The 72,089-nt window shown below is 35.2% G+C and overlaps 2 protein-coding genes across 2 annotated transcripts; one reads left to right on the plus strand and one right to left on the minus strand.

The window, feature by feature from the left end:
• Positions 1–7,956: 7,956 nt before the first annotated feature.
• LOC143261995 (uncharacterized) lies at positions 7,957–27,313 on the plus strand. The gene is made up of 3 exons (XM_076528017.1): positions 7,957–8,052; positions 9,160–9,852; positions 27,178–27,313. The coding sequence occupies exons 1-3, from the start codon at positions 8,045–8,047 to the stop codon at positions 27,311–27,313; spliced, it is 837 nt and encodes a 278-aa protein (XP_076384132.1). The 5' UTR covers positions 7,957–8,044.
• Positions 27,314–27,431: 118 nt separating this feature from the next.
• Positions 27,432–42,480, minus strand: LOC143261997 (uncharacterized). Its single transcript, XM_076528019.1, has 3 exons — positions 42,385–42,480; positions 40,585–41,277; positions 27,432–27,495 (listed from the first exon to the last, which is right to left on the minus strand). The coding sequence occupies exons 1-3, from the start codon at positions 42,390–42,392 to the stop codon at positions 27,432–27,434; spliced, it is 765 nt and encodes a 254-aa protein (XP_076384134.1). The 5' UTR covers positions 42,393–42,480.
• Positions 42,481–72,089: the final 29,609 nt, after the last annotated feature.

The raw sequence follows: 72,089 nt of genomic DNA on the forward strand, positions 1-72,089 counted from the left end.
GTTATTAACACTGTCCGGAGGTTTGTCGTTTTCACGTTCGAACTAGCCAGCGGTTAATCGAACCTTGGTAATGTCCCGCGTACACGCGGAATTAGAAACGTATAATTCCAATCCAATTCGCCTGCCACGTTGAATTTCATTTACACCGGCGCGACGGCGGTTTTGGTGCGTCCGATTTGATTAGCAGTAACAATTCGGTTGACTGCAGTTTGTTTAGACGATTTAGATTCAATGGATTCAATCCGCGAAGCCGCTCCAAAGGGAAACCGAACGGTTCGCACGATTAGCACTTTTCTTTTCGTTATTAGCTATTGTGATTATCTTGTGTTATTATCCACAGCTTGGTTGTGTTAAATACAAATTGTCTACGTCGATCGCGACATACAAATACAAACTCTATAATATGACCGAATTTGGCTTCCGATGATTCCACCATTTTGCATTTGAATAATGATGTTTCGTCATAAATTTATAAAATTCTATTGCCATTATTAACAATTGATCTTACTTTTCGTAGATTATTATTAAAAGAACAAGATTTGGAACGACTTTATCGCCTAATAAATGCTCTATGACGAAAGCTAACCCAAAATCGACAATTACTTTTTAGCAACGTACGCTTTCAAAATATGCAAATATCATAATTATACAAAGTTCTCGCTATTAATAATTGTGGCTTGTTAACAATTGTTGTTGTGATAAAATTGTTCGTAATTCATTGTAAATATATTGTCAACAATTGTTGCTGTAATAAAATTGTTCATAATTCATTGTAAATATAATGTTAATAATTTGTATCATTTGTCGTAGACAAATGTATACAAATTCTTGAGCAATTAATAAATTCTCAGTCTGCTTCATTGATAACAAATTTTGCAGTATGTTTTCAATTTCTTTAAAAATAAATATTGACGCAACGATAAAGAAATGTTCAGAATTTTATGAATATAATACGATGATAAATAAAAAGGGAAGTTTGTAAATACGGATATGTAGTTACAATAGAGGAATAATCAAAGTGGTGCACACATCCGATTGACTGCTGCGTTCTCACTGTAATTTCCGATCCGCGTCGCGATCTAGTGGATTAACAGAAGCTTGCGGTCTCGTGTTAAAACGGATATTAACAGACTGCAACTAAAATAATCAATTAAACCCCTTTAACAGAATTGCATGCAGACGTGAATCCTATTAGCGGCTTTGCTCAGCCTCTAATACATTCGTTATGTAACAGAGTTGCAATCATTGTAGAGAGGATAGCGAATTACATGTTTTTGAAAATCCATTGCTTGAATTTTGAATAATTTCCGTACACAGAAAATGGCATCAAATGGTATAAAATAGCATAAAATTGCCTAAAATTGCATAAAATGGGATAAAGTAGCATAAAATGGTGTAAAATGGCAGAAAATGGCAAGGAAAGCTAGTAGATCACTGTTTTTGGTCCCAATGGAAAGAGGAGACTTCATTCTATCAGATCATAGTCATTTCAATCGCTATGAAAAGTTTAAATTATGAGAGAAATGTGAATTTGAAAATAACCAAAAAATTACCATCTCTACTTAGAATGGGGGGTCTTAAAGATACAAAGGCACTAATACTGAATAATCCAAACGGCGCGGAAGCTAAGATTTCACCCTTTGAAATGTATCTAAGGACACCATTTTATAGTTTTTTTTGTTAACAAAGTTACGATATTTTGAATTTCAGGATTTCATTCGGAAGAGAATCCAAGGTGCTATACGATGGCAAACAAAAATCATAGATCAATATTTTCGGGCTCATTCGAAAGGGGAGACTTCGTTCGTTAAAATAATTGTGAACTAAACAATTTTTTGAACCACTCAGACGTATGCGAATATGAGAAATCGACAAGACGGAAACATTTGTATTTACAGTGCAGGGTATTAACGAAATAAAATTTATTAAACAGAAGAATTAAGATGCTACGAAACTGGAAACTTGGACTTTTAAAATGAGTCGAAGAACACCACCCTAAAAAATGTTCGCCTAGAATTCCACGACCACAGAAATCACACTAACCTTGGACACTTTTTTTCAAAACTGCCATGAATTGGCAACAAAATATCGCAGATCAATGTTCTTGGACTCGTTGGAAAGGGAATACTTCGTTCCACAGAATCACGGTGATTTCGTACGCCGGAGAAACGTTTCGAACATATTAGAAGCACGCGAATTTGAAAAACGACCAACAATGTTCCATTTTCGCTTATCGCTCGAGTTCCATCGAACCATTTTTCGTTTCGTGCGATTTATGGTGTAGTGCCGGCAGTGCACAGAGCCAAAAATATTCGCGCCGAATCGGAAATGTGATTATCATGTTCGCGCGACCCCCAGCCGCCGAAATTCAATTGGTCCAGCAAGTTTCGGTTGATCCAGCAAATCAGAACTTGGTGAAATATCGTTGGCGCACTTGTAACAATGACACGGAGTCACTAGAGCTTCAGATGATAGCGATTAGGGCAAATTTCGCAGGAGTTAGACGATTACGCTAGTTCTGGCTTGTCGTCGACGGATAATAAAACGGATAATAAGAGCACGCGTCGCGACGGATAATTTACGATTTTTCGATGATTTTTAGCGCTGGTTGACAAGAATCGCCGGTACGAATGTCGGACAATTTTATTTCATAATTTTAATTGCTCCTTTTTATTTTCTGCACTGTGAAACTGCCACTTTAACAACGACATCCTGATGTTATTCTATTTTCTTGTATATTCATCAAATTTATCAGATATTGAAATAATGTGTATAATAAAACGTGAACTCTTTATCCCCTTTTCCTATTTTCTTTTAGAGCGGAACAGCCCTTTTTTAATTGCGATATGTAGATGTTACCTTATTTTTTTATATGTTTAAAAAAAATGATATTAAATTATATGTTATTAAGGAATTTTCAATAAAAGCAAAATGTCGAAGAATTTTCAGAGTTGTTCAATACTGTTGATAATCAAATTTCATCAATTTATTTTGTCAATTGATTATACAAAAACTTGAAATATACAAGCGAATATTTACGCTAATTTTACGCACAAAATTCTCGACATATGTAAATAACAATCTCAATCGCCTCTCACTTCTCATTCATCATCCGATCATTGAATACATTGATCACGCATCATTCGTTTCCGCATTTATACTAATTATACAATTTTAATAAAAATAATCCCGAAAATATTAAATAAATAATTAAAAATTATTTCAATTATTTTTTTCATTCTTAACACACTCAATACATAGCTTTCTTATTATTAAATAAATGAATTTCCTTATATATCAGGTATGGAATTGTTATGTGTACAGTAAATTCTCCCTAATTGATGCTCAGCTTAGAAACAAAAATGGATAATTTGGGAAGAGAAGATACGATTAATCGAGCCTTGGAACTGGTTTTTATAGTTGCTGACAATCGGTATCTATAAAAAGGAGCTGCAAGGCTCGAATAACCGTATCTCCTTTTTCCAAATTGCCCATTTTTCTTTAGAAGCCGAAAGAAAATTGGGAAGAATTTAATATACAATGTACTATGAATGTATATGGAAACGTGGAAATATCTAAAAAATATGGGTGATACGAACAATGTTTTAAAACGAATATTATAAGATATCGATGATCAGATTCGATGCTTTGTACATGCTATTCAACAAAACTATTTGTTTATACTATTCGTTATTTCTCGATATAATCATCGATTTTTCAAGTTCCATCGTATAGATATTAATCAGTGAGGTATGTAAACACTTTTACAATACAATTCGAAAAGTCGTCGACTAGAACAACCGTGCCTGGGTTAAAGATTCGTTCTCGATGATCGCAAAGGATCGCATCTTAATGTCGATATTTACATCGATTTTTAAGTGAAAAAGAAAGAACTTTTATCATTAAATATATATATAATAATATAATGCGTGCCATAAACTCGAGGACCGGTCGTAAAAGTATCAAAGTCGAGATCCTGGGTCTGGCCCCTTGAAAGTCCTTATAATTTTACAACCGGTCCTAAGAACCGACCGTTCATGTCACGTATTTGGGTATGCTAGAATTTCTGATTTTAATTTCTGCTTGCCCCCTCCCCCATCGGACAATGTTCTGCCCATCATCAGCACGGCATTCTAGTCTATTGATTACGGGTGAATAATGGTGGGGGAGATTAACCAAGAAATTCTTATTTGTATTCTCTTCGATCGTGAATGGCCGTAACGGTACCTTAAGGGGTGAACGTTTCCTCTGCCCAATCCGCTGGAAGGTCCGCGGACTGTACGCATTCTTGTAAATGAACAAGAAAACAATGTACGCAACAATCTACGTTTTCTTGGCTAATGACCGTGCCCGGCCGCTCGGTCTCCCGTGCAATTTGCCGTACGGTGCAGTAAATCCACCCTAATTGACGCTCAGATTGTGCACGAATTCTGTTTACACAGCTATACATATATCGATTTACCAGTGAAATTCATGATGTTCGAAATAAAAATCGAACCGTCGAAAAACTTTCGGTGTTGTTAATTATAATTGTTCAATATTGTTGATAATCATATTTTATCGATTTATAATAGTAAATACTATAAATTATAACAATAGTAAATTCTAGCCGGACTACATAGCTTATGTGTTAATTTTATAGTAATTAATACGAATGTTAATTTCAGCAATGCTAATGCGAAAATTGACAGCAATTTCAATTTCGATGATATTAAATAATATGTTATTAAGGAATTTTCAATAAAAACAAAATGTCGAAGAAATTTCAGAATTGTTGTATACTGTTGATAATCAAATTTCATAAATTTATATTGTCAATTGATTATAAAAAAGATTAAAATATACACGCGAATATTTACGCTAATTTCACGCTCAAAATTCTAAATATGTAAATAACAATTTCAATCGCCTCTCACTTCTCATTCATCATCCGATCATCGAATACATTGATTTTCACTGCTCACGCATCATTCGATTCCGCAGTTATACCAATTATACAATTTTAATAAAAATAACCCCGAAAATATTAAATAACTAATTAAAAATTATTTCAATTACTTTTTTCATTCTTGATACATTAAATACATAACTTTCTTATTATTAAATAAATGAATTTCCTTATATATCAAGTATGGAATTGTTATGTGTACAGTAAATTCTCCCTAATTGATGCTCAGCCTTAGAAACAAAAATGGACAATTTGGGAAGAGGAGATACAATTATTCGAGCTTTGCGGTTCGTTTTTATAGTTAACGATTGCCACCAACTATAAAAACGAGCCGCGAGGCAACGAAAGCATTCTGTTTGAAAGAAAATTGCTGCTATATTTTTAGACATAATCATTTCAAATTTATATTTATTTATATGTAAAATAAAATTTGTATTCTAAAGATTTCTATGGAATTTCCAATGAAATAATCATCAATTATTAATTAATTGATAATGAAACAAAAATTGAGACAATCTTCAACGAAAAATTTTAATTCTGACCAACGATGCCCTAAAATATTGGTAGCGAAATATATTTCTTGAAATGAGGGACTCGACGAAAAGTCGCCTGCGACTCGACTTTTGGTGAACAGATGCGGACGATATATAATACTGTAAAATACTAAAATGTATAAGGGAGAGTAACGTTTTCACGAAAATACTGCTTCGCACGGATAGATCGATATTGTCTACAATTCATCATCGGGAGGACAAGCGCAATACAAATTGAATCATTCGGAAATCTTAATCGTTTCTCATTGGTTTATTTTGAAAATGGTGTTTTTTTTATTTTAAAAAATTAAATTTATTATTTGTATAATATTAATAATTATAATTATACATTTATTATTTAGATAACGATAAGTTATGTACATGCTAAAAATTTCACTGAAATCGGTTGACCTTCGTACGAGTTGTAAATAATTAATGATCGCAAAAATCGCACTTTTTATCAAGAAGTGTGAGAAATTTGCAATTTTTACAATCTTTTAACGTTTGTAACTTACCATTGCGTTAAACGATTTCAATGAAATTTTCAGCATGCGTATAACTTACCGAGATCAACAAGACGCATTTTTTACATTTTCGTTAGATTTCATAATATAAACATCCTTTTTTATTTTTAAATAATTAACCTTCATATTTCAAAAGAAGTATTCGAAATTTATAGATTTTATCATTATTAATAAATATAATTAACTAATGATATATATTGAAATTATTTATAAATATTTTATTAAACATTCATTAGTTAAATATCTCGAAGTTCGAAAAATCGGCAAAATCGGCAAAATTAGCCTAAAAGTGATCAAAAATAGCTTCCTCAGATAAGAAAGTTAAACAACGAGAGACTTTTACTTTGTTTTGTCATTCCAAGCATGTAATAGCAAAATTGTAACATTGTGTATTATACAGGTCCCTCTATGATCTAAAAAAAAATTCAAATCGTCTACTCTAATTTTAAAAAAGTTAAAATTGCGCCTTGAGAAGTGTTCGAATGTCAGTGGGACTCACTGTATACATATAGCTGATGGCCGGTCTCGGCGACCAAGGGTTGTATTCGCGAGGCATTTTCACGCCCGGCATCTTTTTCGCCGGCATTGTTCGTCCTTGACGAATACGAGTTCTCTGTTCTTCAGCAAGGGCGAAATAAAGAGCCCTCCCAAGCATTGGCGGATTAATGCGTACTGGTGCCCGAGGCGCGATACAAAATTGAAATCCCTAATACGCTATGACACGCTATGACAAATAGAGCGATTATTAAAAAAAGTTTTATTTGAAAATAAAAACTTTATTTATGGCATTGAGAAATTAATTTCAATAACAGCTTTTCTGGACTTTTGCTAGTGCACAGTCGAATGCATGTGTAGATTTCAGCTAGCGACTTGCGTTCATTTGTCGCATATGCATTGCATTTATATCATTTTACTACATGAAATAATATCACGTTGTTCGTTTCAACAGACAGCTGTTATATTATGTATAAAAAAATAAAATACTACTAATTTATCAATATGTAATTTAACCAAAGTAATACATGTTTGCTGGCTTTAAATGGACTTACATCATTTTCATAATTAATCAATTGTAATAATCATTTAATTTCAATTATGAAATTTTAAATATCATTCGAAATATATTTTCTATTAATCCATATAATTTTGTTTATTAATAATTACAATAAATAAAATAGGAGTCTCGTTTCTTATTTTGAACGTTAAATATATTTATATATTGTTAAACTTAAAATAAGATATTGTTATTATTTATTTACTCTCTTTATGTGGCGGTGTTTTGAAATAGTCATGATGCACAGGCGTTACATAATGTAATAACTGTTTCATATCCTTATATTTTTCGTATGTAACAGATCTCTCGGCATCGCTATACAAAGATGACATTTGAAAACATTAATTCCACTTGGATATCTCCCGCATCACTATACCTGCAGGAAAATTCTTCATACCATCGAATGCCCCCTTTCATGCTAAACAACTTTTGTAGGAACATGTTTTCGATAACTTCACCCTGTAAATATATCCAATAACAAAGGTACTGTAAATAACCAGGCCCTAATTAGTCCCCGTAGGTTCTGCTTTCCCTTGCAAATCATAATTTTCATCAAGGCTCGGTGCGAGCCCGTTTACGATGGTTCCTTCAATTGACTCATTTCCACTAGCTCGGCCTAATCCGCCGCTGTTCTTTTTCTTTTAATTTAACCGATCGAACCGATCCTTGTAAAATCCGTATGACACGACCGGTCATCGCAGGTACATGTGCTTACCTGATAGCCGGCCGCGGTGGCTAATGGTTTTCCACGGGAGACGTTTTCATACCTGGCGCATTTTTTTTCGGGTAGTATCCTTTTGTCATTGTTCGTCTTTGCTGATTAGGACGTTCTGTCCTTTAGCAAGGACAGTATAAATACCCTGCCGATGTCAACGGAAACACTCATTCTGTGATCAGTGCAGCAGTGATCAGTGCGAAGACCTCGGCGAATTTTCTCAGTTAATTTTCCCAGTGAAGTATAGTGAGAATTTCTTAGTGAACTAAAATGGAATGGTACGTACATTTTTGCTATATTCTTCCGCGAACATTCTTCAGTCACTTGTTTTGACTAATGTTTTCCGTGTGTCGGGTATAAGAAAGACAATTTATTTTTACGAATTTAAATATTTATAAATAAAATATATTTTTCATCGAGATATGAGTCAACCTCTATTTTGGCCGGATACGGAGAATTCTCCCTAATTGACGCTCGGATAGTGCACGAAGATGGACAAGTCGGGAAGAGGAGATACGATTATTCAAATTTGTAAATTGAAATCTTGAAAATTAGAAAATTTAAATACTAGATAATTTAAAAAATGTACATTTATATATATAGAAATTGGAGAACTTAAAAATCGTGAATTTGTAAATCAAAGAATTTAGAAATTAAAATGATAAGATTTAGAAAATTTGGGAAGCAGATGATTTAAAAATTTGTAAATTTAAGAGTCGGAAATCTTAAAAAGCGTAAATGCAGAAATCAAACAATTCAGAAATTGAAACGGTAAGAACTAGAACATTTAGAAACCAGTTGATAACAATTAAAATTTCAGAAAACTGAAAAATCGTGAATTTATAAATCAAAGAATTTAGAAATTGAAATCTTAAAAATTTGATCATATAGAAATCAGCTGACTTCGAAATTGTAAATTTATAAATCAGAGAATTTAAAAACCGTCAATTTGATTTGAATTGGAATTGGAATCTTAAAAATCAGAAACTACAGAAACCAGATAATTTCGAAATTATGAATTTAGAAGTATGCGCATTGAAACATCGTGCCATTCGAAACGGATGGATCGAGAAATTGCAAGTTTTTCGGAACGGAAAAATGTGTTTAATCCTGGCGTATAGATATTTCCAATCTATTCGCTTATAAAAACGAGTCGTCTACAAAGTTGTCGATTCACCGATAACTATAAAAACGAGCCGCGAGGCTCGAGTAATCGTGTCTCCTCTTCCCAGATTGTCCATTTCTGTGCGTAATCCGAGCGTCAGTTAGGAAGACATTACTGTATCTCCAAACGTTTCTGGAAACTTGATTCGATTAAAGCTTCCGTCGTTTAATATACCGTTTAATATTACGTGCATACTAATTAATTGTTTCTTTTCGTTCAGTTCCAGAACTAATACTGAATCCTGCATTGAGTGGGGCTCCATAGAAGGTGGAGAAATCGAGTTCGAGTCTCTGACGGAGGATACTTTGGAGGGAGCATTACAAGTAATAAGGAAAAGCTTTTTCCCCAACGAGAGCATCTGCAAAGCCGTAAATCTGATATCGGCGCCTTGTAGCGTCAGAGCGCTCGAGGAGCTCTGTGTGGAAATTGCTAAAGACGGTGTCAGCATTGTTGCAGTCGACGTCAAGACTGGGGAAGTTGTTGGTGTTGTTCTCAATAAAATTAAGATATTGAGAGATCATCCGATGCCGAGAGATCCTGTAACTAACCCGCGACGTCCGTGTGGGCGCCCACCGTTTCGTCGACATCGCCCGGTCCTCTGGCGACCTTGCCAAAAGAGTTGGCTTGAAAGATTCAAGGATAATTGCGTACATCACCGGGCCAGGGGCTACGTAGATTTTCTGATTGCTATACACAGCAAGATAAATTTATTCAAATATTATAATATTGATTGTATTATGGAGTTGATGTTCCTGGCTACGCTGCCGGAGATGCAGCAGCGAAAAATTGGCGAGGGCTTAGTGTCCGTGTCCGTGGAGGTTGCCAATGCGCTGAATAATGGACAGCAAGTGAAAGTACCGATATCTGACACTGGAATTAATAGCGTGATCCATAATTTTCTGAGCATACCGAAGTTAGTGACTGCAATCATGACTTCCAATTACGCGCAGATCATCGCGAGGAGGTGCCGCTTAAAGGTCTTGGAAAGGATTAATTACAGGGGCTTTCGTTATAGTGACGTATCGTTCCGCAAGAGAATAGGGAAGGAGCATCGTGACTTCACTGTTGTAGCCAAGAAAATAAAGAACTAATCGACGGTTCAGAAGATATCGCAATGTCAAGAAAATTATATTTTATTTAGTATTTGCTTGTATTTAACAGGATTTCTATAATTTCGACCGAAATTGTCAATTATTATCTTCGAAATTATCATCTTTGAAATTATTAATTCTGAAATTATCATTTTCGAAATTGTTATCTTCAAAATTGTTATCTTCGACATTGATATCTTCGAAATCATTATCTTCGAAATTACTATCTTCGAAATTATTACCTTCGAAATTATCCCAGAAATTATTCTAGAAATTATTATTTTTGAAATTGTTATCCTAGAAATTACTATCTTTGTAATTGTTATTCTAGAAAGTGTTGTCTCCGAAATTGTTGTCTTTGGAAATATAATTCTCGAAATTATTATCTTTGAAATTATTATCCTTGAAATTATTGTCATTAAAATTATCATCGAAATGATTGAAATAACACCAATTGGCCAAAATATATTCGCTATGCAATCTCGTCGATGTAACACTTATCAATGAAAAGTGTAGAAACAAAACAATGAAATTTATACTTTTCTGCCAGGTTTCTCGTCGTTTCAGCCACTTCATGAAGGAACGGAGATCAGGCACTCGCGATCGGGCACTAATACTAAATAATCCAAACGGCGCGAAAGCGAAGATTTCACCCTTTGAAATGTATCTAAGAACACCATTCTACAGTTTTTTTTGTTAACAAAGTTACGGTATTTTGAATTTCAGAATTTCATTCGGAAGAGAATCCAAGGTGCTATACGATGGCAAACAAAAATCATAGATCAATACTTTCGGGCTCATTCGAAAGGGGAGACTTCGTTCGTTAAAATAATTGTGATTGCGTTTGCCAAACAATTTTTTGAACCACTCAGATCTATGCGAATATGAGAAATCGACAGGACGGAACCATTTTTATTTACAGTGCAGGGTATTAACGAAATAAAATTTATAAAACAGGAGAATTAAGATGCTACGAAACTGGGAAATTGGACTTCTAAAATGAGTAGAAAAACACCACCCTACGATATTTTTTAACGAAGTTATGGTATTCTGAATTTCGAAAAATGTTCGCCTAGAATTCCACGACCTCAGAAATCACATTAATCTTGTATACTTTTTTTCAAAACTGCTATAAATTTGCAACAAAGTATCGCAGATCAACGTTCTTGGATTCGTTGGAAAGGGAATACTTCGTTCCACAGAATCACGGTGATTTCATACGCCGGAGAAACGTTTCTAACTTATCAGAAGCACGCGAATTTGAAAAATGACCAACAAAGTTTCATTTTCGCTTATCGCTCGAGTTCCATCGAACCATTTTTCGTTTCGTGCGATTTATGGTGTAGTGCCGGCCGTGCGTAGAGCCAAAAATATTCGCGCTGAGTCGGAAATGTGATTATCATGTTCGCGTGACCTTTACGAAGGCGGCTGGCCATCCCCGGCCGCCGAAATTCAATTGGTCCAGCAAGTTTCGGTTGATCCAGCGAATCAGAATTTGGTGAAATATCGTTGGCGCACTTGTAACAATGACACGGAGTCACTACAGCTTCAGATGATCGCGATTAGGGCAAATTTCGCAGGAGTTAAACGATTACGCTGATTCTGGCTCGTGAGCACGCGTCGCGACGGATAATTTACGATTTTTCGATGATTTTTATGTCGAAATTATGAATGTCGGACAATTTTATTTCATAATTTTAATTGCTCCTGAACAAAAAATTTTCATCCCCTTTTTATTTTCTGCACGGTGAAACTGCCCCTTTAACAACGACATCCTGATGTTATCCCATTTTCTTGTATATTTTGCAAATTTATCAGGTATTAAAATAATGCGTATAATAAAATTTGAACTTTTTATCCCCTTTACCTATTTTCTTTTAGAGCGGAACAGCCCCTTTTTAATTGCGATATGTAGATGTTACCCTATTTTTGTATATGTTATCAAAATTCTCATGACATTAAAAAGCTGTTTATAACATAAATTAAATTTTTCATGCCTTCCTTACTTTCTTCAGGGTGAAACTACCGCCTTAATAACGATGTCTAGATATTACCTATCTCCATGTTTATTTCTAAAATTTTACCGTATATTAATAAAATATTTGCAGTGAAAATTAAATGTTTCATCCCTTTTTATTTTTCGTAGTACGAAACTACCCCCTGAATGAATGTGGTATCTTGTAGATGTTTCCCTCTCTGCATAATTATTTCTACAATTTTATTGGATATTAAGAAATTACTTCCAGCGAAAATTAGATTTTGCACCCCTTTTTATTTTCTTTGAGATAGAACTTCCATATTTTTAAAATTGCACCAGATATTAAAAAAATTTAAGATAAAAATTTTAAGATATTAAAAAATTGAATTTCTTTCCTTCGTTTATATTTTTAAGGGTAAAACTATCCCCTCCTTGCTCGAATGATATATATTCGATACGTACTAAATGTTCAAAAATATGTTACAATAAAAATTGAATATGTTGTCATTTAAAACAATGCAGTCATATAATGTAACAAATATAAATTTTCTGTCTCGTGTAGAATTTATTAACGACAGAGTATGCTAATCAACATGACAATGAAAGAAATCGTATTTCAAGGGGTTAATTACGTCGGAGAATCTGTAAAATTTTTTCTCCGAGGAATTTATAAATAGCCCGAGGCTATACGAATATTAAAAACTTTATAATGAAGGGATCGGAATAGTTGAATTTTGTGGAAGGGTAATTATTCCTCAGACGAAGTTTGGTTGTTGACAAGAACAGCGATTCTTCGAACGAAATTTAAAATAAAAATTGAAATATCATAAGAATTTTATATTGTTCAACATTGTTGATAATCATATTTTATCAATTTATAATGGTAAATAATATAAATTATAACAATAGTAAGTTCTAGCCAGACCACATAGCTTATGTTAATTTTATAGCAATTACAATTTGAACGACACCAGTTAATGTTAGATTAATACGAATTTTAATTTCAGCAATGCTAATGCGAAAATTTACAGCAATTTGAATTTCGATGATATTAAATGATATGTTATTAAGGAATTTCAATAAAAGCAAAATGTCGAAGAATTTTCAGAGTTGTTGTATACTGTTGATAATCAAATTTCATCAATTTATATTGTCAATTGATTGTACAAAAAATTAAAATATACACTCGAATATTTACGCTAATTTCACGCACTATATTCTCGACATATGTAAATAACAATCTCAATCGCCTCTCACTTCTCAATCATCAGCCGATCATTGAATACATTGATTTTCACTTCTCTCGCATCATTCGATTCCGCAGTTATATCAATTATACAATTTTAATAAAAATAATCCCGAAAATATTATATAACTAATTAAAAATTGTTTCAATTATTGTTTTCATTCGTGATACACTAAATACGTAGCTTTCTCGTTATTAAATAAATGAATTTCCTTGTATATCAATTATGGAATTTATATACATCCATATTTCGGTTTCGTGAAATACTAAATAGAATTGATTCTCATATTATACAATAATTGAATTTTCGAACGTGATAATTATGGCATGGAACTCTTGGGAATTATAGCTGTGTTTGATTATTGAAGCACATTAGCGAGCCGAGAGATGACCAAGCAATATTAATTATAATTTCGAAAGTTTTCTTTTCGAAAGAAAATTACTGCTATATTTTTAGACACAATTTTTTTAACTTTATATTTATGTATATATGTACAAGAAAACTATAATTCTGAAGATTTCTACTTAATTACCAATGAAATAATTATCAATTATGAATGATTTGAAAATTAAATAAACATTGAGACAATCTTTAACAAAAATGTACGTGTACATATCCATTTATTACTAATGATTTTATTCTCCACGATCTTCATGAAACTTCTTTGAAAATAGGTTTTAATAATTATTTCATATAAGTTCGTAACTAAAATAAATATTATAATTAAAATAAATATATTTATTTATGGAAAATGTTTTCTGTTCTTGATTTTCACGTAACTTCAACCAATGTAATATTTAATTATCATTACACATAAATTCAATTTAAATGAATGTTGAAATAATCGTAAGAATAATACGCGGTTGTATTTGTTTATAGAAGGTGATTTTCTCTCGTTAATTTTCATCGAACTGCAGAGGAAATAATAATAATAATAATTATTATTATGAACAAATTTCATTAAAATGGTTCCCAATTATTAAAAGGAGAATACGTTCGATAATGAATTTCTCCTGACGAATTGCACAGAGATTATTACAACAACAAATGTATATTTTATATAGACATGTAAAATCAGTGGCCTAATCGAAGCTTATCAAACATTCACGAAACCAGTACGAAATAATCCTTGCGCTGATAGCTGGCTCATTATCAATCCATCAAATCCATAATCCCCTATGCAACAAATACGACGTGAACTCGAAAGTCGATCATTCTCTTTCTCGTCGATCAATACCGTTGAGAGTTTCGCAAAATTTTCCGCGAAAATCTCGCATCAAACATAATTCCGCTATTCGAGTTTAGTTAAATGTGAATTCGAGCCGAATGATTTCGCACGATCCATCAAATGATAAATGTCGTCGACTGTAGAAATACTATACATTAAAAAATCACAGCAGAAGCTCAATGATTGTAAGAATCGTTGTAATACATGGCAGAATTCCGATACATGCAAAATACAATTAAGAAGAAAATGATAGAAATATTAGAAACTTGACGAAATACAATAATCAAATATAAAGATAGTAAAATGTAGAAACTATATAAATTCAGTAATCAAATGTAGATATATTCAAATATGGATACTATTTATTATATATTACTATATATATTATATTTATTATATTATTATATTATAATATAGATTATTAATATACAACAAATATAAAATTTACTGAATTTTTGAATTCATGTAGCTTCTACATTTTAGTATTTTTATATTTGGCTATATGTATAAACAATATAAATAGAGTATACGTAATAAATAAAGAAATATTAAAAATATAAAAACTGCACGAATGTAATAATCAAATATAGAAATACTAAAGCCATAGAAACCACTAAAATGCAACTGGCGAATATAGAAACACTAAAATATAGAAACTACGTAAATGGAATAGTCAAATACACAAGAACTAAAAATTTAAAAATTATGAAAGATGCAAAATAGGGGAAAACTATAAAAAAAAGACCGGTGTAAGTTGTGATTACGAAAAATATAGAGTCTACAGAAAATGCAATAGTCAAATATACAAGTACTAGAAATTTAAAAATTGTAAGATATGTAAACTGGGGGAAAACTATAAAAAATACCCGCTGTAAATCGTGGTAGTACTAATATAAATGACAAATAAAATTAATAACTAATTACCAATGATCAAATATAGAAATACCAAAAATTTTAGAAAGTGTAGAAGATATAAAATAGGCGGGGAATATAACAAACAATATTATAAATGATAAAATTTTCGTTATCATCATTTTACACTTTTAAACATTACACGAAGCAAAATTGTGTAACTTAACAAAAAAAAAATTATTGTGTGTGTATTATACTATTTTCTATATTTAATATACATATAATTGGGTTGATGGTTTTAATCAATCATCTTCTCCTAATAGCATGTAATTACAGTCGCATTACAATATTCATCATACTCCAATCACAATCACAAATGGCGAGTTCTAATTACATTACAGCCAATATCGTATAATATTATATGTACATAGTCACCTTGTCACCGTCCACTCACCACAAACCACATCCAGTCTCTCACGAAATCAATATTAGCTTATAAGAAATTTATATTTCGACAACAGGAAACAATAATACCTCTCATCATATTAGTTTATGTCAATTTAACAGCAATTTGAATTTTAACGACACTAATTAATGTTAGGATAATATGAATTTTAAGTTCGAGAATATAATATTTTAATATATATAATAACATATATAATAATAATTTAATAATATTTTTTGTAGAGAACTTCAACTCTCATGATATTAAATAATATTTTTTGTTCAGGTATTAAAGCTCCAATAATATTGAACGGAATTATAATAACATCGATACGAATTTTATATTAAATTTATGGGATATATGATGCTCAATGTTATATTTTCATATGATATTGTTTAAAATTGTCTCATATTGTTCTTTTTAACAATGTTTGTTATATGACGTACAATGATTATTTATTGATATCACATTTATGAGGAATTTAGATATCAATAATTACTATCGCATAAATAACGATAACTAGATTGTTGCATCATTAAAATATTTGAATAATACAACGAGGAACTCAAATTTCCATGATTTTAAATAATGTTTAATTTATTAGGAATTCCAGGATCAATAACATTATACACAATGTAATCGTACTAAACCATTCTTATTAGGTTAATGCATAATTTAATACGGTAATAATGTATTAAATGCTGCAGCAATAAAAAAATATAAAAAATGTAAATTTGATAATATTATTAATTATATATATTATATATATAAATATATATATATAATTAATAAAATATTATTAAATTAACATTTTTTATATTTTATAATATATAATTATAATTATGTATATATATATATATATATATATATATATATATATAATTATACTATATAATTATACTATATAATATACAATATAATAATTTAGTATAATATACAGTATAATATATATATGGGACTTCAACGCCAAGTCGCCGGCTTGGGGTTCCCCCAGGACGAACCCGAGGGGCCGGGAGGTGCTTGACTGGGCGGCGGGACTCGAGCTCCGTCTTTTAAACACGGGCTCGGTCCATACGTGCGTGCGGCATAATGGGGGGTCCATCGTTGACCTTTCATGGGCAACGCCCCACGCCGCGCGCCGTATTACGGGGTGGAGGGTGGCGGAGGAGGTCGAGACGCTGTCTGACCACAGGTACATTGTTCTCGGCCTCTCCGCCGCCCCATCGACGCCCCGACGTCGCCCCGCTGATGAGGGATCGCCTCAGCCGCGGTGGGCGCTAAAGCGCCTCGACCGGGACGCCCTGATGGCGGCAGCCCACGTCGTGGCCTGGCCAGCAACACCGGCCGGGCCAGTCGACGGGACAAGGGAGGCCCAATGGTTCCGGGGCGCAATGACGTCCATTTGCGACGTCGCCATGCCCCGGGCCAGGGTTTTCCCGAGGAAGGCGGTGTACTGGTGGTCGCGCGCGATAGCGGATTTGCGCACAGAGTGCGTTCGCGCGCGACGCCAGTACGCCCGCGCCCGTCGACGACGGCGTTCCGACGTGGAGCTGGCTATCCAGCTGTATGGGCGATACAGGGAGAAGGTGGTCGCCCTGCAGCTGGCCATCAGGCAAGCAAAGAGCCAGGCCTGGCGCGACCTCCTCGGCACTATCAACCGAGATCCATGGGGGCGCCCATATAAAATGGCGATGGGACGATTACGTCCCTGGGCGCCCCCTCTGACGGAGAGCCTGGATCCGGGGATGCTCGGACGGGTCGTGGACGCGCTATTCCCCGTCAGCGGGGAGGCGTCCCGGCCCGTCCCTCAGCTAGAGGGACACGAGTGGTCCCCGGATCTGGAGGTCGCGCCGGAGGAAATGGCCGGGGTAGTCAAATGGCTCCGGGGCAAGAATACTGCCCCGGGGCCGGACGGTATCCCCGGCCGGGTCTGGCTGCTTGCCATGGGCGTCCTGGGCGAGAGGCTTAGAGGCCTCTACTCCGGGCTCCTGAGGTCCGGGGTGTTCCCGGACCTCTGGAGGAGAAGTCGGATGGTCCTCTTAAGGAAGGATGGGAGGCCTGCGGATTCTCCCTCCGCGTACCGGCCCATTTGCCTCCTGGACGAGGTGGGCAAGATCTTTGAAAAGATCATTGCTGCCCGCCTCGCCAGGCACCTGTCCCGCGTTGGCCCCGATCTGGCGGACTGCCAGTTCGGCTTCCGGGAGGGGCGATCGACGGTCGATGCAATCGACCGTCTAAAGTCCCTCTCGGACAATGCCGTGGCACGGGGCGGGGTGTGCTTGGCGGTGTCGATAGACATCGTCAATGCGTTTAACACCCTGCCCTGGTCCGCCATTAGGGAGGCCCTGGTTGAACACCAGGTGCCTCCCTATCTGAGGCGGGTAATCGGGGCCTACCTGCGGGGCAGGTGGGTGGAATACCCGGGCCGGTACGGGACAATACGGAGGGAAGTGGACTGTGGGGTCCCACAGGGGTCCGTGTTAGGACCACTCCTGTGGGACCTGGGATATAACGCAGTCCTGAAGGCCTCCCTACCCGACGGTGCCACCCTCATCTGCTATGCAGATGACACATTGGTGGTCGCCGTCGGGGACACCTTCGAGAGGACCATCCGACGAGCGGAAGTTGCGGTGGCAGCCGTCGTCGCGAGGATCCACGGTCTGGGGCTGAAGGTGGCCCCGGAGAAGGCCGAGGCCGTCTGGTTTGGACGGCCTTGGTCTCGGCCACGGGCCAGATCGTGGATCTGGGTTGGAGGAGCCTGCGTCGAGGTGAAGTCCGAGATCAAGTATCTCGGACTGATCCTCGACAGCCACTGGAGGTTCGGAGCACATTTCGGCCGCCTCGTCCCCCGAGTTGAGAGGGCGGCGGCCGCGTTAGGCCGCCTGTTGCCCAATATCGGGGGACCGGGCGATATGGTGCGCCGCCTATACCTAGGCGTGGTGCGGTCAATGGTATTATACGGCGCCCCGATTTGGGCGCCGTCCGTGAGGGCAAGCCGGCGCAGCACATTGTTGTTGCGCCGGCTTCAGAGGCAAATGGCCCTTCGCCTCATACGGGGGTACCGCACCACGTCTACCGTGGCGGCGCTTGCTCTGGCGGGAGAAATTCCCTTCGAGCTGCAGGCGGCGATGCGCGCCTATGTCTATAGGCGCATATGCATCGCTGGCCGGGCTCGGGGGGACCCGCCGGAGCAAGAGGCGGTCGAGGGCTTCGAGCTCCAGGCCCGGGGACTAGCGCTCGCCAGGTGGCATGCGGAGCTTTGTTCCCATGCCGCCGAGCGCGTCCCCGGGGCTCTCCTGCCGCACTTCACCACGTGGCGGGAGAGGCGGTTTGGCAGGCTCTCCTACCGTGCGACGCAGGTATTCACCGGGCATGGCTGCTTCGGTGTCTACCTGTGTCGCATCGGTCGGGAAGCGACGACGGTGTGCCACCACTGTGGCGCGGAGGAGGACTCGGCGCAGCATACACTGGAGGTGTGCCCCGCCTTTTCAGTGCTGCGCCGAGTCCTAACTAGGGAAGTTGGTGGCGACCTCGCTCTCTCCAGCTTAGTTGGGGCCATGCTGGAGAGCCCGACAAAATGGGCGGCAGCCATAGCCTTCTGCGAACAGGTAATGTTGCAGAAGGAGGCTGCCGAGCGGGGTCGCCGTGAGCGGGGGGTGCGGCGTGTGCGCCCACGCCTAGAGCCCCCCCCCCGAGTAGCTGATACTAGGCGGGCGGCGGGTGTACCGGACCATGCCGGTTTAATTGCCCGCCGCCCGCCAACCGAGGATGCCCTATTTTAAAGTGGGGGCGACAAAACCGTCGCCCCCGACGGCCGCTGGTGCGGCCGTCGTGAAGAGGCGGTGTGGGGTGCGGTCCCCCGCACCGCCGAATCAAGATGATTCATGGGGGGGAGGATTAATCTCCCCCCGGGACGCGGCCGGCCACCGCTCCATCCTGGTGGCCGGCCAGGCGAGGGGGAGCTGCGGTCGTGTTCTTGAAGAGTTCCCGTGGCTCCCCCGTTAATCGCCAGCGCCCTAGGCCGCCGTGGGGGTTTTAGCGGGTCGAACCCCGCACTACCGCCCCTCCGCCCTTCGGGCGGAGCGGGGGTGTCTGACCTGCAGATTTCCCCCACGATAAAAAAAAAAAAAAAAAAAAAAAAAGTATAATATATATATGGTATATAAATATATATATATATATTATACTGTATATTATACTAAATTATTATATCGTGTATTATATAGTATAATTAAATACATTTATACTGTATATCATACTAAAAACTGTACATTATATATAATATAATGTAATACATTAAATACTATTTCTAGTATTTTACATAATTGCCAAAAGCTGAGTAATTAAATTATGTTACGTTCGCTATCAGCATAGTTATATTTATTGTATTTATTGCATTAAATACATTGTATCATCTTACGCGACATGATGAAAATGCCGCCAAAGTGAAGGCATCAATTCTCTAAATATCATGCTATGTGCTATAATTTTAAATAATTATATTCAGAACATTAATATGACGTTCTTTATGCTGCGGGCGAACGTGTTAAGCAATGATCCAAACGCCACGGGTTGAAATGACCTCGACGGTCCATAAACCAAAAATAATATTCTTCGTAATTGATCGCATTTTTTAATTCGAATCTTAACCGTTAGAAGCGATACGCAATTTCAATGCGTTCCTTTTAACGCTGCCAAAAACCTGTTCCCAGTCACGTCCCACCAAAATTGATATTCCCCGCCGTCGCCACAAATTTCCAATAAACTCGCCGCACCAACAGCGCCGCCGAAACCGAAGAAGGAAAACTCGATCGACACTCGCGTGTTTCCCGGTAACGAATCGTCGCTTTCGCCACTCCAACCACGAGTGCAAACACTACGTGGCTGCATCACCGACACCTTTAGGTGCTGGATCGGGGTGGGGTGGGGGGTCGTCGTTGGTGTTCGCTAAAGGTTGCCTCTGTGTTGTAAATAAACGGCGCGACCCGATCGTACTGAAGATAGAAGCCAATCATCCAGCAGGATTTCTGGTTTCCTTTAGTTCCGTCCCCCTCCACCGCTTTCTTCCGTACCTTATGGAGCATAGCAGTACTATCCCCCCCCCCCAAAAAAAAATTTGCCGGAAAACGATATTCGGAGTACGTATAGACTAACGGTCGTAAGACGTTGCCCGCGACCATCGAAACCGTCTTCCGACGGTTAATCCGATACATGGAGTTGCGAAATTTCAGCGACACGGTTGTTTTTATGTTTCTGGTCTCCTGACTTCTGCGAACGGCGGATTACGATCGCCGGATATCCATCTCGGTGGACGTAGAATAAAGCAGACCCGATTTTCTGAAGCTTCGCAGATTATGGTATTCGGAAATAAAAGAATTTCGTAGCTTGCTTTCAAGAGCCTTTTAGAGTGTAACGTACGGAGAATCTTCCCACGAATTTTTTATATTCCCTCCTGAAGGCATACGCCAGGCTGGCGCCAGCCAGCCGGGGATTCATTTGTATATCGCGAGTCGAGTACCTCCGAGAGAGTACGACGACGAACATTTCTGGAGTCGGACCACATAGGATCATCCCCACTACCATTTTTCCACAGAAAAACTGACTATATAAAGGGCCCAAACGCGACCGGGAATTGGGCTAGTTTCGAGTCATTCGTCGACGCGGAAACATTAGTAACATCGAGTTTCAATTCTTCTTCCGCGAAAACTTACTTACAGTTGTAAAACCCAACGCGTAATAATTTAGTTTTTACCAGTTTTCTTTGGTTTCAAGTTTAATCATTTCCACCTCCTGTTTCAAACCAGTAGTTGGTATAACCCACCAAGATATATCTTAACCGCTCGAGGTATATCTTTATTTCTTTTCTAACCCTAATATCAATTTCTCCAAACACCTTATCCTAATTTTAAAGGTAGCTACCCGTGTCGAAATAAACATCGGCTGGTCTACGCACCTCATCCAAAAATTCCAATTACATGCAACCTCCGGCCACCCAAACTGCCTGGCCCTCGGCTCGTAACAAGAGCATGATAAGACGAGTAGTATTGTGGTCATTTAATCCTGAGATAGTAGCGTCTGAAAGCAGAGGAACTTAAATATTTTTGATAAATTATTTTCGTTTAATTTTAAATAGAATCGTACGTGTTTTGATGAAGGGCGAAGAAACGAATCCAACAAGTATAATGATTGAATACTTTCGATTGTTTAACCTCGATATGTTTGCGTTTGAAAGTTGATTACTTAATGTTTCGGACACGATATTGTTACAAGAATTATATCTCTTTTTTAATGTTTATGATAATATTGTTACGGCGACTTGTCCAAATCAAGTGGCTGTAATGTGAAACAGCCCTGTTGTGAACACCTCCTTAAAGAATAATAGAAGAGAGGGGTTGCCACGGAGGTGTGTTATCAACGGACAATCGAAGAGTCGGGATCGGACCGTCGAGCGGTCCAAAGATCTCAAACATAATTGAATTGAGTTGTATTATAGTTTATGTACTTTATTGTAAATAAAATGCCGCGACGCGAAAGAAATGCAGTAATTCGCAACAATATTATTGAATCAATTGTTTTCTCATATAATAAAGCACTCCTTAAAGTAAGTAGAAACATAAATTTTGTTTATTTATTGCACATGTCCTTTTGTATAATAAGCGATAAACAAGATAGTGACGAAATTTAACGTCACAAAAATAATCGGACAGTCCGTAGGTATAGGTGAACTAGTTTTTATCGATGGTATTATGGATAAAATGAAATATTTGGACATTTTTTAAAGAAAATTTAATTACAAGTGTTATAAATATGGGTGTACGTACAGTTTTAAGTTTTATTAGGACAGTGATCCTAAACACAAGGTCAGAATTGTACAGGAATATTTGTTAAACAATTGTCCAAAAGTACTGCATCCTTCTCCTCAATCGCCTGATTTAAATCCAATTAAAAATTTATGGGATCAACTGGACCACAAAATTCGTACAATACTTACAAAGACAACAACAAAGATAAAACAACGTTTGTTAGACGAATGGAAACGAATTTCGTCGGATTATTTAAATAAAGTCATCTGTAACATGCCCAAGCGATTACATGAAGTAATAAAACAAAAGGGTCAACCGACAAAATATTAATATTATGATAACGTGATTAAAAAGATTTTCATTTTATATAAAATTAATGTAATTCATTCACTGTCCGAATATTTTTGTGACGTTAAATTTCCTCACAATCTTGTTCATCGCTTATTATACAAAAGAACATGTGCAATAAATAAACAAAATTTATGTTTCTACTTACTTTGTATGAGAAAACAATTGATTCAATAATACTATCATAAACAATAAAAAGGAGCAATTGTTCTTGTATCAATATCGTGTCCGAATATTAATGCGAGTCACTGTATATATTCATTATACTCGTTGCATTTGTCTTTCGATGCTCTACAAGAATATCGGTAACAATATACAGAGTGTTGTATAAAAGTGTGCTGGAAACAGGAGTAGTCCTCAGGAGTAGTATCTTTTTTTCAGATACAAATATCAAGCGGATTACGAAAAAAAAACGAAAAAATGGACGTCGGATCTGTTGTACATACGAAAACCACACAATGGAGCGATAGAAAAAGACATATCCGTAGTTAACAATACATATGTAACAATAATTTAAACAATATTTATAATTGATTATGTTTTTCTTATTACATTGTCTATAATCATATTGTTCATAACTGATAATATTCTTTATTACTACTTTAGACAATATATTTGTACTACGTGACCTATAATATTATTTAAAAAAAATTGGTTAAGTAAACATTTTTATCACAATTAAATACAAAAATTACTTAACACGAAGATCGTCGTATGAAATTTTATATTCCAATCATATAATTGTAGTCAAAAATCGTAGGCAAATATTGTAGCTAAAATAGAAAAATATTGACATCCACAAAAAATAAGTACTTGGTCAATGAAAATATATAAAGTAAAATGTACAACTAAAATGTTTAGAATAAAATGTTCAAACAAACTGTTCGATAAACATGCTTAAAATAAAATGTTCAACTAAAATGGGTAAAATAAAGTATTCACAACCAATATGTTTAAAATGAAGTGTTCAAAATAAAATGTTCAACTAAAATTAACATCTACGAAAAATAAGTTCGAAACAATGCTTGTGTACGTCGATAGCGTCTGGTGTCGCATTTCGTATCGACAGCGCATTCAAATTCAGGAAACCTCGAAAACATGAAAACACCGATTTTCATAAAAGTCGCACGAAGTTGTGGATTGTGGCCAACTCTTTGAGCGAAAAGTGCGACGTGTGGCGTCGGGTGTCATCTGTCGAAGGAACGTGCAAACGTCGGAATACAAAAATTCTCCCCTCCACACTCTCGCCGATCCCATCGCACACTCTAACCGCCATTTCTGGCGCGGCTCCTATCGGGTCCCTTATTTCGTCGACGAAAAAATGGGGAGGTGGGTGAACTGGAAGAATGCAGTCTCAAGCCTCCGCGACCTAACCCAGTGAAATGAATTGGAGGATCGTGCCCCGACCGTGAAAATCGACGCCAGAAAAATATTTTCCTGGCCTTCGTGCTCCGGGCAACGAACGATGCCGATCTTTTGCGTAAGCCGCTTTCAGATATCTCGCAGAGTCGCTGAGATCGCTCGGTCCCCGAAAAATTCCGTTGGAAAAGTCGTTCGCCCATCGATAGCAAAGATTTCTCGCAGACGGAAGTGGTCACGATTTTTTTTCTTGCGGATTTTAGGGTCGAAGGTTTAGGTTAGGTGGACGGGTTTTTATGGAGCTTGGTGGATGGCGTATGAAATGGAGGGTTCGGGGTGTAGTGAAAAAAAAAGATTGCAAATTGAATTGATATTTTATATTGCTAGTAATAATAAAAATTTTTATTTCATTAAAAAATCATTCAAATAATTCAACAAATTATTTATTTATTATTGCAAATGATAAAAAAATATTTATTATGCAAATAAAATGTTATTTTTCATTTGGGTTTTAGAGAGGGACGAAAAGATTTAGAATACTATTTGCGCTGATATACATATGTATACTTAGTGAATAAATTTAGGATAATGTAAATTAAAGGGTTGGAACTTGAGTTCCAATATATCAATTACTAAAGAATTGAATTTGTATTACAAAGTTTCAATTATTTAAATCTCAAAATTTTAATTTTTTTAATTTTAATTTAAATATTAAGTTACACTTCTGCTTATGTCTACATGCTCCTATGTATTCAATAAATAGATTTTGGCTAGATTTTCTTTCTAATGTAAATTAAGGGTTGTTGACCAAGGTGATAATTACTGAAGGGGTGAATTCGGAGTGCATAGTTAATATTTAAAATAATTTCGAAATATTGATGAGTATTGATTTATTTTTGTCAATAGATTTAAGCTAGAACTCCATTTCCTTATAAATTTAAAGGTCCAGGGTTAATGACTGACGTGTATTAGTTACTGCTGAAGTAAATTTGGGGTGTAAGGTGAGTATTTTAAATTACTGTGAAATATTCACGAATGCTGATTTCAGTCAATAAAGGTCCGGCTTCCCTTTTCGATGTGAATGGAATGGTCGAGGGTTAATGACCGATTGATCGTGGGCAAAGTGAACATTTACAATCATTCCGGAATATTTCTGCATGCCGACGTATTTTTATAAAATCGACTTAGACCAGGTTTGCTAATACATTTCTATTAAATACGTTAAATAAATTTAAGTTAGCTTTCCTTTATTTTCTGAATCAGGGCGCCGAGGCTTGATGATAAAGATATCAACTATTGAAAGGGTGATTTTGAGGTGCAAAATTGACAGTTAAGATTATTCTAAGACACTCCCTGCGCTCTGATAATATTTTCTTGTCTACACGTATTCTGTAAGCAAGGGTTCGAGGTTCCCCTCTTGTACACAAGTTACCCAAAGGGGTGAGTTTGGGGTGCAAAGTTGGCAGTTTGTATTATTTTGGAAAGTTTGTTGATACTAATATTATTTATGTCATGTAAATTTCGGCTGGGTTCTCCTCTTTTTAATGTAAATCAGCTGGTTGCGGGGCGGTGTTGTACATCTAATTTACAGTAGGGACGAATTTTGGGGTGGAAAATTCACATAATTTTCGGAAGCTCGCAGATACTTACATATCTTTATTATGTAAGTTCATGTTGTACTTCCCTTTTAATATAAATCGGGGGATTGAGGGTTGAAGCTTCAAATGTTGATTGCCGAAAGGGTGAATTAGGGGTAGAAAGACATTTCAAACATTTTAGACGAATGATTCATTTCAAACATTTAATTGTAAACATTTTAGTTGTGTGTGTGTGTGTGTGTGTGTGTGTGTGTGTGTGTGTGTGTGTGTGTGTGTGTGTGATTATTTTAGATGATCATTTTAGTTAAACATTTTAGTGAAACATTTTATTTGAAACGCTTAAATAGAATGTCCTTTTGAAATGAATTTATAAACGCGTCTGAAAATATTATAGAAATTAAAATTTCAGAAAAATTAGAAGTCAGTGATGTTTTTGATGAAGCCGACTTACAATTAGAGAGTTTAATGATCCCTTCGAATGCCCGAAATATCTCTCTTAAGATGGAATTTTGCGGATCGGCATAATGGCTGATCTAATTTCACCGAATTACTCGCGCGACGGATTCTGGGACGATATGGGATTACCAAATCGCGTAATAACCTAATATTTCACCAGACTTCCCTCAGTCACGATGACAGTTTTCCATTTTCCTGGGCGCTTATGCCGCGAGAAAATACACGGGGTCGACACCAGCGCGAATGTTTAAATAAAAAGCGAGCAACGAACGCTTTCGGACCGCTTGTTGCTGATCGAGTATGTATAATTACCCCGACGTTATTGATACTTTTGGACCACGTTCGTAGTGTGCAATTCATTTTATTATTTACTTTATTAACGTCGATCACAGAAGTTACTAGGTAAACTGAAAAGTCACTAGCGAGGCACGACAAAATTGTCCATCAACTTTTAAAATATTTTGACCAGAAGTTTGCATAAAAATGGTTTAGTGATTATGAATAATATAATTTATATTAAATTTTTTAACGACGACCGCAGAAGTTACTAAATCAACCGAAAAACCACTAGCAAAATGCTGAAAAATTATCACAATCAACTACCAAGAATATTCGATTATTTTGCATAAAAATGGTTTCGAGACAGTGATTAATAATTTCTTAATTTTACTAATGCTGACCACGTAAGTTACTTGTTAGATAAACTAAAAAGTTAATAGCCAATGTTATGTTAAGAAATTAGCATAATATTAAGATGATTTATGGGAAGAGCGAATGTTTCAGAAAGTAAGATTTGCCTTTATACATGTACTCACGACTACTCTCGAAAATAGTCTGAGAACGAAAATGGGCACCGGATACATTACGATGACAGTCAGCTCCATCAACCGTGTTACGGCAGCGAGAGAGAACAGGAATGCGGTTAGAATCAGAAGTATCACCAGCTTCAACAGACCTATGATTGCCTAGAATTATAGTTCTGGTCATTACAACGTCATGAAAATTACTGGCTACCACATAAACGTACCCGCATAAAAATAGAGTCTACAACCTCCTCGGAAACTACGTAAACCCTCGCACCCTAAATTCACCCTTCTAGTAACTGATGCCTTAAACATACCGCACTCAACCCTTGCACGCATATTGGGAAGCTAATTTACGACACATTTAGTCAATTAATTTTTCTAAGAACGAAGAAATATCTTGGAATAGTTTAGACCGTAGTCTTTCTACCCCTAATTCACCCTTTCGGCAATCAACATTTGAAGCTTCAACCCTCAATCCCCCGATTTATATTAAAAGGGAAGTACAACATGAACTTACATAATAAAGATATGTAAGTATCTGCGAGCTTCCGAAAATTATGTGAATTTTCCACCCCAAAATTCGTCCCTACTGTAAATTAGATGTACAACACCGCCCCGCAACCAGCTGATTTACATTAAAAAGAGGAGAACCCAGCCGAAATTTACATGACATAAATAATATTAGTATCAACAAACTTTCCAAAATAATACAAACTGCCAACTTTGCACCCCAAACTCACCCCTTTGGGTAACTTGTGTACAAGAGGGGAACCTCGAACCCTTGCTTACAGAATACGTGTAGACAAGAAAATATTATCAGAGCGCAGGGAGTGTCTTAGAATAATCTTAACTGTCAATTTTGCACCTCAAAATCACCCTTTCAATAGTTGATATCTTTATCATCAAGCCTCGGCGCCCTGATTCAGAAAATAAAGGAAAGCTAACTTAAATTTATTTAACGTATTTAATAGAAATGTATTAGCAAACCTGGTCTAAGTCGATTTTATAAAAATACGTCGGCATGCAGAAATATTCCGGAATGATTGTAAATGTTCACTTTGCCCACGATCAATCGGTCATTAACCCTCGACCATTCCATTCACATCGAAAAGGGAAGCCGGACCTTTATTGACTGAAATCAGCATTCGTGAATATTTCACAGTAATTTAAAATACTCACCTTACACCCCAAATTTACTTCAGCAGTAACTAATACACGTCAGTCATTAACCCTGGACCTTTAAATTTATAAGGAAATGGAGTTCTAGCTTAAATCTATTGACAAAAATAAATCAATACTCATCAATATTTCGAAATTATTTTAAATATTAACTATGCACTCCGAATTCACCCCTTCAGTAATTATCACCTTGGTCAACAACCCTTAATTTACATTAGAAAGAAAATCTAGCCAAAATCTATTTATTGAATACATAGGAGCATGTAGACATAAGCAGAAGTGTAACTTAATATTTAAATTAAAATTAAAAAAATTAAAATTTTGAGATTTAAATAATTGAAACTTTGTAATACAAATTCAATTCTTTAGTAATTGATATATTGGAACTCAAGTTCCAACCCTTTAATTTACATTATCCTAAATTTATTCACTAAGTATACATATGTATATCAGCGCAAATAGTATTCTAAATCTTTTCGTCCCTCTCTAAAACCCAAATGAAAAATAACATTTTATTTGCATAATAAATATTTTTTTATCATTTGCAATAATAAATAAATAATTTGTTGAATTATTTGAATGATTTTTTAATGAAATAAAAAATTTTATTATTACTAGCAATATAAAATATCAATTCAATTTGCAATCTTTTTTTTTCACTACACCCCGAACCCTCCATTTCATACGCCATCCACCAAGCTCCATAAAAACCCGTCCACCTAACCTAAACCTTCGACCCTAAAATCCGCAAGAAAAAAAATCGTGACCACTTCCGTCTGCGAGAAATCTTTGCTATCGATGGGCGAACGACTTTTCCAACGGAATTTTTCGGGGACCGAGCGATCTCAGCGACTCTGCGAGATATCTGAAAGCGGCTTACGCAAAAGATCGGCATCGTTCGTTGCCCGGAGCACGAAGGCCAGGAAAATATTTTTCTGGCGTCGATTTTCACGGTCGGGGCACGATCCTCCAATTCATTTCACTGGGTTAGGTCGCGGAGGCTTGAGACTGCATTCTTCCAGTTCACCCACCTCCCCATTTTTTCGTCGACGAAATAAGGGACCCGATAGGAGCCGCGCCAGAAATGGCGGTTAGAGTGTGCGATGGGATCGGCGAGAGTGTGGAGGGGAGAATTTTTGTATTCCGACGTTTGCACGTTCTTTCGACAGATGACACCCGACGCCACACGTCGCACTTTTCGCTCAAAGAGTTGGCCACAATCCACAACTTCGTGCGACTTTTATGAAAATCGGTGTTTTCATGTTTTCGAGGTTTCCTGAATTTGAATGCGCTGTCGATACGAAATGCGACACCAGACGCTATCGACGTACACAAGCATTGTTTCGAACTTATTTTTCGTAGATGTTAATTTTAGTTGAACATTTTATTTTGAACACTTCATTTTAAACATATTGGTTGTGAATACTTTATTTTACACATTTTAGTTGAACATTTTATTTTAAGCATGTTTATCGAACAGTTTGTTTGAACATTTTATTCTAAACATTTTAGTTGTACATTTTACTTTATATATTTTCATTGACCAAGTACTTATTTTTTGTGGATGTCAATATTTTTCTATTTTAGCTACAATATTTGCCTACGATTTTTGACTACAATTATATGATTGGAATATAAAATTTCATACGACGATCTTCGTGTTAAGTAATTTTTGTATTTAATTGTGATAAAAATGTTTACTTAACCAATTTTTTTTAAATAATATTATAGGTCACGTAGTACAAATATATTGTCTAAAGTAGTAATAAAGAATATTATCAGTTATGAACAATATGATTATAGACAATGTAATAAGAAAAACATAATCAATTATAAATATTGTTTAAATTATTGTTACATATGTATTGTTAACTACGGATATGTCTTTTTCTATCGCTCCATTGTGTGGTTTTCGTATGTACAACAGATCCGACGTCCATTTTTTCGTTTTTTTTTCGTAATCCGCTTGATATTTGTATCTGAAAAAAAGATACTACTCCTGAGGACTACTCCTGTTTCCAGCACACTTTTATACAACACTCTGTATATTGTTACCGATATTCTTGTAGAGCATCGAAAGACAAATGCAACGAGTATAATGAATATATACAGTGACTCGCATTAATATTCGGACACGATATTGATACAAGAACAATTGCTCCTTTTTATTGTTTATGATAGTATTATTGAATCAATTGTTTTCTCATACAAAGTAAGTAGAAACATAAATTTTGTTTATTTATTGCACATGTTCTTTTGTATAATAAGCGATGAACAAGATTGTGAGGAAATTTAACGTCACAAAAATATTCGGACAGTGAATGAATTACATTAATTTTATATAAAATGAAAATCTTTTTAATCACGTTATCATAATATTAATATTTTGTCGGTTGACCCTTTTGTTTTATTACTTCATGTAATCGCTTGGGCATGTTACAGATGACTTTATTTAAATAATCCGACGAAATTCGTTTCCATTCGTCTAACAAACGTTGTTTTATCTTTGTTGTTGTCTTTGTAAGTATTGTACGAATTTTGTGGTCCAGTTGATCCCATAAATTTTTAATTGGATTTAAATCAGGCGATTGAGGAGAAGGATGCAGTACTTTTGGACAATTGTTTAACAAATATTCCTGTACAATTCTGACCTTGTGTTTAGGATCACTGTCCTAATAAAACTTAAAACTGTACGTACACCCATATTTATAACACTTGTAATTAAATTTTCTTTAAAAAATGTCCAAATATTTCATTTTATCCATAATACCATCGATAAAAACTAGTTCACCTATACCTACGGACTGTCCGATTATTTTTGTGACGTTAAATTTCGTCACTATCTTGTTTATCGCTTATTATACAAAAGGACATGTGCAATAAATAAACAAAATTTATGTTTCTACTTACTTTAAGGAGTGCTTTATTATATGAGAAAACAATTGATTCAATAATATTGTTGCGAATTACTGCATTTCTTTCGCGTCGCGGCATTTTATTTACAATAAAGTACATAAACTATAATACAACTCAATTCAATTATGTTTGAGATCTTTGGACCGCTCGACGGTCCGATCCCGACTCTTCGATTGTCCGTTGATAACACACCTCCGTGGCAACCCCTCTCTTCTATTATTCTTTAAGGAGGTGTTCACAACAGGGCTGTTTCACATTACAGCCACTTGATTTGGACAAGTCGCCGTAACAATATTATCATAAACATTAAAAAAGAGATATAATTCTTGTAACAATATCGTGTCCGAAACATTAAGTAATCAACTTTCAAACGCAAACATATCGAGGTTAAACAATCGAAAGTATTCAATCATTATACTTGTTGGATTCGTTTCTTCGCCCTTCATCAAAACACGTACGATTCTATTTAAAATTAAACGAAAATAATTTATCAAAAATATTTAAGTTCCTCTGCTTTCAGACGCTACTATCTCAGGATTAAATGACTACAATACTACTCGTCTTATCATGCTCTTGTTACGAGCCGAGGGCCAGGCAGTTTGGGTGGCCGGAGGTTGCATGTAATTGGAATTTTTGGATGAGGTGCGTAGACCAGCCGATGTTTATTTCGACACGGGTAGCTACCTTTAAAATTAGGATAAGGTGTTTGGAGAAATTGATATTAGGGTTAGAAAAGAAATAAAGATATACCTCGAGCGGTTAAGATATATCTTGGTGGGTTATACCAACTACTGGTTTGAAACAGGAGGTGGAAATGATTAAACTTGAAACCAAAGAAAACTGGTAAAAACTAAATTATTACGCGTTGGGTTTTACAACTGTAAGTAAGTTTTCGCGGAAGAAGAATTGAAACTCGATGTTACTAATGTTTCCGCGTCGACGAATGACTCGAAACTAGCCCAATTCCCGGTCGCGTTTGGGCCCTTTATATAGTCAGTTTTTCTGTGGAAAAATGGTAGTGGGGATGATCCTATGTGGTCCGACTCCAGAAATGTTCGTCGTCGTACTCTCTCGGAGGTACTCGACTCGCGATATACAAATGAATCCCCGGCTGGCTGGCGCCAGCCTGGCGTATGCCTTCAGGAGGGAATATAAAAAATTCGTGGGAAGATTCTCCGTACGTTACACTCTAAAAGGCTCTTGAAAGCAAGCTACGAAATTCTTTTATTTCCGAATACCACAATCTGCGAAGCTTCAGAAAATCGGGTCTGCTTTATTCTACGTCCACCGAGATGGATATCCGGCGATCGTAATCCGCCGTTCGCAGAAGTCAGGAGACCAGAAACATAAAAACAACCGTGTCGCTGAAATTTCGCAACTCCATGTATCGGATTAACCGTCGGAAGACGGTTTCGATGGTCGCGGGCAACGTCTTACGACCGTTAGTCTATACGTACTCCGAATATCGTTTTCCGGCAAATTTTTTTTTGGGGGGGGGATAGTACTGCTATGCTCCATAAGGTACGGAAGAAAGCGGTGGAGGGGGACGGAACTAAAGGAAACCAGAAATCCTGCTGGATGATTGGCTTCTATCTTCAGTACGATCGGGTCGCGCCGTTTATTTACAACACAGAGGCAACCTTTAGCGAACACCAACGACGACCCCCCACCCCACCCCGATCCAGCACCTAAAGGTGTCGGTGATGCAGCCACGTAGTGTTTGCACTCGTGGTTGGAGTGGCGAAAGCGACGATTCGTTACCGGGAAACACGCGAGTGTCGATCGAGTTTTCCTTCTTCGGTTTCGGCGGCGCTGTTGGTGCGGCGAGTTTATTGGAAATTTGTGGCGACGGCGGGGAATATCAATTTTGGTGGGACGTGACTGGGAACAGGTTTTTGGCAGCGTTAAAAGGAACGCATTGAAATTGCGTATCGCTTCTAACGGTTAAGATTCGAATTAAAAAATGCGATCAATTACGAAGAATATTATTTTTGGTTTATGGACCGTCGAGGTCATTTCAACCCGTGGCGTTTGGATCATTGCTTAACACGTTCGCCCGCAGCATAAAGAACGTCATATTAATGTTCTGAATATAATTATTTAAAATTATAGCACATAGCATGATATTTAGAGAATTGATGCCTTCACTTTGGCGGCATTTTCATCATGTCGCGTAAGATGATACAATGTATTTAATGCAATAAATACAATAAATATAACTATGCTGATAGCGAACGTAACATAATTTAATTACTCAGCTTTTGGCAATTATGTAAAATACTAGAAATAGTATTTAATGTATTACATTATATTATATATAATGTACAGTTTTTAGTATGATATACAGTATAAATGTATTTAATTATACTATATAATACACGATATAATAATTTAGTATAATATACAGTATAATATATATATATATATATATATATATATATATATATATATATATATATTTATATACCATATATATATTATACTGTATATTATACTAAATTATTATATTGTATATTATATAGTATAATTATATAGTATAATTATATATATATATATATATATATATACATAATTATAATTATATATTATAAAATATAAAAAATGTTAATTTAATAATATTTTATTAATTATATATATATATTTATATATAAAATATATATAATTAATAATATTATCAAATTTACATTTTTTATATTTTTTTATTGCTGCAGCATTTAATACATTATTACCGTATTAAATTATGCATTAACCTAATAAGAATGGTTTAGTACGATTACATTGTGTATAATGTTATTGATCCTGGAATTCCTAATAAATTAAACATTATTTAAAATCATGGAAATTTGAGTTCCTCGTTGTATTATTCAAATATTTTAATGATGCAACAATCTAGTTATCGTTATTTATGCGATAGTAATTATTGATATCTAAATTCCTCATAAATGTGATATCAATAAATAATCATTGTACGTCATATAACAAACATTGTTAAAAAGAACAATATGAGACAATTTTAAACAATATCATATGAAAATATAACATTGAGCATCATATATCCCATAAATTTAATATAAAATTCGTATCGATGTTATTATAATTCCGTTCAATATTATTGGAGCTTTAATACCTGAACAAAAAATATTATTTAATATCATGAGAGTTGAAGTTCTCTACAAAAAATATTATTAAATTATTATTATATATGTTATTATATATATTAAAATATTATATTCTCGAACTTAAAATTCATATTATCCTAACATTAATTAGTGTCGTTAAAATTCAAATTGCTGTTAAATTGACATAAACTAATATGATGAGAGGTATTATTGTTTCCTGTTGTCGAAATATAAATTTCTTATAAGCTAATATTGATTTCGTGAGAGACTGGATGTGGTTTGTGGTGAGTGGACGGTGACAAGGTGACTATGTACATATAATATTATACGATATTGGCTGTAATGTAATTAGAACTCGCCATTTGTGATTGTGATTGGAGTATGATGAATATTGTAATGCGACTGTAATTACATGCTATTAGGAGAAGATGATTGATTAAAACCATCAACCCAATTATATGTATATTAAATATAGAAAATAGTATAATACACACACAATAATTTTTTTTTTGTTAAGTTACACAATTTTGCTTCGTGTAATGTTTAAAAGTGTAAAATGATGATAACGAAAATTTTATCATTTATAATATTGTTTGTTATATTCCCCGCCTATTTTATATCTTCTACACTTTCTAAAATTTTTGGTATTTCTATATTTGATCATTGGTAATTAGTTATTAATTTTATTTGTCATTTATATTAGTACTACCACGATTTACAGCGGGTATTTTTTATAGTTTTCCCCCAGTTTACATATCTTACAATTTTTAAATTTCTAGTACTTGTATATTTGACTATTGCATTTTCTGTAGACTCTATATTTTTCGTAATCACAACTTACACCGGTCTTTTTTTATAGTTTTCCCCTATTTTGCATCTTTCATAATTTTTAAATTTTTAGTTCTTGTGTATTTGACTATTCCATTTACGTAGTTTCTATATTTTAGTGTTTCTATATTCGCCAGTTGCATTTTAGTGGTTTCTATGGCTTTAGTATTTCTATATTTGATTATTACATTCGTGCAGTTTTTATATTTTTAATATTTCTTTATTTATTACGTGTACTCTATTTATATTGTTTATACATATAGCCAAATATAAAAATACTAAAATGTAGAAGCTACATGAATTCAAAAATTCAGTAAATTTTATATTTGTTGTATATTAATAATCTATATTATAATATAATAATATAATAAATATAATATATATAGTAATATATAATAAATAGTATCCATATTTGAATATATCTACATTTGATTACTGAATTTATATAGTTTCTACATTTTACTATCTTTATATTTGATTATTGTATTTCGTCAAGTTTCTAATATTTCTATCATTTTCTTCTTAATTGTATTTTGCATGTATCGGAATTCTGCCATGTATTACAACGATTCTTACAATCATTGAGCTTCTGCTGTGATTTTTTAATGTATAGTATTTCTACAGTCGACGACATTTATCATTTGATGGATCGTGCGAAATCATTCGGCTCGAATTCACATTTAACTAAACTCGAATAGCGGAATTATGTTTGATGCGAGATTTTCGCGGAAAATTTTGCGAAACTCTCAACGGTATTGATCGACGAGAAAGAGAATGATCGACTTTCGAGTTCACGTCGTATTTGTTGCATAGGGGATTATGGATTTGATGGATTGATAATGAGCCAGCTATCAGCGCAAGGATTATTTCGTACTGGTTTCGTGAATGTTTGATAAGCTTCGATTAGGCCACTGATTTTACATGTCTATATAAAATATACATTTGTTGTTGTAATAATCTCTGTGCAATTCGTCAGGAGAAATTCATTATCGAACGTATTCTCCTTTTAATAATTGGGAACTATTTTAATGAAATTTGTTCATAATAATTATTATTATTATTATTATTTCCTCTGCAGTTCGATGAAAATTAACGAGAGAAAATCACCTTCTATAAACAAATACAACCGCGTATTATTCTTACGATTATTTCAACATTCATTTAAATTGAATTTATGTGTAATGATAATTAAATATTACATTGGTTGAAGTTACGTGAAAATCAAGAACAGAAAACATTTTCCATAAATAAATATATTTATTTTAATTATAATATTTATTTTAGTTACGAACTTATATGAAATAATTATTAAAACCTATTTTCAAAGAAGTTTCATGAAGATCGTGGAGAATAAAATCATTAGTAATAAATGGATATGTACACGTACATTTTTGTTAAAGATTGTCTCAATGTTTATTTAATTTTCAAATCATTCATAATTGATAATTATTTCATTGGTAATTAAGTAGAAATCTTCAGAATTAAAGTTTTCTTGTACATATATACATAAATATAAAGTTAAAAAAATTGTGTCTAAAAATATAGCAGTAATTTTCTTTCGAAAAGAAAACTTTCGAAATCATAATTAATATTGCTTGGTCATCTCTCGGCTCGCTAATGTGCTTCAATAATCAAACACAGCTATAATTCCGAAGAGTTCCATGCCATAATTATCACGTTCGAAAATTCAATTATTGTATAATATGAGAATCAATTCTATTTAGTATTTCACGAAACCGAAATATGGATGTATATAAATTCCATAATTGATATACAAGGAAATTCATTTATTTAATAACGAGAAAGCTACGTATTTAGTGTATCACGAATGAAAACAATAATTGAAACAATTTTTAATTAGTTATATAATATTTTCGGGATTATTTTTATTAAAATTGTATAATTGATATAACTGCGGAATCGAATGATGCGAGAGAAGTGAAAATCAATGTATTCAATGATCGGCTGATGATTGAGAAGTGAGAGGCGATTGAGATTGTTATTTACATATGTCGAGAATATAGTGCGTGAAATTAGCGTAAATATTCGCGTGTATATTTTAATTTTTTGTACAATCAATTGACAATATAAATTGATGAAATTTGATTATCAACAGTATACAACAACTCTGAAAATTCTTCGACATTTTGCTTTTATTGAAATTCCTTAATAACATATCATTTAATATCATCGAAATTCAAATTGCTGTAAATTTTCGCATTAGCATTGCTGAAATTAAAATTCGTATTAATCTAACATTAACTGGTGTCGTTCAAATTGTAATTGCTATAAAATTAACATAAGCTATGTGGTCTGGCTAGAACTTACTATTGTTATAATTTATATTATTTACCATTATAAATTGATAAAATATGATTATCAACAATGTTGAACAATATAAAATTCTTATGATATTTCAATTTTTATTTTAAATTTCGTTCGAAGAATCGCTGTTCTTGTCAACAACCAAACTTCGTCTGAGGAATAATTACCCTTCCACAAAATTCAACTATTCCGATCCCTTCATTATAAAGTTTTTAATATTCGTATAGCCTCGGGCTATTTATAAATTCCTCGGAGAAAAAATTTTACAGATTCTCCGACGTAATTAACCCCTTGAAATACGATTTCTTTCATTGTCATGTTGATTAGCATACTCTGTCGTTAATAAATTCTACACGAGACAGAAAATTTATATTTGTTACATTATATGACTGCATTGTTTTAAATGACAACATATTCAATTTTTATTGTAACATATTTTTGAATATTTAGTACATATCGAATATATATCATTCGAGCAAGGAGGGGATAGTTTTACCCTTAAAAATATAAACGAAGGAAAGAAATTCAAATTTTTAATATCTTTAAGTTTTTATCTTAAATTTTTTTAATATCTGGTGCAATTTTAAAAATATGGAAGTTCTATCTCAAAGAAAATAAAAAGGGGTGCAAAATCTAATTTTCGCTGGAAGTAATTTCTTAATATCCAATAAAATTGTAGAAATAATTATGCAGAGAGGGAAACATCTACAAGATACCACATTCATTCAGGGGGTAGTTTCGTACTACGAAAAATAAAAAGGGATGAAACATTTAATTTTCACTGCAAATATTTTATTAATATACGGTAAAATTTTAGAAATAAACATGGAGATAGGTAATATCTAGATATCGTTATTAAGGCGGTAGTTTCACCCTGAAGAAAGTAAGGAAGGCATGAAAAATTTAATTTATGTTATAAACAGCTTTTTAATGTCATGAGAATTTTGATAACATATACAAAAATAGGGTAACATCTACATATCGCAATTAAAAAGGGGCTGTTCCGCTCTAAAAGAAAATAGGTAAAGGGGATAAAAAGTTCAAATTTTATTATACGCATTATTTTAATACCTGATAAATTTGCAAAATATACAAGAAAATGGGATAACATCAGGATGTCGTTGTTAAAGGGGCAGTTTCACCGTGCAGAAAATAAAAAGGGGATGAAAATTTTTTGTTCAGGAGCAATTAAAATTATGAAATAAAATTGTCCGACATTCATAATTTCGACATAAAAATCATCGAAAAATCGTAAATTATCCGTCGCGACGCGTGCTCACGAGCCAGAATCAGCGTAATCGTTTAACTCCTGCGAAATTTGCCCTAATCGCGATCATCTGAAGCTGTAGTGACTCCGTGTCATTGTTACAAGTGCGCCAACGATATTTCACCAAATTCTGATTCGCTGGATCAACCGAAACTTGCTGGACCAATTGAATTTCGGCGGCCGGGGGTGGCCAGCCGCCTTCGTAAAGGTCGCGCGAACATGATAATCACATTTCCGACTCAGCGCGAATATTTTTGGCTCTACGCACGGCCGGCACTACACCATAAATCGCACGAAACGAAAAATGGTTCGATGGAACTCGAGCGATAAGCGAAAATGAAACTTTGTTGGTCATTTTTCAAATTCGCGTGCTTCTGATAAGTTCGAAACGTTTCTCCGGCGTATGAAATCACCGTGATTCTGTGGAACGAAGTATTCCCTTTCCAACGAATCCAAGAACGTTGATCTGCGATACTTTGTTGCAAATTTATAGCAGTTTTGAAAAAAAGTATACAAGATTAATGTGATTTCTGAGGTCGTGGAATTCTAGGCGAACATTTTTCGAAATTCAGAATACCATAACTTCGTTAAAAAATATCGTAGGGTGGTGTTTTTCTACTCATTTTAGAAGTCCAATTTCCCAGTTTCGTAGCATCTTAATTCTCCTGTTTTATAAATTTTATTTCGTTAATACCCTGCACTGTAAATAAAAATGGTTCCGTCCTGTCGATTTCTCATATTCGCATAGATCTGAGTGGTTCAAAAAATTGTTTGGCAAACGCAATCACAATTATTTTAACGAACGAAGTCTCCCCTTTCGAATGAGCCCGAAAGTATTGATCTATGATTTTTGTTTGCCATCGTATAGCACCTTGGATTCTCTTCCGAATGAAATTCTGAAATTCAAAATACCGTAACTTTGTTAACAAAAAAAACTGTAGAATGGTGTTCTTAGATACATTTCAAAGGGTGAAATCTTCGCTTTCGCGCCGTTTGGATTATTTAGTATTAGTGCCCGATCGCGAGTGCCTGATCTCCGTTCCTTCATGAAGTGGCTGAAACGACGAGAAACCTGGCAGAAAAGTATAAATTTCATTGTTTTGTTTCTACACTTTTCATTGATAAGTGTTACATCGACGAGATTGCATAGCGAATATATTTTAGCCAATTGGTGTTATTTCAATCATTTCGATGATAATTTTAATGACAATAATTTCAAGGATAATAATTTCAAAGATAATAATTTCGAGAATTATATTTCCAAAGACAACAATTTCGGAGACAACACTTTCTAGAATAACAATTACAAAGATAGTAATTTCTAGGATAACAATTTCAAAAATAATAATTTCTAGAATAATTTCTGGGATAATTTCGAAGGTAATAATTTCGAAGATAGTAATTTCGAAGATAATGATTTCGAAGATATCAATGTCGAAGATAACAATTTTGAAGATAACAATTTCGAAAATGATAATTTCAGAATTAATAATTTCAAAGATGATAATTTCGAAGATAATAATTGACAATTTCGGTCGAAATTATAGAAATCCTGTTAAATACAAGCAAATACTAAATAAAATATAATTTTCTTGACATTGCGATATCTTCTGAACCGTCGATTAGTTCTTTATTTTCTTGGCTACAACAGTGAAGTCACGATGCTCCTTCCCTATTCTCTTGCGGAACGATACGTCACTATAACGAAAGCCCCTGTAATTAATCCTTTCCAAGACCTTTAAGCGGCACCTCCTCGCGATGATCTGCGCGTAATTGGAAGTCATGATTGCAGTCACTAACTTCGGTATGCTCAGAAAATTATGGATCACGCTATTAATTCCAGTGTCAGATATCGGTACTTTCACTTGCTGTCCATTATTCAGCGCATTGGCAACCTCCACGGACACGGACACTAAGCCCTCGCCAATTTTTCGCTGCTGCATCTCCGGCAGCGTAGCCAGGAACATCAACTCCATAATACAATCAATATTATAATATTTGAATAAATTTATCTTGCTGTGTATAGCAATCAGAAAATCTACGTAGCCCCTGGCCCGGTGATGTACGCAATTATCCTTGAATCTTTCAAGCCAACTCTTTTGGCAAGGTCGCCAGAGGACCGGGCGATGTCGACGAAACGGTGGGCGCCCACACGGACGTCGCGGGTTAGTTACAGGATCTCTCGGCATCGGATGATCTCTCAATATCTTAATTTTATTGAGAACAACACCAACAACTTCCCCAGTCTTGACGTCGACTGCAACAATGCTGACACCGTCTTTAGCAATTTCCACACAGAGCTCCTCGAGCGCTCTGACGCTACAAGGCGCCGATATCAGATTTACGGCTTTGCAGATGCTCTCGTTGGGGAAAAAGCTTTTCCTTATTACTTGTAATGCTCCCTCCAAAGTATCCTCCGTCAGAGACTCGAACTCGATTTCTCCACCTTCTATGGAGCCCCACTCAATGCAGGATTCAGTATTAGTTCTGGAACTGAACGAAAAGAAACAATTAATTAGTATGCACGTAATATTAAACGGTATATTAAACGACGGAAGCTTTAATCGAATCAAGTTTCCAGAAACGTTTGGAGATACAGTAATGTCTCCCTAACTGACGCTCGGATTACGCACAGAAATGGACAATCTGGGAAGAGGAGACACGATTACTCGAGCCTCGCGGCTCGTTTTTATAGTTATCGGTGAATCGACAACTTTGTAGACGACTCGTTTTTATAAGCGAATAGATTGGAAATATCTATACGCCAGGATTAAACACATTTTTCCGTTCCGAAAAACTTGCAATTTCTCGATCCATCCGTTTCGAATGGCACGATGTTTCAATGCGCATACTTCTAAATTCATAATTTCGAAATTATCTGGTTTCTGTAGTTTCTGATTTTTAAGATTCCAATTCCAATTCAAATCAAATTGACGGTTTTTAAATTCTCTGATTTATAAATTTACAATTTCGAAGTCAGCTGATTTCTATATGATCAAATTTTTAAGATTTCAATTTCTAAATTCTTTGATTTATAAATTCACGATTTTTCAGTTTTCTGAAATTTTAATTGTTATCAACTGGTTTCTAAATGTTCTAGTTCTTACCGTTTCGATTTCTGAATTGTTTGATTTCTGCATTTACGCTTTTTAAGATTTCCGACTCTTAAATTTACAAATTTTTAAATCATCTGCTTCCCAAATTTTCTAAATCTTATCATTTTAATTTCTAAATTCTTTGATTTACAAATTCACGATTTTTAAGTTCTCCGATTTCTATATATATAAATGTACATTTTTTAAATTATCTAGTATTTAAATTTTCTAATTTTCAAGATTTCAATTTACAAATTTGAATAATCGTATCTCCTCTTCCCGACTTGTCCATCTTCGTGCACTATCCGAGCGTCAATTAGGGAGAATTCTCCGTATCCGGCCAAAATAGAGGTTGACTCATATCTCGATGAAAAATATATTTTATTTATAAATATTTAAATTCGTAAAAATAAATTGTCTTTCTTATACCCGACACACGGAAAACATTAGTCAAAACAAGTGACTGAAGAATGTTCGCGGAAGAATATAGCAAAAATGTACGTACCATTCCATTTTAGTTCACTAAGAAATTCTCACTATACTTCACTGGGAAAATTAACTGAGAAAATTCGCCGAGGTCTTCGCACTGATCACTGCTGCACTGATCACAGAATGAGTGTTTCCGTTGACATCGGCAGGCTATTTATACTGTCCTTGCTAAAGGACAGAACGTCCTAATCAGCAAAGACGAACAATGACAAAAGGATACTACCCGAAAAAAAATGCGCCAGGTATGAAAACGTCTCCCGTGGAAAACCATTAGCCACCGCGGCCGGCTATCAGGTAAGCACATGTACCTGCGATGACCGGTCGTGTCATACGGATTTTACAAGGATCGGTTCGTTCGGTTAAATTAAAAGAAAAAGAACAGCGGCGGATTAGGCCGAGCTAGTGCAAATGAGTCAATTGAAGGAACCATTGTAAACAGGCTCGCACCGAGCCTTGATGAAAATTATGATTTGCAAGGGAAAGCAGAACCTACGGGGACTAATTAGGGCCTGGTTATTTACAGTACCTTTGTTATTGGATATATTTACAGGGTGAAGTTATCGAAAACATGTTCCTACAAAAGTTGTTTAGCATGAAAGGGGGCATTCGATGGTATGAAGAATTTTCCTGCAGGTATAGTGATGCGGGAGATATCCAAGTGGAATTAATGTTTTCAAATGTCATCTTTGTATAGCGATGCCGAGAGATCTGTTACATACGAAAAATATAAGGATATGAAACAGTTATTACATTATGTAACGCCTGTGCATCATGACTATTTCAAAACACCGCCACATAAAGAGAGTAAATAAATAATAACAATATCTTATTTTAAGTTTAACAATATATAAATATATTTAACGTTCAAAATAAGAAACGAGACTCCTATTTTATTTATTGTAATTATTAATAAACAAAATTATATGGATTAATAGAAAATATATTTCGAATGATATTTAAAATTTCATAATTGAAATTAAATGATTATTACAATTGACTAATTATGAAAATGATGTAAGTCCATTTAAAGCCAGCAAACATGTATTACTTTGGTTAAATTACATATTGATAAATTAGTAGTATTTTATTTTTTTATACATAATATAACAGCTGTCTGTTGAAACGAACAACGTGATATTATTTCATGTAGTAAAATGATATAAATGCAATGCATATGCGACAAATGAACGCAAGTCGCTAGCTGAAATCTACACATGCATTCGACTGTGCACTAGCAAAAGTCCAGAAAAGCTGTTATTGAAATTAATTTCTCAATGCCATAAATAAAGTTTTTATTTTCAAATAAAACTTTTTTTAATAATCGCTCTATTTGTCATAGCGTGTCATAGCGTATTAGGGATTTCAATTTTGTATCGCGCCTCGGGCACCAGTACGCATTAATCCGCCAATGCTTGGGAGGGCTCTTTATTTCGCCCTTGCTGAAGAACAGAGAACTCGTATTCGTCAAGGACGAACAATGCCGGCGAAAAAGATGCCGGGCGTGAAAATGCCTCGCGAATACAACCCTTGGTCGCCGAGACCGGCCATCAGCTATATGTATACAGTGAGTCCCACTAACATTCGAACACTTCTCAAGGCGCAATTTTAACTTTTTTAAAATTAGAGTAGACGATTTGAATTTTTTTTAGAACATAGAGGGACCTGTATAATAGACAATGTTACAATTTTGCTATTACATGCTTGGAATGACAAAACAAAGTAAAAGTCTCTCGTTGTTTAACTTTCTTATCTGAGGAAGCTATTTTTGATCAATTTTAGGCTAATTTTGCCGATTTTGCCGATTTTTCGAACTTCGAGATATTTAACTAATGAATGTTTAATAAAATATTTATAAATAATTTCAATATATATCATTAGTTAATTATATTTATTAATAATGATAAAATCTATAAATTTCGAATACTTCTTTTGAAATATGAAGGTTAATTATTTAAAAATAAAAAAGGATGTTTATATTATGAAATCTAACGAAAATGTAAAAAATGCGTCTTGTTGATCTCGGTAAGTTATACGCATGCTGAAAATTTCATTGAAATCGTTTAACGCAATGGTAAGTTACAAACGTTAAAAGATTGTAAAAATTGCAAATTTCTCACACTTCTTGATAAAACGTGCGATTTTTGCGATCATTAATTATTTACAGCTCGTACGAAGGTCAACCTATTTCAGTGAAATTTTTAGAATGTACATAACTTATCGTTATCTAAATAATAAATGTATAATTATAATTATTAATATTATACAAATAATAAATTTAATTTTTTAAAATAAAAAAAACACCATTTTCAAAATAAACCAATGAGAAACGATTAAGATTTCCGAATGATTCAATTTGTATTGCGCTTGTCCTCCCGATGATGAATTGTAGACAATATCGATCTATCCGTTCGAAGCAGTATTTTCGTGAAAACGTTACTCTCCCTTATACATTTTAGTATTTTACAGTACTATATATCGTCCGCATCTGTTCACCAAAAGTCGAGTCGCAGGCGAGTTTTCGTCGAGTCCCTCATTTCAAGAAATATATTTCGCTACCAATATTTTAGGGCATCGTTGGTCAGAATTAAAATTTTTCGTTGAAGATTGTCTCAATTTTTGTTTCATTATCTATTAATTAATAATTGATGATTATTTCATTGGAAATTCCATAGAAATCTTTAGAATACAAATTTTATTTTACATATAAATAAATATAAATTTGAAATGATTATGTCTAAAAATATAGCAGCAATTTTCTTTCAAAAAGAATGCTTTCGTTGCCTCGCGGCTCGTTTTTATAGTTGGTGGCAATCGTTAACTATAAAAACGAACCGCAAAGCTCGAATAATTGTATCTCCTCTTCCCAAATTGTCCATTTTTGTTTCTAAGGCTGAGCATCAATTAGGGAGAATTTACTGTACACATAACAATTCCATACTTGATATATAAGGAAATTCATTTATTTAATAATAAGAAAGATATGTATTTAATGTATCAAGAATGAAAAAAATAATTGAAATAATTTTTAATTATTTATTTAATATTTTCGGGGTTATTTTTATTAAAATTGTATAATTGGTATAACTGCGGAATCGAATGATGCGTGAGCAGTGAAAATCAATGTATTCGATGATCGGATGATGAATGAGAAGTGAGAGGCGATTGAAATTGTTATTTACATATATAGAATTTTGAGCGTGAAATTAGCGTAAATATTCGCGTGTATATTTTAATCTTTTGTATAATCAATTGACAATATAAATTTATGAAATTTGATTATCAACAGTATACAACAATTCTGAAATTTCTTCGACATTTTGTTTTTATTGAAAATTCCTTAATAACATATTATTTAATATCATCGAAATTGAAATTGCTGTCAATTTTCGCATTAGCATTGCTGAAATTAACATTCGTATTAATTACTATAAAATTAACACATAAGCTATGTAGTCCGGCTAGAATTTACTATTGTTATAATTTATAGTATTTACTATTATAAATCGATAAAATATGATTATCAACAATATTGAACAATTATAATTAACAACACCGAAAGTTTTACGACGGCTCGATTTTTATTTCGAACATCATGAATTTCACTGGTAAATCGATATATGTATAGCTGTGTAAACAGAATTCGTGCACAATCTGAGCGTCAATTAGGGTGGATTTACTGCACCGTACGGTAAATTGCACGGGAGACCGAGCGGCCGGGCGCGGTCATTAGCCAAGAAAACGTAGATTGTTGCGTACATTGTTTTCTTGTTCATTTACAAGAATGCGTACAGTCCGCGGACCTTCCAGCGGATTGGGCAGAGGAAACGTTCACCCCTTAAGGTACCGTTACGGCCATTCACGATCGAAGAGAATACAAATAAGAATTTCTTGGTTAATCTCCCCCACCATTATTCACCCGTAATCAATAGACTAGAATGCCGTGCTGATGATGGGCAGAACATTGTCCGATGGGGGAGGGGGCAAGCAGAAATTAAAATCAGAAATTCTAGCATACCCAAATACGTGACATGAACGGTCGGTTCTTAGGACCGGTTGTAAAATTATAAGGACTTTCAAGGGGCCAGACCCAGGATCTCGACTTTGATACTTTTACGACCGGTCCTCGAGTTTATGGCACGCATTATATTATTATATATATATTTAATGATAAAAGTTCTTTCTTTTTCACTTAAAAATCGATGTAAATATCGACATTAAGATGCGATCCTTTGCGATCATCGAGAACGAATCTTTAACCCAGGCACGGTTGTTCTAGTCGACGACTTTTCGAATTGTATTGTAAAAGTGTTTACATACCTCACTGATTAATATCTATACGATGGAACTTGAAAAATCGATGATTATATCGAGAAATAACGAATAGTATAAACAAATAGTTTTGTTGAATAGCATGTACAAAGCATCGAATCTGATCATCGATATCTTATAATATTCGTTTTAAAACATTGTTCGTATCACCTACATTTTTTAGATATTTCCACGTTTCCATATACATTCATAGTACATTGTATATTAAATTCTTCCCAATTTTCTTTCGGCTTCTAAAGAAAAATGGGCAATTTGGAAATAGGAGATACGGTTATTCGAGCCTTGCAGCTCCTTTTTATAGATACCGATTGTCAGCAACTATAAAAACCAGTTCCAAGGCTCGATTAATCGTATCTTCTCTTCCCAAATTATCCATTTTTGTTTCTAAGCTGAGCATCAATTAGGGAGAATTTACTGTACACATAACAATTCCATACCTGATATATAAGGAAATTCATTTATTTAATAATAAGAAAGCTATGTATTGAGTGTGTTAAGAATGAAAAAAATAATTGAAATAATTTTTAATTATTTATTTAATATTTTCGGGATTATTTTTATTAAAATTGTATAATTAGTATAAATGCGGAAACGAATGATGCGTGATCAATGTATTCAATGATCGGATGATGAATGAGAAGTGAGAGGCGATTGAGATTGTTATTTACATATGTCGAGAATTTTGTGCGTAAAATTAGCGTAAATATTCGCTTGTATATTTCAAGTTTTTGTATAATCAATTGACAAAATAAATTGATGAAATTTGATTATCAACAGTATTGAACAACTCTGAAAATTCTTCGACATTTTGCTTTTATTGAAAATTCCTTAATAACATATAATTTAATATCATTTTTTTTAAACATATAAAAAAATAAGGTAACATCTACATATCGCAATTAAAAAAGGGCTGTTCCGCTCTAAAAGAAAATAGGAAAAGGGGATAAAGAGTTCACGTTTTATTATACACATTATTTCAATATCTGATAAATTTGATGAATATACAAGAAAATAGAATAACATCAGGATGTCGTTGTTAAAGTGGCAGTTTCACAGTGCAGAAAATAAAAAGGAGCAATTAAAATTATGAAATAAAATTGTCCGACATTCGTACCGGCGATTCTTGTCAACCAGCGCTAAAAATCATCGAAAAATCGTAAATTATCCGTCGCGACGCGTGCTCTTATTATCCGTTTTATTATCCGTCGACGACAAGCCAGAACTAGCGTAATCGTCTAACTCCTGCGAAATTTGCCCTAATCGCTATCATCTGAAGCTCTAGTGACTCCGTGTCATTGTTACAAGTGCGCCAACGATATTTCACCAAGTTCTGATTTGCTGGATCAACCGAAACTTGCTGGACCAATTGAATTTCGGCGGCTGGGGGTCGCGCGAACATGATAATCACATTTCCGATTCGGCGCGAATATTTTTGGCTCTGTGCACTGCCGGCACTACACCATAAATCGCACGAAACGAAAAATGGTTCGATGGAACTCGAGCGATAAGCGAAAATGGAACATTGTTGGTCGTTTTTCAAATTCGCGTGCTTCTAATATGTTCGAAACGTTTCTCCGGCGTACGAAATCACCGTGATTCTGTGGAACGAAGTATTCCCTTTCCAACGAGTCCAAGAACATTGATCTGCGATATTTTGTTGCCAATTCATGGCAGTTTTGAAAAAAAGTGTCCAAGGTTAGTGTGATTTCTGTGGTCGTGGAATTCTAGGCGAACATTTTTTAGGGTGGTGTTCTTCGACTCATTTTAAAAGTCCAAGTTTCCAGTTTCGTAGCATCTTAATTCTTCTGTTTAATAAATTTTATTTCGTTAATACCCTGCACTGTAAATACAAATGTTTCCGTCTTGTCGATTTCTCATATTCGCATACGTCTGAGTGGTTCAAAAAATTGTTTAGTTCACAATTATTTTAACGAACGAAGTCTCCCCTTTCGAATGAGCCCGAAAATATTGATCTATGATTTTTGTTTGCCATCGTATAGCACCTTGGATTCTCTTCCGAATGAAATCCTGAAATTCAAAATATCGTAACTTTGTTAACAAAAAAAACTATAAAATGGTGTCCTTAGATACATTTCAAAGGGTGAAATCTTAGCTTCCGCGCCGTTTGGATTATTCAGTATTAGTGCCTTTGTATCTTTAAGACCCCCCATTCTAAGTAGAGATGGTAATTTTTTGGTTATTTTCAAATTCACATTTCTCTCATAATTTAAACTTTTCATAGCGATTGAAATGACTATGATCTGATAGAATGAAGTCTCCTCTTTCCATTGGGACCAAAAACAGTGATCTACTAGCTTTCCTTGCCATTTTCTGCCATTTTACACCATTTTATGCTACTTTATCCCATTTTATGCAATTTTAGGCAATTTTATGCTATTTTATACCATTTGATGCCATTTTCTGTGTACGGAAATTATTCAAAATTCAAGCAATGGATTTTCAAAAACATGTAATTCGCTATCCTCTCTACAATGATTGCAACTCTGTTACATAACGAATGTATTAGAGGCTGAGCAAAGCCGCTAATAGGATTCACGTCTGCATGCAATTCTGTTAAAGGGGTTTAATTGATTATTTTAGTTGCAGTCTGTTAATATCCGTTTTAACACGAGACCGCAAGCTTCTGTTAATCCACTAGATCGCGACGCGGATCGGAAATTACAGTGAGAACGCAGCAGTCAATCGGATGTGTGCACCACTTTGATTATTCCTCTATTGTAACTACATATCCGTATTTACAAACTTCCCTTTTTATTTATCATCGTATTATATTCATAAAATTCTGAACATTTCTTTATCGTTGCGTCAATATTTATTTTTAAAGAAATTGAAAACATACTGCAAAATTTGTTATCAATGAAGCAGACTGAGAATTTATTAATTGCTCAAGAATTTGTATACATTTGTCTACGACAAATGATACAAATTATTAACATTATATTTACAATGAATTATGAACAATTTTATTACAGCAACAATTGTTGACAATATATTTACAATGAATTACGAACAATTTTATCACAACAACAATTGTTAACAAGCCACAATTATTAATAGCGAGAACTTTGTATAATTATGATATTTGCATATTTTGAAAGCGTACGTTGCTAAAAAGTAATTGTCGATTTTGGGTTAGCTTTCGTCATAGAGCATTTATTAGGCGATAAAGTCGTTCCAAATCTTGTTCTTTTAATAATAATCTACGAAAAGTAAGATCAATTGTTAATAATGGCAATAGAATTTTATAAATTTATGACGAAACATCATTATTCAAATGCAAAATGGTGGAATCATCGGAAGCCAAATTCGGTCATATTATAGAGTTTGTATTTGTATGTCGCGATCGACGTAGACAATTTGTATTTAACACAACCAAGCTGTGGATAATAACACAAGATAATCACAATAGCTAATAACGAAAAGAAAAGTGCTAATCGTGCGAACCGTTCGGTTTCCCTTTGGAGCGGCTTCGCGGATTGAATCCATTGAATCTAAATCGTCTAAACAAACTGCAGTCAACCGAATTGTTACTGCTAATCAAATCGGACGCACCAAAACCGCCGTCGCGCCGGTGTAAATGAAATTCAACGTGGCAGGCGAATTGGATTGGAATTATACGTTTCTAATTCCGCGTGTACGCGGGACATTACCAAGGTTCGATTAACCGCTGGCTAGTTCGAACGTGAAAACGACAAACCTCCGGACAGTGTTAATAACGGCGTCGTTTAAACCACTCTACAATAATCCATAGATCGCCGATTGGAATACAAACTGTTCCGAAATAACAATCAAGATATCGCATTTCAAAAATCGAAACATTTAGGTACCATAATCTGAAAAATTAAAAATTACAAATTCGAAAATCGAAGAATTTAGAAATCGGAATCTCAAAAATTAAAACATTTAGGAATCAGATGACTTCAAAATTCTAAATTGAAAAATCAAATGACATAAAAATCGTGAATTTAAAAATCAAAGAATTTATAAATTGCAATCTTAAAAATCAAATAACATAAAAATCGAAGAATTTATAAATTGAAATCTTAAAAATCAGGAAATTTAGAAACCAAATGATTTCAAAGTTGTTAATTTAGATATCAGAAGACTTAAAAATCGTGAATTTATAAATCGGACAATTCAGAAATTGAAATCTTAAAAATCGGAAACTACAGAAACCAGATAATTTCGAAATTGTGAATTTAGAAGTATGCGCATTGAAACATCGTACCTTTCAAAACGGCTGGATCGAGAAACTGCAAGTTTCTCGGAAAGGAAGAATGTGTTTAATCCCGGCGTATAAATATTTCCAATTTGTTTCTACGGCGGCATCGTTCCGCTGATATTTCACAGAAAAAGATGTTGGTTCCGAAGGAACGGACGCGACTTATTCATCACGACCATGAATAATAATCAGAAAAGAATAACTGCGATTCCGTGCGAACTTTATGAATTCCGGAATTCTCGGCGATTTGCTTTATTTATTTTACGTCGGCGTTGCGCCGCAACAATGCAAATGTTGATGCAAATGCGCGAGTGCCTGATCTCCGTTCCTTCATGAAGTGGCTTAAACGACGAGTAACCAGGCAGAAAAGTATAAATTTCATTGTTTTATTTCTACACTTTTCATTGATAAGTCGATTGCTAAATCGACGAGATTCCAATAGCAATGCATAGCGAATATATTTTGGTCAATTGGTGTTATTTTAATCATTTCGATGATAATTCTAAAGATAATAATTTGAAGGATAATAATTTCAAGGATAATAATTTCAAGGATAATAATTTCAAGGATAATAATTTCGAGATCTATATTTCCAAAGATAACAATTTCGGAGATAACACTTTATAGAATAACAATTTCAAAGATAATAATTTCTAGGATAACAATTTCAAAGATAATTATTTCTAGGATCACTTCGAAGATAATAATTTCGAAGATAATAATGTCGAAGATGATCACAATGTCGAAGATAACAATTTCGAAGATGATAAGTTCAAAATTAATAATTCCAAAGATAATTTCGAGGATAATAATTGACAACTTCGGTCAAAATTATATTATCGTAATCGTGCTAAACACACGTAAATACTAAATAAAATATAATTTTCTTGATATCGCGATATCTTCTTTAAGAATCGTACAAGTTCTTTATTTTCTTGACTACTACAGTGAAGTCACGATGCTCATCCCCGATTCTCTCGCGGAACGGTACGTTATCCCAGCCAAAGTTCCTGTAATTGATCCTTTTAAAGACCTTAAAGCGGCACCTCCTCGCGATGATCTGCGCGTAATTGCAAGTCATGACGGCAGTCACTAACTTCGGTACGCCCAGGTAATGACGGATTATACTATCACCTCCAGTATCGGCTAATGGTACTTTCACATCTTCTCCACTACCCAGCGCATTGGCAACATCCACGGACAAGCACACTAAGCTCTCGCCAATATTTTGCTGCTGCATCTCCGGCAGCGTAGCCAGGAACATACACACCATAATACAATCAACATCATAATATTCGAATAAATTTATCTGGTCGTTTATAGCAATCGTCAAATCTAGGTAGGCATTGGCCGTGTGATGTTCACAATCTTCTCTGAAGCTCTCAAGCCAAGTCATTTCAGGAGGATGCCTGATGATCGGGGGAAGTCGATCGTACGGTGGTTGCCCCCACAACCACCGCGGGTCAATTTCATCTCTTTTTATTTTCTTAATTTTATTGAGAACGACACCAACAACCATTTATGGAGCCCCACTGAATGCAGGATTCAGTTGTAGTTCTGGAACTGAACGAAAAGAAACAATTAATTAGTATGCACGTATCTTGCAGCTTCTGATGGCGTGTGGTATAGTAATATTAAACGGTATATTAAACGACGGAAGCTTTAATCGAATCAAGTTTGCAGAAACGTTTGGAGATACAGTAATGTCTCCCTAACTGACGCTCGGATTACGCACAGAAATGGACAATCTGGGAAGAGGAGACACGATTACTCGAGCCTCGCGGCTCGTTTTTATAGTTATCGGTGAATCGACAACTTTGTAGACGACTCGTTTTTATAAGCGAATAAATTGGAAATATTTATACGCCAGGATTAAACACATTTTTCCGTTCCGAGAAACTTGCAATTTCTCGATCCAACCGTTTCGAATGGCACGATGTTTCAATGCGCATACTTCTAAATTCATAATTTCGAAATTATCTGGTTTCTGTACTTTCTGATTTTTAAGATTCCAATGTCTGAATCGTCCGATTTTCAAATTGACGGTTTTTAAATTCTCTGATTTATAAATTTACAATTTCGAAGTTAGCTGATTTCTATATGATCTAATTTTTAAGATTTCAATCTCTAAATTCTTTGATTTACAAATTCACGATTTTTAAGTTCTCCGATTTCTAAATGTACATTTTTTAAATTATCTAGTATTTAAATGTTATAATTTTCAAGATTTCAATTTACAAAAATTTGAATAATCGTATCTCCTCTTCCCGACTTGTCCATCTTCGTGCACTATCCGAGCGTCAATTAGGGAGAATTCTCCGTATCCGGCCAAACTAGAGGTTGATTCGTGTCTCGATGAAAAATATATTTTATTTATAAATATTTAAATTCGTAAAAATAAATTGTTCTTTCTTATACCCGACACACGGAAAACATTAGTCAAAACAAGTGACTGAAGAATGTTCCCGGAAAAATATAGCAAAAATGTACGTACCATGCCATTTTAGTTCACTAAGAAATTGTCACTATACTTTACTGGGAAAATTAACTGAGAAAATTCGCCGAAGTCTTCGCACTGATCACTGCTGTTTGCTGATTGCTGGTTGTTGCTGCACTGATCGCAGAATAAGTGTTTCCGTTGACATCGGCAGGCTATTTATACTGTCTTTGCTAAAGGACAGAACGTCCTAATCAGCAAGGACGAACAATGACAAAAGGATACTACCGGAAAAGATGCGCCAGGTATAAAAACGTCTCCCGTGGAAAACCATTAGCCACCGCTGCCGGCTATCAGGTAAGCACATGTACCTGCGATGACCGGTCGTGTCATACGGATTTTGCAAGGATTGGCTCGTTCGGTTAAATTAAAAAAAAAAAGAGAAGCGGCGGATTAGGCCGAGCCAGTGCAAATGAGTCAATTGAAGGAACCATTGTAAACAGGCTCGCACCGAGCCTTGATGAAAATTATGATTTGCAAGGGAAAGCAGAACCTACCGGGAGTAAACAGGGTCTGGTTATTTACGGTAAATAAATAATAACAATATCTTATTTTAAGTTTAACAATATATAAATATATTTGACGTTCAAAATAAGAAACGAGACTCCTATTTTATTTATTGTTATTATTAATAAACAAAATTATATGGATTAATAGAAAATATATTTCAAATGATATTTAAAATTTCATAACTGAAATTAAATGATTATTACAATTGACTAATTATGAAAATGATGTAAGTCCATTTAAAGCCAGCAAACATGTATTACTTTGGTTAAATTACATATTGATAAATTAGTAGTATTTTATTTTTTTATACATAATATAACAGCTGTCTGTTGAAACGAACAACGTGATATTATTTCATGTAGTAAAATGATATAAATGCAATGCATATGCGACAAATGAACGCAAGTCGCTAGCTGAAATCTACACATGCATTCGACTGTGCACTAGCAAAAGTCCCGAAAAGCTGTTATTGAAATTAATTTCTCAATGCCATAAATAAAGTTTTTATTTTCAAATAAAACTTTTTTTAATAATCGCTCTATTTGTCATAGCGTGTCATAGCGTATTGGGGATCTCAATTTTGTATCGCGCCTCGGGCACCAGTACGCATTAATCCGCCAATGCTTCGGAGGACTGTTCATTTCGCCCTTGCTGAAGAACAGAGAACCTCGTATTCGTTAAGGACGAACAATGCCGGCGAAAAAGATGCCGGGCATGAAAATGCCTCGCGAATACAACCCTTGGTCGCCGAGGCCTGCCATCAGCTATATGTATACAGTGACTCCCACTGATATTCGAACACTTTTCAAGGTGCTATTTTAACTTTTTTAAAATTAGAGTAGACGATTTGAATTTTTTTTTAGATCATAGAGGGACCTGTATAATAGATAATGTTACAATTTTGCTATTACATACTTGGAATGACAAAACGAAGTAAAAAACTTTCGTTGTTTAACTTTCTTATCTGAGGGAGCTACTTTTGATCACTTTTGGGCTAATTTTGCCGATTTTTCGAACTTCGAGATATTTAACTAATAAATGTTCAATAAAATATATATAAATGATTTAAATATACAGGGTGTTCCACAAATTATTCTAACAGCCGAAAATGAGGGGTAGCTGAGGTCATTTGAAGTAACTTTTTCCTTTGCGAAAATGCAATCTGCGTCTTTGTTTACGATTTATTAACGGAAATCACTGACCAATGGGAGGTGACGGCGCGAAGTTCGAGAGCCCGCAGAAAGAGGCTTTGACAGATGGTCGGGACGGACTCGAGCCGCGTTCGAAGTATTGAACAAATCACGAAGCGAGAACTTTCCGGATTTTTTTTTACAGTGATATTTTTAAGAAAAACGCTGTTCACCTTTACTTTAGAACGTCTGAAGAATATTTACTAATTTTTCGGACCCGAAATAGTAAGTAATTTAACCGTGACGGCCGTTTTAATTTTCTAGTGTGCATGACACCTTGTCTGTAACGTATGAAATTTTTAAACATGTGGTGTACAGTGAAGATTAACAAAGTACGTAAATGTGGTCAATGCACTATCCCCCACACATTTCCGTGCATAAAGTGGATTTTACAACTAAATGGGTGAGTATCTTATTGATAATATTCTTCATATTTCTCTGACAAACATATCCCTCACGTCCTTTAACACGATTATTATTTATTAAATTAGCTTTGAGAATCATTCGAGCCATTGCTGCATCAAATAACCGTACTAAAAACCATACAACATAAAAACAACGTTAAATACATAAATAACAATCGACGAATAAAACCTGGTAAATAGAAAAGAACGGACTAAAAATTCTACGAAAACGTTAGAATTTACCAAAAGAAAGATACGTGGCGATCATATTTCACGGCATATTCTGGCCGCATGACGTACCGCCAAATTTCCAGAAGAATTCATGTTCGACCCGATGCGCGCATCAACCAAAAAACTAATCTCGTTTCGAATGGAATCGAGCGAATTGTTTCACGTCGGGGAGAATGATTCTCGGCTGGCAGGGCGCGACGAATTTAAAGTTGATTTCGCATAAAACGCGTACAGGGTATCGCGAGAGCCGCCCGTATCTCGGCTACAGTCCCATTATTTCGCGGCAGCCATATTGGTTTCATGGGGGTCCACGGGGGTCCACGGGAGCTAGGGAGAAATCGAAAAATCGGTGACGATCGGCCGGCCGCGGCCGGTTCGGTATCGGTGTTTCTATTACGCTCCTGTCTCGGTGCCGTTCGCGGAATCACGTTATTTTAATAGCGACAGTGGAACAAAAGACTGTATCGAACGGTCCTCTCGATTTGTGCACGCGTGCGTGCTGCGCATCGTGGGAAATCTGGTCGTTAAGCGGATAGGTTCGCGTCGATGACGGAAATATAGTCGCGATCCGCGTCGTAACCTACCGTTATCTCGATGGACCCTTAAATTATTCGGTTGATTGCTGTTGCCGCACCGCGGACGCGCTGGAACCCCGTTCGAATTTCCCGCCAATCGGCCGTGATCGCCGCGATGGGCGCGCAGAGCTCCAAGAGGTGAGCGAAACCACCCGCTCGAGGACACTTATTAGGCCGCGGTCACGCTTCCGGCCGTGATGATAACCGACGATGAATTTTATCTCGTAGATTCCGATCTCATTTACACGTCGCGAGACGATCTTTTCTCGATCTCGTTGTCGGTTCTTCGAAGATTTCAGTTTGAAACTCGAATTGGTGGGAGATGAGTTTCTTTCTCAGCAGACAAATTATCGCGTTTGAGAATTTTTCCCGGTGTAACTTGTGACGAATTTTTCGCACGAATTTTTCGTAGAACGATTCTGTAGACTCTCGCGATCGTAACCGTATATTTTTTTACTATATCATGGAGCAATAAACATTTTTAAATGACGCTCGAAAAATGCCAGACACCGCTGACGTACCATTTTAATGGGGACCGCCGTCCGATTGATTTTAAAAGCTAACCCTTTGCACTCTAATGGCGACTCTGAGGTGCCAACAAAATTTACCGCACTATAATTTCAAGTAATTTTTACGTTACTGAAGCTGCTTTTTTTTAAATGCAAATAAATAAAAATTATGGCTAATATTAGGAAATATATTTTGCTACCAATATTTTAGGGCATCGTTGGTCAGAATTAAAATTTTTCGTTGAAGATGGTCTCAAATTTTATTTCATTTTCAATTTATTAATAATTGATGATTATTTCAATGGAAATTCCATAGAAATCTTTGGAATACCAATTTTATTTTACATATAAATAAATATAAATTTGAAATGATTATGTCTAAAAATATAGCAGCAATTTCCTATCAAAAAGAATGCTTTCGTGGCCTTGCGACTCGTTTTTGTAGTTGTTGACGATCGTTAACTATAAAAACGAGCCGCAAAGCTCGAATAATTGTATCTCCTCTTCCCAAATTGTCCATTTTTGTTTCTAAGCTGAGCATCAATTAGGGAAAATTTACTGTACACATAACAATTCCATACTTGATATATAAGGAAATTCATTTATTTAATAATAAGAAAGTTATGTATTTAATGTATCAAGAATGAAAAAAGTAATTGAAATAATTTTTAATTAGTTATTTAATATTTTCGGGGTTATTTTTATTAAAATTGTATAATTGGTATAACTGCGGAATCGAATGATGCGTGAGCAGTGAAAATCAATGTATTCAATGATCGGATGCTGCATGAGAAGTGAGAGGCGATTGAAATTGTTATTTACATATGTCGAGAATTTTGTGCGTGAAATTAGCGTAAATATTCGCGTGTATATTTTAATTTTTTGTAGAATCAATTGACAATATAAATTGATGAAATTTGATTATCAACAGTACACAACAATTCTGAAATTTCTTCGACATTTTGCATTTTTTGAAAATTCCTTAGTAACATATTATTTAATATCACCGAAATTCAAATTGCTGTAAATTTTCGCATTAGCATTGCTGAAATCAAAATTCGTATTAATCTAACATTAACTGGTGGCATTCAAATTGTAATTGCTATAAAATTAACATATGTTATGTAGTCTGGCTAGAATTTACTACTGCTATAATTTATATTATTTACTATTATAAATCGATAAAATATGATTATCAACAATATTGAACAATATAATTAACAACTCTAAAAATGCTTATGATATTTCAATTCTTATTTTAAATATCACGAATTTCACTGGAAAATCGATATATGTATCTATGTAAACACTGTGATTCTAATGGTTGTTGCACATTAGAAAACATACAGGATATTCAAAAGTTCGTGAAGAATTGAAATTTCGTTCGAAGAATCACTGTTCCTGTCAACAACCAAACTTCGACTGAGGAATAATTACCCTTCCACAAAATTTAACTATTTCGATCCCTTCATTATAAAGTTTTTAATTTTCCTATAGCCTCGGGCTATTTATAAATTTCTCGGAGAAAAAATTTTACAGATTCTCCGACGTAATTAACCCCTTACAATACGATTTCTTTCATTGTCATGTTGATTAGCATACTCTACACGAGACAGAAAATTTATATTTGTTACATTATATGACTGCATTGTTTTAAATGACAACATATTCAATTTTTATTGTAACATATTTTTGAACATTTAGTACATATCGAATATATATCATTCGAGCAAGGAGGGGATAGTTTCACCCTTAAAAATATAAACGAAGGAAAGAAATTTAATTTTTTAATATCTTTAAGTTTTTATCTTAAATTTTTTTAATATCTGGTGCAATTTTAAAAATATGGAAGTTCTATCTCAAAGAAAATAAAAAGGGGTGCAAAATCTAATTTTCGCTGGAAGTAATTTCTTAATATCCAATAAAATTGTAGAAATATTTATGCAGAGAGGGAAACACCTACAAGATACCTTATTTATTCAGGAGGTAGTTTCGTACTACGAAAAATAAAAACATTTAATTTTCACTGCAAATATTTTGTTAATATACGGTTAAATTTCAGAAATAAACATGGAGATATGGTAATGTCTAGACATCGTTATTAAGGGGGTAGTTTCACCCTGAAAAAGGTAAGAATGGCGTGAAAAATTTAATTTTTGTTATAAACATTTTTTTAATGTCAAAACAATTTTGAAAACACATAAAGAAATAGAGTAAAATATACATATCGCAATTAAAAACGGGCTATTCCGCTCTAAAAAAAAATAGGAAAAGGGGATAAAAAGTACAAATTTTATTATACACATTATTTTAATATTTGATAAATTTGCTGAATATACAAGAAAATGGAATAACATCAGGATGTCGTTGTTAAAGGGGCAGTTTCACTGTGCAGAAAATAAAAAGGAGATGAAAATTTTGTTCAGGAGCAATTAAAAGTATGAAATAAAATTGTCCGACATTCGTACCGGCGATTCTCGTCAACCACCGCTAAAAATCATCGAAAAATCGTAAATTATCCGTCGCGAAGCGTGCTCTTATTATCCGTCTTATTATCCGTCGACGACGAGCCAGAACTAGCGTAATCGTCTAACTCCCGCGAAATTTGCCCTAATCGCGATCATCTGAAGCTCTAGTGACTCCGTGTCATTGTTACAAGTGCGCCAACGATATTTCACCAAGTTCTAATTTGCTGGATCAACCGAAACTTGCTGGACCAATTGAATTTCGGCGGCTGGGGGTCGCGCGAACATGATAATCACATTTCCGATTCGGCGCGAATATTTTTGGCTCTGTGCACTGCCGGCACTACACCATAAATCGCACGGAACGAAAAATGGTTCGATGGAACTCGAGCGATAAGCGAAAATGGAACATTGTTGGTCGTTTTTCAAATTCGCGTGCTTCTAATATGTTCGAAACGTTTCTCCGGCGTACGAAATCACCGTGATTCTGTGAAACGAAGTATTCCCTTTCCAACGAGTCCAAGAACATTGATCTGCGATATTTTGTTGCCAATTCATGGCAGTTTTGAAAAAAAGTGTCCAAGGTTAGTGTGATTTCTGAGGTCGTGGAATTCTAGGCGAACATTTTTTAGGGTGGTGTTCTTCGACTCATTTTAAAAGTCCAAGTTTCCAGTTTCGTAGCATCTTAATTCTTCTGTTTAATAAATTTTATTTCGTTAATACCCTGCACTGTAAATACAAATGTTTCCGTCTTGTCGATTTCTCATATTCGCATACGTCTGAGTGGTTCAAAAAATTGTTTAGTTCACAATTATTTTAACGAACGAAGTCTCCCCTTTCGAATGAGCCCGAAAATATTGATCTATGATTTTTGTTTGCCATCGTATAGCACCTTGGATTCTCTTCCGAATGAAATCCTGAAATTCAAAATATCGTAACTTTGTTAACAAAAAAAACTATAAAATGGTGTCCTTAGATACATTTCAAAGGGTGAAATCTTAGCTTTCGCGCCGTTTGGATTATTCAGTATTAGTGCCTTTGTATCTTTAAGACCCCCCATTCTAAGTAGAGATGGTAATTTTTTGGTTATTTTCAAATTCACATTTCTCTCATAATTTAAACTTTTCATAGCGATTGAAATGACTATGATCTGATAGAATGAAGTCTCCTCTTTCCATTGGGACCAAAAACAGTGATCTACTAGCTTTCCTTGCCATTTTCTGCCATTTTACACCATTTTATGCTACTTTATCCCATTTTATGCAATTTTAGGCAATTTTATGCTATTTTATACCATTTGATGCCATTTTCTGTGTACGGAAATTATTCAAAATTCAAGCAATGGATTTTCAAAAACATGTAATTCGCTATCCTCTCTACAATGATTGCAACTCTGTTACATAACGAATGTATTAGAGGCTGAGCAAAGCCGCTAATAGGATTCACGTCTGCATGCAATTCTGTTAAAGGGGTTTAATTGATTATTTTAGTTGCAGTCTGTTAATATCCGTTTTAACACGAGACCGCAAGCTTCTGTTAATCCACTAGATCGCGACGCGGATCGGAAATTACAGTGAGAACGCAGCAGTCAATCGGATGTGTGCACCACTTTGATTATTCCTCTATTGTAACTACATATCCGTATTTACAAACTTCCCTTTTTATTTATCATCGTATTATATTCATAAAATTCTGAACATTTCTTTATCGTTGCGTCAATATTTATTTTTAAAGAAATTGAAAACATACTGCAAAATTTGTTATCAATGAAGCAGACTGAGAATTTATTAATTGCTCAAGAATTTGTATACATTTGTCTACGACAAATGATACAAATTATTAACATTATATTTACAATGAATTATGAACAATTTTATTACAGCAACAATTGTTGACAATATATTTACAATGAATTACGAACAATTTTATCACAACAACAATTGTTAACAAGCCACAATTATTAATAGCGAGAACTTTGTATAATTATGATATTTGCATATTTTGAAAGCGTACGTTGCTAAACAGTAATTGTCGATTTTGGGTTAGCTTTCGTCACAGAGCATTTATTAGGCGATAAAGTCGTTCCAAATCCTGTTCTTTTAATAATAATCTACGAAAAGTAAGATCAATTGTTAATAATGGCAATAGAATTTTATTAATTTATGACGAAACATCATTATTCAAATGCAAAATGGTGGAATCATCGGAAGCCAAATTCGGTCATATTATAGAGTATTGTATTTGTATGTCGCGATCGACGTAGACAATTTGTATTTAACACAACCAAGCTGTGGATAATAACACAAGATAATAACAATAGCTAATAACGAAAAGAAAAGTGCTAATCGTGCGAACCGTTCGGTTTCCCTTTGGAGCGGCTTCGCGGATTGAATCCATTGAATCTAAATCGTCTAAACAAACTGCAGTCAACCGAATTGTTACTGCTAATCAAATCGGACGCACCAAAACCGCCGTCGCGCCGGTGTAAATGAAATTCAACGTGGCAGGCGAATTGGATTGGAATTATACGTTTCTAATTCCGCGTGTACGCGGGACATTACCAAGGTTCGATTAACCGCTGGCTAGTTCGAACGTGAAAACGACAAACCTCCGGACAGTGTTAATAACGGCGTCGTTTAAACCACTCTACAATAATCCATAGATCGCCGATTGGAATACAAACTGTTCCGAAATAACAATCAAGATATCGCATTTCAAAAATCGAAACATTTAGGTACCATAATCTGAAAAATTAAAAATTACAAATTCGAAAATCGAAGAATTTAGAAATCGGAATCTCAAAAATTAAAACATTTAGGAATCAGATGACTTCAAAATTCTAAATTTAAAAATCAAATGACATAAAAATCGTGAATTTAAAAATCAAAGAATTTATAAATTGCAATCTTAAAAATCAAATAACATAAAAATCGAAGAATTTATAAATTGAAATCTTAAAAATCAGGAAATTTAGAAACCAAATGATTTCAAAGTTGTTAATTTAGATATCAGAAGACTTAAAAATCGTGAATTTATAAATCGGACAATTCAGAAATTGAAATCTTAAAAATCGGAAACTACAGAAACCAGATAATTTCGAAATTGTGAATTTAGAAGTATGCGCATTGAAACATCGTACCTTTCAAAACGGCTGGATCGAGAAACTGCAAGTTTCTCGGAAAGGAAGAATGTGTTTAATCCCGGCGTATAAATATTTCCAATTTGTTTCTACGGCGGCATCGTTCCGCTGATATTTCACAGAAAAAGATGTTGGTTCCGAAGGAACGGACGCGACTTATTCATCACGACCATGAATAATAATCAGAAAAGAATAACTGCGATTCCGTGCGAACTTTATGAATTCCGGAATTCTCGGCGATTTGCTTTATTTATTTTACGTCGGCGTTGCGCCGCAACAATGCAAATGTTGATGCAAATGCGCGAGTGCCTGATCTCCGTTCCTTCATGAAGTGGCTTAAACGACGAGTAACCAGGCAGAAAAGTATAAATTTCATTGTTTTATTTCTACACTTTTCATTGATAAGTCGATTGCTAAATCGACGAGATTCCAATAGCAATGCATAGCGAATATATTTTGGTCAATTGGTGTTATTTTAATCATTTCGATGATAATTCTAAAGATAATAATTTGAAGGATAATAATTTCAAGGATAATAATTTCAAGGATAATAATTTCAAGGATAATAATTTCGAGATCTATATTTCCAAAGATAACAATTTCGGAGATAACACTTTATAGAATAACAATTTCAAAGATAATAATTTCTAGGATAACAATTTCAAAGATAATTATTTCTAGGATCACTTCGAAGATAATAATTTCGAAGATAATAATGTCGAAGATGATCACAATGTCGAAGATAACAATTTCGAAGATGATAAGTTCAAAATTAATAATTCCAAAGATAATTTCGAGGATAATAATTGACAACTTCGGTCAAAATTATATTATCGTAATCGTGCTAAACACACGTAAATACTAAATAAAATATAATTTTCTTGATATCGCGATATCTTCTTTAAGAATCGTACAAGTTCTTTATTTTCTTGACTACTACAGTGAAGTCACGATGCTCATCCCCGATTCTCTCGCGGAACGGTACGTTATCCCAGCCAAAGTTCCTGTAATTGATCCTTTTAAAGACCTTAAAGCGGCACCTCCTCGCGATGATCTGCGCGTAATTGCAAGTCATGACGGCAGTCACTAACTTCGGTACGCCCAGGTAATGACGGATTATACTATCACCTCCAGTATCGGCTAATGGTACTTTCACATCTTCTCCACTACCCAGCGCATTGGCAACATCCACGGACAAGCACACTAAGCTCTCGCCAATATTTTGCTGCTGCATCTCCGGCAGCGTAGCCAGGAACATACACACCATAATACAATCAACATCATAATATTCGAATAAATTTATCTGGTCGTTTATAGCAATCGTCAAATCTAGGTAGGCATTGGCCGTGTGATGTTCACAATCTTCTCTGAAGCTCTCAAGCCAAGTCATTTCAGGAGGATGCCTGATGATCGGGGGAAGTCGATCGTACGGTGGTTGCCCCCACAACCACCGCGGGTCAATTTCATCTCTTTTTATTTTCTTAATTTTATTGAGAACGACACCAACAACCATTTATGGAGCCCCACTGAATGCAGGATTCAGTTGTAGTTCTGGAACTGAACGAAAAGAAACAATTAATTAGTATGCACGTATCTTGCAGCTTCTGATGGCGTGTGGTATAGTAATATTAAACGGTATATTAAACGACGGAAGCTTTAATCGAATCAAGTTTGCAGAAACGTTTGGAGATACAGTAATGTCTCCCTAACTGACGCTCGGATTACGCACAGAAATGGACAATCTGGGAAGAGGAGACACGATTACTCGAGCCTCGCGGCTCGTTTTTATAGTTATCGGTGAATCGACAACTTTGTAGACGACTCGTTTTTATAAGCGAATAAATTGGAAATATTTATACGCCAGGATTAAACACATTTTTCCGTTCCGAGAAACTTGCAATTTCTCGATCCAACCGTTTCGAATGGCACGATGTTTCAATGCGCATACTTCTAAATTCATAATTTCGAAATTATCTGGTTTCTGTACTTTCTGATTTTTAAGATTCCAATGTCTGAATCGTCCGATTTTCAAATTGACGGTTTTTAAATTCTCTGATTTATAAATTTACAATTTCGAAGTTAGCTGATTTCTATATGATCTAATTTTTAAGATTTCAATCTCTAAATTCTTTGATTTACAAATTCACGATTTTTAAGTTCTCCGATTTCTAAATGTACATTTTTTAAATTATCTAGTATTTAAATGTTATAATTTTCAAGATTTCAATTTACAAAAATTTGAATAATCGTATCTCCTCTTCCCGACTTGTCCATCTTCGTGCACTATCCGAGCGTCAATTAGGGAGAATTCTCCGTATCCGGCCAAACTAGAGGTTGATTCGTGTCTCGATGAAAAATATATTTTATTTATAAATATTTAAATTCGTAAAAATAAATTGTTCTTTCTTATACCCGACACACGGAAAACATTAGTCAAAACAAGTGACTGAAGAATGTTCCCGGAAAAATATAGCAAAAATGTACGTACCATGCCATTTTAGTTCACTAAGAAATTGTCACTATACTTTACTGGGAAAATTAACTGAGAAAATTCGCCGAAGTCTTCGCACTGATCACTGCTGTTTGCTGATTGCTGGTTGTTGCTGCACTGATCGCAGAATAAGTGTTTCCGTTGACATCGGCAGGCTATTTATACTGTCTTTGCTAAAGGACAGAACGTCCTAATCAGCAAGGACGAACAATGACAAAAGGATACTACCGGAAAAGATGCGCCAGGTATAAAAACGTCTCCCGTGGAAAACCATTAGCCACCGCTGCCGGCTATCAGGTAAGCACATGTACCTGCGATGACCGGTCGTGTCATACGGATTTTGCAAGGATTGGCTCGTTCGGTTAAATTAAAAAAAAAAAGAGAAGCGGCGGATTAGGCCGAGCCAGTGCAAATGAGTCAATGAAGGAACCATTGTAAACAGGCTCGCACCGAGCCTTGATGAAAATTATGATTTGCAAGGGAAAGCAGAACCTACCGGGACTAAACAGGGTCTGGTTATTTACGGTAAATAAATAAAACAATATCTTATTTTAAGTTTAACAATGTATAAATATGTTTGACGTTCAAAATAAGAAACGAGACTCCTATTTTATTTATTGTTATTATTAATAAACAAAATTATATGGATTAATAGAAAATATATTTCAAATGATATTTAAAATTTCATAACTGAAATTAAATGATTATTACAATTGACTAATTATGAAAATGATGTAAGTCCATTTAAAGCCAGCAAACATGTATTATTTTGATTAAATTACATATTGATAAATTAGTAGTATTTTGTTTTTTTTGTACATAATATAACAGCTGTCTGTTGAAACGAACGACGTGATATTATTTCATGTGGTAAAATGATATAAATGCAATGCATATGCGACAAATGAACGCAAGTCGCTAGCTGAAATCTACACATGCATTCGACTGTGCACTAGCAAAAGTCCCGAAAAGCTGTTATTGAAATTAATTTCTCAATGCCATAAATAAAGTTTTTATTTTCAAATAAAACTTTTTTTAATAATCGCTCTATTTGTCATAGCGTGTCATAGCGTATTGGGGATCTCAATTTTGTATCGCGCCTCGGGCACCAGTACGCATTAATCCGCCAATGCTTCAGAGGACTGTTCATTTCGCCCTTGCTGAAGAACAGAGAACCTCGTATTCGTCAAGGACGAACAATGCCGGCGAAAAAGATGCCGGGCATGAAAATGCCTCGCGAATACAACCCTTGGTCGCCGAGGCCGGCCATCAGCTATATGTATACAGTGACTCCCACTGATATTCGAACACTTTTCAAGGTGCTATTTTAACTTTTTTAAAATTAGAGTAGACGATTTGAATTTTTTTTTAGATCATAGAGGGACCTGTATAATAGATAATGTTACAATTTTGCTATTACATACTTGGAATGACAAAACGAAGTAAAAAACTCTCGTTGTTTATCTTTCTTATCTGAGGAATCTATTTTTGATCACTTTTGGGCTAATTTTGCCGATTTTTCGAACTTCGAGATATTTAATTAATGAATGTTTAATAAAATATTTATTAATAATTTCAATATATATCATTAGTTAATTATATTTATTAATAATGACAAAATCTATAAATTTCGAATACTTCTTTTGAAATATGAAAGTTAATTATTTAATAATAAAAAAGGATGTTTATATTATGAAATCTAACGAAAATGTAAAAAATGCGTCTTGTAGATCTCGGTAAGTTATACGCATGCTGAAAATTTCATTGAAATCGTTTAACGCAATGGTAAGTTACAAGCGTTAAAAGATTGTAAAAATTGCAAATTTCTCATACTTATTGATCAAAAGTGTAAAAGGTCGGAACAAAACTGCGATTTTTGCGATCATTAATTATTTACAGCTCGTACGAAGGTCAACCGATTTCAGTGAAATTTTTAACATGTACATAACTTATCATTATCTAAATAATAAATGTATAATTATAATTATTAATGTTATATAAATAATAAATTAAATTTTTCAAAATAAAAAAAACACTATTTTCAAAATTAACCATTGAGAAACGATTAAGATTTCCGAATGATTCAATTTGTATTGCGCTTGTCCTCCCGATGATGAATTGTAGACAATATCGATCTATCCGTGGGAAGCAGTATTTTCGTGAAAACGTTATTCTCCCTTATACATTTTAGTATTTTACAGTATTATATATCGCCCGCAGTCGTTTGCCAAAAGTAGAGTCGGTGGCGAGTTTTCGTCGAGTCCCTCATTTCTTTCTGCTTCCTACGAGACAAAACGCTTTTCTGATTTATTACCTGCTACGGTTAATCCTTGGCATCCGCAGATATTTTCGATGTAACGATCAGACGCAACCATAAATTCGGGTCTACTCACGCGAAAACGGACACCGTTCGGAGTACTGTTTCGGATTTTGTTTAAATGTGACTACGTTGTAGCTTCTAGCGACTTCGAACATATTTCACAAAATCTTAAAAATTTTCTAAATTTCCCCTTTGACAGGCCCGTGAAACAAAGTCGGACGTTAAGTTAATTATAATAATAAAATGGAATTTATAATAAAATGAAGTATAATAATATAATAATTTTACCGAAAACGATTTCTAAAATGCCATTTTTTAAATAATTTATTAACACTTATTGGACAAAATTAAATTGTATTTAACAAAATTATTGAATTAAATTAACGAAAATTGTTTATAGTTATATAATTATTATTATTATTGAAAATTAAATCATTTAATTAAAGAAAATTATTCGAATGCTTTAGTTGCTAATTTAAAAAATCGTCAACTTCTCATGTTGTTTCGAAAATCTTTAAAAAATTAGTGTTTTCCTCAAGGTTGTTATTATCATTAAATATATTTTGCTACGTATTTTCCTAGAATTAAACAGTTTAAACAAACATCAGATATTAATGATTATAAAATTGAATACCCGGAACAATTTTTAGTAAGTTACTCCAACTCGAAAAATTTTTCTATAAAAAAAGGTCAGAGTCTCGTGTTTTTTTCCAAAAAATTCTTAAAAATTGCTTAAAAATTAGTATTAAGCTCAATGTTGTCGTGGACAAGAAATATTAATATTTTCTTGCAAACGTAAAAATACGCTCGCTCCAGATAAAAAATTGTTTAAACAATCACTTCATACAATTATAAAATTGATCACCCGTGATGCTCGTCGAGCCATTGCTGCATCAAAAAACCGTACTAAAAACCATACAACATAAAAAGAACATTAAATACATAAACAACAATCGACGAATAAAACCTGGGAAATCGAAGAACGGACTAAAAATTCTACGAAAACGTTAAAATTTTCTAAAAGAAAGATACGTGGCGATCATATTTCACGGCATATTCTGGCCGCATGACGTACCGCCAAATTTCTAGAAGAATTCATGTTCGTCCCGGTGCGCGCATCAACCAAAAAACTAATCTCGTTTCGAATGGAATCGAGCGAATTGTTTCACGTCGGGGAGAATGATTCTCGGCTGGCGGGGCGCGATGAATTTAAAGTTGATTTCGCATAAAATGCGCACAGGGTATCGCGAGAGAGCTGCCCTACTGTCCCATTATTTCCCGGCGGCCATATTGGTTTCATGGGGGTCCACGGGGGTCCATGGGAGCTAGCGGGAAATCGTAAAATCGGTGACGATCGGCCGGCCGCGGCCGGTTCGGTATCAGTGTTTCTATTACGCTCCTGTCCCGGTGTCTTTCGCGGAATCACGTTATTTTAACAGCGACAGTGGGACAAAAGACTGTATCGAACGGTCCTCTCGATTTGTGCACGCGTGCGTGCTGCGCATCGTGGGAAATCTCGTCGTTAAGCGAATAGGTTCGCATCGATGCCGGAAATACAGACGCGACCCGCGTCGTAACCTACCGTTATCTCGATGGACCCTTAAATTATTCGGTTGATTGCTGTTGCCGCACCGCGGACGCGCTGGAACCCCGTTCGAATTTCCCGCCAATCGGCCGTGATCGCCGCGATGGGCGCGCAGAGCTCCAAGAGGTGAGCGAAACCACCCGCTCGAGGACACTTATTAGGCCGCGGTCACGCTTCCGGCCGTGATGATAACCGACGATGAATTTTATCTCGTAGATTCCGATCTCATTTACACGTCGCGAGACGATCTTTTCTCGATCTCGTTGTCGGTTCTTCGAAGATTTCAGTTTGAAACTCCAATTGCTGGGAGATGAGTTTCTTTTTCAGCAGACAAATTATCGCGTTTGAGAATTTTTCCCGGTGTAACTTGTGACGCTAGAGGCACGAATTTTTCGTAGAACGATTCTGTAGACTCTCGCGATCGTAACCGTATATTTTTTTACTATATCATGGAGCAATAAACATTTTTAAATGACGCTCGAAGAATGCCAGACACCGCTGACGTACGATTGATTATAAAAACTAACCCTTTGCACTCGAATGGCGACTCCGAGGCGCCAACAAAATTTACCGTACCGCTACCAATATTTTAGGGCATCGTTGGTCAGAATTAAAATTTTTCGTTGAAGATGGTCTCAATTTTTATTTCATTTTCAATTAATTAATAATTGATGATTATTTCATTGAAAATTCCATAGAAATCTTTAGAATACAAATTTTATTTTACATATAAATAAATATAAATTTGAAATGATTATGTCTAAAAATATAGCAGCAATTTTCTTCCAAAAAGAATGCTTTCGTGTCCTTGCGGCTCGCTTTTATAGCTGGTGACGATCGTTAACTATAAAAACGAGCCGCAAAGCTCGAATAATTGTATCTCTTCTTCCCAAATTGTCCATTTTTGTTTCTAAGCTGAGCATCAATTAAGGAGAATTTACTGTACCTATTACGGAACGCTTTTCAGAGGGTATAATATTATCATCGATTTTACGACGATTAAAAATGTTATTGTTGAATATTTATACTACTGTTCGATGAATTGATGTTTGTAGATAAGATTATACATTTTGGAATATTTATTTAATACTAGATTTTTAGACAAAAAACAGCTGTTTTAAATGAGTTTATAAAAGTAACAATAAGACGTTTATTCTGATTCTCAACAAGTGTTATTGTAACATTTGCCGTAATCGTAAATTAAAAAATTGGTGACACGCCATTTTAACGGGTTCCGTAAATCTAATGTTAATTTGAATAAAAAATAGTCGGAATAATGCGGTATAAAAAGTTTCAGAAATAAGTGTTTTATTCCAAAAAATTAAGGTCACCTTCATTTTCTTAAATTGCATCTTATATCTTTTACTTCATATCATTGTAGCTTGTGCCAAGACGAATCCAACGATATGTTACATCATGTCCTACGGACAACCTTGACGCACAAAAAATGCGATCAACGAAGTGATATGTTGTCATTGAAAACTGTGTTACGTCAAGGTCATCCGAAGGTCGTGGTATAACAGGTCATCGAATTCGTCTTGTGCAACTTAAAAAAAAATGAAAGTGACCTTGATTTCTTTACGTAAAATATTTCTTTCCGAAGCTTTTTATATCGCAATCCGTAGCCGGCTAAAAACCGAGTAACATTTGTTCGAAACGTTTATTTGTTAGACCGCCGGAGATGCTGGAAAAAATCGTGGCAAAGGTTACGTGGAACACCCTGTACACGCTGAAAATTTCATTGAAATCGGTCGATTGAAATTGGCTATAAAACGGTTCCAAGTGGGAAGACAGCCTAAGTCCTCCCCCAGCATCGCCGCGAATCCCGTGGACGTCGCGTCATAAAATAATTAACGGGCGCACCCGGTTCGGATGGCTCGTCAACTTGCAAAAAGTCCTCTATTAGTGCCCGGTACGCGGCTGAATTTTTCAAATCGGCGCGCCGCTCGGAAACGGTTCCTCACAGGAGAATCCATCCGATAAAGCCGCGCCGGTGTGCATAAGCGATCAATGATTCAGCGACGCTTTAACCCTGATAGATTTTTCATACGGCCCCCGTAAAAAGCTAAGCTGACCGACCATCAGGAGATTAGAACCTCGAGAATCCTCTTCCTATAACCCCCGGGATTCTTCTCGTCTCTTATGGAGAGGGGGGGAGGAACGGCTGCCGAGTCAAACGGGGGGTTGAACGTAGCCAGATACTAATTCTAGGTGGAAAAACCGATATCGCGCTCGCGCGTGGATGGGCCATCGATCGCAAATGGCCGGCCGTCATTCGAAACTCTTTAACAATCGTTCCCGGGAGAGGATCGCGGATGATAGATCGCCGGGTGCTCGGTCTTTGCCGGCTGACAGCGGTCCTACGGTGCTATCTGCTCGATTCCGAAGAGCCTCTCCGTCGCTTTCCGAGGCCAGACAGCCGTGGCGCGTTATGAGCCAGACTGGTGACACCGCGGTTTTATGGATTGAGATCGAACATCTCGATCTAGGGACCGCGCTCTTATTGAGAGATTGTGTCGCGTGGGCGTTACGTCCTTAGACCGTATATACATGTATAGTAGTGTCTCTCTTCCTGACGCGACTTAAGTATGCCACTTCTGACACCGAGATATTGCGCGACCCTGTAATTTATCGATTTTCTCGCTATGCGAGTCGGTGAACACGTGTGCTGCGGCACGCGCCCCGGCTCCTTTGACTCGAATTCCCGGAAGACAGCTCATAATACAATGACATAGATTTTTTTTAATTTTAACATTTTAATACTGATTTTTTTTTAACATATTGCTGATGGATTTCTGATTCAAATGAGACCAAACGTGATATAGTTTGGACAGATATTTCTGTTGCCAATAGAATCAAAGACGATAGACGTTGCGCGTAATGCGCTGCCAAGATGCACGTGGTGTGCGATGGTGAAAAGTTTAGGCAATGATGTTTATTTGATTCTCCCAAAAAATTCAAATTTGTCGCTTTAAATGCTATTTTCCGATGGTTTGGTACAATCGATCAGATGCAAATTGGTGCGCTGCTGTCACAGTTTTCGCAGGTACGAAGGGTGGTCAGAGAGTTCGCGATCGCTGGTACCACCCTGGCTATGGCAATCGGGATGCGTCGCGTAGTCACCGGGTACACCTAAAATACTAAAACTTTCACCTTTTCACAATAAAATAATTTCGTTCTTTCGGATCTTCTTCCTGAATACGGAAGGAAACCGAAACAGATTTCCAGCCTTG

This window comes from Megalopta genalis, unplaced genomic scaffold (genome assembly GCF_051020955.1).
Source record: "Megalopta genalis isolate 19385.01 unplaced genomic scaffold, iyMegGena1_principal scaffold0082, whole genome shotgun sequence".
Taxonomy (NCBI): Eukaryota; Metazoa; Arthropoda; class Insecta; order Hymenoptera; family Halictidae; genus Megalopta; species Megalopta genalis.

Excerpts from the sequence above, each read along its gene's own strand:
- LOC143261997 (XM_076528019.1), bottom strand. Across the intron at positions 27,496-40,584 it reads AATTTTCTGAGCATACCGAA|CTTCCCAATATGCGTGCAAG; the intron begins GTTAGTGACTGC and ends GTCGTAAATTAG.
- LOC143261995 (XM_076528017.1), top strand. Across the intron at positions 9,853-27,177 it reads AATTTTCTGAGCATACCGAA|TCTGAGAACGAAAATGGGCA; the intron begins GTTAGTGACTGC and ends TCTCGAAAATAG.